Genomic DNA, 72,089 nt, shown 5'->3' with positions numbered 1-72,089 from the left:
GTTCTTCTTAGACGCCACAATGGTGCGTCACTAAAAGTTTGGTGACAGCCAAGCTTTCAACAGGAAGGGACCTTCCATATTACGTGGTCATAATTTTTTGGCAATGAAGCCGGCTGTGCGCGCTCATGCCCTTGCGGGGGCACCAATTACAGCTGCGTACTCGCACTCCTATTTTTTTTTTTTTTTTCGAAATGCCACAAAATGTTGTTTCGGAATATAGGCCAGCCTGCGCATCCCCAGTGGGCGGGTTGTAATCTCGATCGGGGTGCCCGCAATTTGACGCGGGCTTACTGCCACGGAGGCGCTGCGTAACCGAGGTCTCGATTGCACGTCACAAGATCCCCAGGTATGACATTCGGAGGTCTCGCACATAAACACCCAAATTTACATTTATTTTTTCCGGAAATGGTCGAGTATTCACACCTTCTTTCTACAGGCATGACACACATGTACTTGTACACTGGGAAACGCCAGGAACATAGTGCGACCGACGCGGTGGTCGTTTGACCGTGCATGCGTCTTCTGCTGTAGTATCCTGAATTGTGTACCTTTATGAAGCTGTACCGCAGACTACATGTTTGTTGTCAATGGCGAAATAGTCAGCAGAAATTATCCATGCCGCTATAAGTAAGCTCTAATGCACATTTGTTTGGTTTCCTAGCAGAACTAATATTTTCATGCGTGTTTCTCTAGATAGCTGGTCATCGCAAATTAGGTAGTGTCATGAACATAAGCAATCAGAACAGATCATTGTCCTGCGATTTAACGACCACGGCTTCCCGCAGTTCCACCGGCACCGGATGCCCGTCTATACATCCAGATGCGCACCGTCGCGTGAAAACTTGTGAAAGACAACTCCGAAGCTGGTCAACTGGTCGTTCGAGCAGGCAGCTATGCAACATTGTGAGCCTATGAATCTTTGGTCAGGCATCGCAGCTAGGCGTCGGAGGTGTGGCTTGCCTTTGTATCGTAAACAAAACATTGTTCTCATCCTGCAACAGAGGCGAGACAAAACAGACCGCTCCCAGCTCCGAGAAACATGCAGGGCAGCGTAAACTAGCGCATCCGTGTTACGGTGATCACGTGGACACCGTTAAGCCAACACCGAGAGGAGAAATTCTTGACGTCATCGTTCAATTTTGTCTTAAGAAGTAAAAACTAACAAAAATGTGGGAATGACGTAGACATCACTCAGACCTACAGGCTCAATGTTAGCTGATACGTCGCACGCTAGAGTGTGACTTGGCTCGTTTGAATGTTTGCTGGCCAAATTATTAAATATATAGACAGAAGTAAATCGTAATATTTGACATGTTGTCTTCCTACATCATACTGAAGAAGGCTGCATAGTTTTCTAAATATCAAACATGGACCGGCGTTGCCCTGTAAAGCGACATTGACAGGGCATTTATGCTCGCCAAGGTTTTTACTTGTACATGACACGTGAGAGCCCAACTACCCAAAATACAATTTGCAGCTCGTAATTCATTTTGTTTTTGCCCAAAAACCGCCGATCAAGAACAGGCCAGTTTGAGTCACGCTCACTCTTTTCTCTGTGGTCACGGGCCATTTTCTATGGTTTAGACACACCAATATAATCGAGGTCACGGGTCACCGAAAGTACACACTCAATATTAAAAATAGAAAAAATATGATACCCATATTTTGTGGCTCCTAAGAAACTGCAACTATGTTAACTGAAAAAAAAAAAAAATGTGCGCAGAGAACCGGACGCTCTGAGCATTTTCAACATGGCGTCGTATCGCGGGCTAGATGGCTGATCGAAGCGGACAAAGCGATGGTGGCGGACGACGGGCATGGGATCTCTACTCCAGAACTGTTGTTAACGGTACCGGCGAATCTGTCTAGCTTCAAAAGAGAAATGGTTCACCGATCAAAACAATTAGGATTCATTCCGTATGACACGCCCGACCACCAAACCGATTTGCACGAAAAGGACGCCGAGCCATCGTCCTTCTCGTGGCTGAAGACATTGCTCGTGTTATGAACACAAATTGGTGAGAGCTTAAAAAACGTGCAAGCATCAAGCTGGAAGTGCTTGATGTTTGCGCATTTTTGTCTGCTTCACACCAGAAAAACAAAAAACAAAAGAAAATGCAGTTATTAAAAATATATGTGACGCTGTAGCAAAATATTGATTGGGTGATCTTCCGACATATTAAATCGGCTGGCAAAAGGAGAAAAAAATTGAAGGGGTGTGAGTATTTTTAAAGGGGCACTGACAGGTCAAAGTCCTTTTGTTTTATTATCTGAAACGATGCAAAACAATGTATGGACATTACCCTCAAATTTCTAAGCTTGGGAACTCGGTATTTGTGAAGTAAAAAAAAAAAACAATTTCCAAAAGGCGAATTTGAAGTTACCACGCTATCTGCACCAGTGCAGTGACGTCAACAAATGAGTCGTCTAGCTCACACCAGCTCGGAGCACGGGGAGCGAAAGCTCGCGCTGCAGAACCCAAGGATTTTGGGTTCAATTCCCACCCCTGCTCGTTTCGATCTGGATGAGCATCGTACCGGCGTGCGGTCGTGTACAACTACTGCGTGTTGCATGTTAAGGACCCCAGGCTAGCGGTTGTACTGCACTGGCTAAATTTCTCATCTACAGCTGGGAGACTCGTCGCCCGTTGAGGCAGACAAAGTTCTAGGCTGTATGGACATACAAACAGCCCAATTTTGTTTTTGAGTCGTACTACAACTCGAGCTTCTCTCACGCCTCCGAACCGCCCCGACCGGAAGTGTCTCGCTCACCCATATCCTGCGATCAACTGCGCTTCTCCGTGCATGTTCACTTTTGAGTTTGAAGTTCCTTTTAGAACCCTTTCAGCGATCTCAAATTCTTTGAACCAGTGTGAGGTCGAAAAGAATGTACAGCGGACTTTTGCGAGCGACGTGAGAGGCCACGTCGGACCAGTTCTGCGTGAGAGGTTGTCCCGGTGGAGTCACAACTGAAACTAAGGTGCACAAACTCCAAACCCAGTTGTTTGGACCATTTTGACGATTCCTTTTTCAAAGTCTGAGAGGTCGTCGGGCACCAAAAAGAGAACATTGTCCGATTCCCCGATCATCCTCAGTGCTACATGTGCCGAGCACCGCCATGTTTTCCGAAGGAGGATAAAAAGTCAGGAGGCGACATCACTTCCGGACTCCGATTTTCAGTATTTCAAGAAGGGCTGTAGTGCGTATGAATGCCGTTATTAAATATTATAAAAATATTGCTTACGAAGCTTCTAAAAAAATGTCAGAAATAAAAAGGCGCGTGCACGCATGGGGTCATCTGTTTTTGCATTGCAGTATTTTATTGCGTGTTTATGACTACAGCTAGCATTGTTTTAGACAACAAAAAAAACGACCTTTGGGGTGTCAGTGCCCCTTTAAGGCTTAGAAGTTTGGTGCGGCATTATGACCAATACATGTTCAAGAGAAACTAGTATGTCGAATGTCTCGTGATTTATTTTTTCTGCCAATTTCATGCTCCAAACTTTCTTTTTAGACATCATTTATATTTAGCCTGGAGCACCTGCATAAACACAAAACCCCACTTTGCTTAAAGTACACAGAAGTGACTGCAGTTCATGCTTCCAGAGGATATTGAAACGGTCTGTGTAGCATCACAATGAAAACAACAGGCCACTGATGAGACAATGCAAGGAATCTGAGCAAGAGACCAAAGCAGGGACGGAACAATCGGAACAATAGCAACAGGAAAATCAAGAACATTCTTCCTATACAAACAAACCTGTCACATCATCATGTAGCTTTGACCACGAGCAGCTGCTTAAACACGTGGTACTCAATGGAAGCCAAAAGCTCAAACCATTGACTAAAGTTGCTCAATCTGTCCAGAGTACTGGATTTCATAGCATCTGCTAGAACTAAAGAATCAAGCCAATCCAGCTTCCTGGCTTTTGATGCCAGGAGGAAGCCTAAAAGATAAACAAACTGAATTTAAAGGGCTTAAAACAGATGGTGGGATCGTAGGTGATAGCCTGAAGAATGCCAGCCGATAGGTCAGTAAAGAATCAGCCTCGATCTGATCGAGGCTGATACTCCCCTCGCCATTCGAGATCGAATGCAGTACTGTGATGCAGTTCTAAATCGAAGCTTGGCTGTTTCAGTACAGTGGAAAGGTTTAGTGGCTCTAGCATCACTCACACCCCACAAAATGCATCCAGCACCACTTTCAACAGTCAACAAGTCAACAACGGCAGTTTAAAAACTGAACGGCTCAGTCACAACATGCACTTTTCCTCGGAGATACAATTAGTGAGCTTGGACCATGCAATTCTTGTAGGTCCCGATATTCCTCCAGCTGAGCTGTGCCGTCGTCGATCTTCGTCTGGGAAGAAAAATTTCACCATTGAACATGAGAAATTCAATTGTCTTCATTGTGATGGAATTACAACAAAGCAACGTATTGAACAAAAAAGCAGGATCTTCTTTTGCCAAAAACCTTGGCCCCCGTACCGCATCCAAATTATGTACAGGAGTGTAATTTCAAGTTGCTCGAAGGAACTGCGAAATTTTATTGTGAAAGATAAATAATGAAAAGACATAAGTCTGACGACCTTACCTCCTCCTAGAGAAGATATCCCAGGTGCAGCCCGTTGATAAAACTAAAGATATCTGAACAGTAAGAAGTGGTGCAGAAAAATGGCAGCAAGAAGCTACCAGACACCACAACAGAGGAGTAAGGCAATAGGTAGATGGGGTGGTTGGTACATTTCAAGAATACTAATGTAACAAAGAATATGGAGAGAAAAGGTGACAGATTTATCTCGTGTGTGTGCATACTTTGGCCCTTTAATATTGTACGGCAGTAGATTGCGGCTTTTATATTGTGGGATAAAACAAACAATAGGTGAGTACAGTCAAATCTCGATATAACGCATTTCATCACACTCGTGAAAATCGTTCGTTATTCTGAAATATTGTTATTGTGAAAAACTCGTAAATTGTAATTAAATCTGAGCAAAAATAACATACCTTTGCAATAGGAATATCAAAACGCTTGGTTTCATCGAAAAAAAAAATAATAGATAAAATGCTAGATCTGATTCAACATTACATATTTATTAAAAGAAAAGGTCCAGCACAAACGCTACAGGAAGAACGACCCGACGTTGATGGTGATGCTCGCACCGCTCACGCGATTGAACACAGCACACACAGCACAGTTAATGAAAAAATCCTCAATCTTCTTCTGGTTAGCGCAGCACAAACGCCGCAAGACAAGCGATTCAATGTCGTCCACCTTCCTGTGGACAGCCTCGGTCACATTGTCACACCTTCCAAGGAACATGTGCAACCTACTGATGCGGAACAGCCCGCCTGAAGGAGAGGAACGCAAAGTTAGGCGGTTCGGCCTAGTGCGCATTTGTTTCCCCGAGTCAATCTTTGATGATGATGATGGTTGGTACATGGTTGGGCATCTGGGGAGCCGGCAAGAGGCCAAAATGCGCGTGTTGCTGTAACTTCAAAGTATTTTTGGTAACCACAATTGCTTTCAAAGGTTTTTTTTTGTTGTTTTTTGTTTTGCTTTTATATACAAATTTGCAAAACTGAGGAGTTGTTTACATACAAGAGCATTTAAATTATGTGCGTTATCCTGAATTATTTTGTATTTTGAAATTCGTAGTACTGAAATATTTTTGCATTGAAACTAATAGACATTTGGAAAAGGATTTTTAAAATGTTTCTAAATTTAAAAAAGTTTTCTATAATGGCATTTGCAATAAAAAGATTTGACTGTATTTGGATGTTGGCTTGAAATTGTTGGGACAGAACAACAGCTCAGAGGATCTCTTGCAACCGAGTACGACCGAGAGAGACGAGACTTGTTAAAACCTCTTAAAATTTCTTAGGACGAGAGAACACACTGGCACGCTGGCGCCATCTATACGGTGACCCTGGAACTGCCTTTCACAAGAGCGAAGGTTTTACAGGATTTCCGAGGTCAAATGTGCGTAACACCTTTAGGAAAGGCTCGTTTATAACTTTGACAAAAGTTTTTCGAGCCAAGAAAGAAAGGATAATGCGCGAGAGAAATAGAAAATATGCCAGACTGCCAAGTTTACACCGCTACCCAATAGATGGCGCCAGCGTGTCCTCTCGTTGTAAGAGGTTTTAAGGAGCCCAGTTTTAAGAGGGAGCGCTCCTCCAAGCCCCATAGAGAATACACGCGATTTTCTGCCATTTTACGAAAATTCTCATTTAATAACCGTTACACCGATTTTTTCAAACTTTTTTGCTATAAAAAGATTGATTTTTCGTCCAACTATCCCACCGAGCATATTTTTCATAAAAAAATTTATTATATTTTATATTAAATCGTGAAATCGGTCGGAATTGGCTGTTTTGACATGTTTACGTTAGAACGCGTTTTTAAAAACCTGTGAATTTTTAACTACAAATGTGTCTGGTGGGATATCTGCGGAATTTAACACGGAATTCAATTATATTAAAATTATAGCTGTAAGTACATCCGTTCTTTAACTACATCGAAAAAACTCAACCAAGGTGTTGTGGCTTGTTTTCCTCGTTTGGACGGTCAAGACTAGTTCGACGAGCGCCGCGTGAGGGCGCCACCATTTCGCCACGCACGCTGCTCTGATTTTGTATTACTCCGCGCGCATGCGCTCTTCAGTAACGCGCTTGTGGTGGTCCAGAGACGGCAAGACCCGTCCAGACAGAGTGGTTTTGTTTCTCGGGGTGGGATGTCGGGCGGATAGCTGTGCGTGTTTTCATAACGAGAAAGGCCGTCCTCGCAGCTATGGGTCCAAAGAGGTATAAATATGGCAAGCGAAAGGTCTCGAAGTCGCAAATAGAGTTTGCACGTAAGCGACCCTCTGCTGAAACTACGGATGGTGAGGTTTCAGGTGAGGTTGAGTCATTGTGTCGTCGCGCTGCGAGAACGAATTGACTCGGGGTGTTGAAGATGCCGCTTGGGAAGCCATGCAACAGGCCGGAGTGGAAGAAGCGAGGCGCGCGAAGGAATCTGGCGAGATCGATGCCGAAGGCTATCCGCTTGTTACCGTCGTTGCAGACTGTGCGTGATCAAAGCGATCGTACAGGCACAAGAACGACGCTCCTTCTGGTACGGTAAGTACTACATTTCTTCCTCTAAAAGGGGCGCGAATTTTGATCGTAGATATAATATACATTTCTTTAGAGTGCGTTCGAAAGAAATCCGAAGCATGTTTTTCTCGCCACGAAAATACATTAGTCTCTGTCGCTAGGCTACATTTGGGCGGACTCTGAGCATTTGGCAATGCGTAGTTTATTTTTATGGTGAGATGACCGTGGTTAGAATCCCTCTCTGTTGTATGTGTATTTCTGTGAATGCAAGATTTGTTTCGGCAACTGGGGTGACGATTTCTCACGAAGCACTGGAAACAGGTATGCTTTTTGTGTGCCTGTTTTAGTGACCGCTGTTTTATGTACTATACATTCCGAATATACGCGGTGCCATGCAGTCAGTTCGCCAGACGACGTTTTAGACAGCTCGTTTCTTCGAAGCTGCACTTTTTCAAGGATAAATCGTTCCATCGGAAATAGCCGGCGTTCGTTTCATCGATACACCTTGTGACGTTTCGTCTAGTTTTTCTATTATGTGCGTGCTCGCGCTTGCGAACGTAATTGCGCGTCCGTGTCTGCTTGCGTGTGCGCCTGCATGAGCGAGGATGCTTATGTGCGTGCCCCCCGTGCACATGCGTGTTTTCATGTTTACGCGTGAGTATATATACCCGCGTATCTGTGTGCGTGTTATACGTGCATCTGCGTGCGTGTTTGCACGCGTGGGCGTTTGCCTGCTCATAAGTGCGCGTGCCTGTGCGAGTGCGCGCGTGCACGTGCGTGTGTAATTCGTGCGTACGTGTGCGCGGGTGTGCTTGTGCGTGTGTACGTGAATTTGCATCCGTGCCTGCGCGTGCATCCGCGTATCTGTGTTCGCGCATGCGTATGAGTGCCTAATTCGTGCGTGTTCGAGTGGGCGCATGCATACTTGGGCGTACGTGTGCCCAAGTACGCACGTTGTCGGACTTGCGGGAAAGGTTCGAGAAGCTCGAACCTGGTCGAACTGGAACGTCGGCTGGTTCGCGACACCTTTAGTACTCACGTTGCGGACGGTTGGTGATTGGCCGCTGATAACTTCACCGTAACTTTTTGCTTTATGTTTAGCGCCATTTTTTTATATTTCTATTCGTGCGATTGTAATATTTTGCGATTAAACTCTCTGTACCCTTTCCTTGTGACGTATGAAACGATCTCGAACGCCTCGAACAACAGCGACGCTTGCGTTCGTTCTCGGGGCTAGTAGGCAAGGAGGTTACAAGTATTTATATGACGTCAGACTGCCTTTTGATGCCGAGTCACAACACAGAAGTATGGCCACCGAAGGCAAAAGCAGTTATCCCATTGGCGAGTTTGCTTTGTCTTTCAATTTTCACAACTCTCCCGAATCAGTTCTGCTTTATCGTTTGGTGGTCATGTTTGTGGGCGATGACTCAGCACGTGACTCAGTCTAGTCACGTGACTCAGCACGTGACTAGACCCTATAACCGTTCATGGAGTTTTTCTCTGTTTTTATTTTTTAGATGGAACGATACTGCTGCAGTGTGGAACGAACTACACGAAAGTGCTCAACCTTCTACGAAGTCTTCCGAGGAGCAGAACGTGTGGGGATCAGGACTATTGGAAGATATGTTCTCAAGTCATGAAAAACTGCCCGGTCGCCAATCATTACAAATTGTCTATGAAATACTATAAGAAACAATCAGTGTCGTGAAAAATTGTATAAAAATACTTTGTTGTGCAGTGCTGGTGGCTAGTTGTAATGAAGTAACGAAGGTATATGCCGGTAGTTTGTCATATATGTATTCGATTATGTATTTATTTTTAAAGTACCTAATATACAGTGTTGTTTTTACTTAACTGGAACGTGTTTTTCTTTTAAAAGAGGGGGAGGCATTTACCTTAGTGCCGTATTCACTGTGCCTTTAGGGGGCTCGGCGAACACTACATGGGAGATCATTGTAGCGATAAGCTGGGTGGGTAAATAACTAAAATCTGCTAATCAAGTTTCCCACGAGCGGGTTTATAGCTCGTGTTGCAATTATATATTTAAAGTCATTAGACGGTAAATAAATTTGGACGTATTGCTAAAACCCAAAGGGATTTTAAGTATCTAGGTTTTCAGTTTTTTTATGGCCAAAACATAATTGGCTCGTTTGGCCACGGGAATCGCAGTACCGCTATTTCTGCATAGTTGAATAAAGCAATCACTCGCTAACACATCGTACAAAATAAATAGCGTGTTAATTGCAAACACAATGTTTATAGTGAGAAATAATATTCCGGAGCGCCTCTCGCGGCACAGATCATTTGATAGTGTTTTATCAATGCCATTTATGTAATACAGTATCGCGAGAAATATATTGTGTAATTAAAAAAATATTTATTATATATTGACAGTGCTACTGGCGAACTCTCCACGCCGGTCCACTTGTAAAGACGGATTTTGAAGTAATGTCTTGTGATTGTCTTTGTCGCCTCGTGTCCCATGTGTTTGTAGTTGACAAGTGTTTATTTGAATCCACGGTCAGTGCATTCAACCGTACGTTCAGTGCAGTTTCGCTTATTTTGCTCGAATTATTAAATTTGCATTTGTTTTAATTTTCTTCCCTTTAGTTGTGTCTGTGCGCCGCTGTTTTTACTCACATGAACACATATACAGGGTGATCCTCGAATCAGCCGGGACCCCTTCAACCGTCGCCGCGGACCACGGTTTGAGAACCGCTGAACTAAGATGTGCTGAATATCTCGAGTTAATTCCGTGATTCGTCATGTTGCAACTGCTGTTCTAGAGACAATTAATATGGGCGGCTTTATCTTGGTAGTGTACTTTGAAACGAGTTTAAATTTATCCTACTCGGAATTCGTTTTATCGTTTGGAAGAGCGAGGCTGATGGATTTTTACGACTCGTTAGAGCATGAATGAACTGGCTTAGAAATAACTACTGAACAGTGAGAGCGTCTCGTGAATTGGACTATTGGGGAGCAGATCGAAATATAGAACCGCTTTGTCTAGATTGTTTTGTCCACACAGTTGGGTGTTTATTTTGAGAGCATACACGTTGGTTATGCTCTGCAAGAGCCAGACGAAGATTAAACATTGCGACGGCGAGGACGCAAGCCCCGCGTCGCCGTACGTGACGACGGACGACGTTCTTTCCCACGAACAACGGCAGTGCATCTTCAAACCGAGAGTACTGCGCGTGGTTGCCCGACCAATCCTCGCTTCAAACAACGTGCCCATTCGCGGAGCGAGTTTCTTGGCCGTTGCACGCACCTTACGATGGACCGGAACTGGAGCTACAAGTCGTAGCAGCCAATCCAGCGCATATGAACGTGCCACGCGCCTCGTGCTTCGTTGTGTCTGTCCTAAAGCTGACGTGACGCTCACGCGGCATTGGATTGGCTCCGATAGCTCGTAGGGTCCTCTGCGGTCCATCGTAAGGAGAAACGGAACATACCACGAACCCGGGGAAAAGGAGGGTCGACGAAGAGAGGTAACGAAGGGGGAAATAAATAAAAACAAAAACACGCAGAGAAAGAATGAGAGAGAGAGAGAGAGTGAGGAGACCCGTCCGCGCGCGTGGAAGACCTGCAGTTGTCTGCGCCCGCGTTTACCCGGCAGGCTTTTGCGGGTTGATTTTGCATGGAGCAGGCGTTTTTTCTTTTTCTTTTTTGTCTCGCCACCGTTAATAGGGTGCCTTCGTACACATTCGCTTGTGCGAATGTGTACTATTGGCGTTATTTTGGAAGAGTTAAAATATCGAAGATAGCATTTTTTTTAATTGATTTGCAAAAGTATGCATATTTAGTAAAATGCCTCGATTTGAGCGTTTCTCGTCAACTTTTCCTGCTAATCAGGACGACAATATTTATAGCAAAATAGAGGACAACACGCTGGCAAAGTTTGAAAACGGGCTTGAATAAATGCGGACAAAAAAAAAAGTTAAAACTTTGGCAGTATTGCTTAATGTGCCGTCGTCTGTGCGATTTTTTTTTTTTTTTTTTATTTCAAAATAACGACGTCGATACGTAGTTATAAATAATTTGGGTCAACCATTCCGATACGGGCCAGCAGCCACAACACATTTTCGGGGAGAGCTGCCTGAAATGCCAATTTTGCTAAATCCACAGACAACGCTTCAGATTGAGCAGGTGTTTCTGACTTGTTTTCTTGAAGGTAACTTTGTTTTGTTTTTTCCTAAAACAAAGACCGGTTCCGTTTTTCTGGGCATTGAGGCAGCAAGATGCATTTTTCTGGTCAAAATTAAAAACTGTCACCGGACACGGTCGGCCGTTCTTATCTGAAGACAGAGACGTCCTAGAGAAAGCTGCTGCGGCATAACATAACAGAACTGCATGTATATTTGACGCACAAATATCAGTAAGCTAGGTGGCCTCTTTACGTTTTATTTATGTAGAATACGCTTGCAACATCACATTTTAATGCTTTCTTTTAGTGGGTAGAGGAAACTCGGACCCTTCACGTAACATATTTTTGTAGATTTACTTTTTCGAGTACAAAAGAGGGATTTTAGTAGTGGAGGAGAAGTAACCAAACTTAGGAACGACTATAGAGACACGACAAGAAATGTAGAAACGAAAACTGGTGGTCAGTCAAGTGCAAAACAAGCACCCAGGAGATTTTATTCACATTGCGTGGTCGCATTTTAATATTGCAATTATGAAATTCGTCTAAATTTGGAAAATAGACGCAAGTGGAAACGTTCTCAATTAAAAGAACGCATGTTGTTCCTTTCCTCACTCAGAATACTGTAGCGGGACTTCGCTCTTCCTCCACAACCCCAATACAGTGAAGACGATGACGAGTTAATGTTTCAAAGGCCTGCTCATAGAATGATAACATCATGTCCCTTGCAGTGCCGTATTCACTGTGACTTTAGGGGGCTCGGCGAACATTGCATGGGAGATCATTGTAGTGATAAGCTGGGTGGGTAAATAACTAAAATCTGCTAATCAAGTTTCCCACGAGCGGGTTTATGGCTGGTGTTGGAATTATATATTTAAAGTCATTAGAGGCTAAATAAATTTGGACGTATTGCTAAAACCCAAAGGGATTTTAGGTATCTAGGTTTTCAGTTTTCACATTGATTTGTTTTGGGTTATCTTGCGGAGCGGATCCAGCGGTATTTAAATGGACCAAACATAATTGGCTGGTTTGGCCACGGGAATCGCACTACCGCTATTTCTGCATATTGAATAAAGCAATCACTCGCTAACCCCCCGTACAAAATAAATAGCGTGTTAATTGCAAACACAATGTTTATATTGACAAAATATTTTAATCCGGAGCGCATGTCGCGGGAGAGATCATTTGGTAGTGTTTTATTATGGTCATTTATGTAATACAGTGTCGCGAGAAATATATTATGTAATTAAAAAATTATTATATATTGACAGTGCTACTGCCGAACTCTCCACGCCGGTCCGTTTGTAAAGACGGATTTTGAAGTAATGTCTTGTGATTGTCTTTGTCGCCTCGTGTCCAATGTGTTTGTAATTGACAAGTGTTTATTTGAATCTACGTTCAGTACATTCAACCTTACGTTCAGTACGGTCTCGCTTATTTTGCTCGAGTTATTAAATTTGTATTTGTTTTAATTTTTTTCCCTTTAGTTGTGTCTGTGCGCCGCTTTTTTTGAAGAGATATACAGGGTGATCCTCGAACCAGCTGGGACCCCTTCAAACGTCGCCGCGGACCACAGTTTGAGAACCGCTGGACTAAGATGTGCTAAATATCTTGAGTTAATTCCGTGATTCGTCATGTTGCAGCTGCTATTTTAGAGACAATTATTATGGGCGGCTTTATCTCGGCAGTGTGCTTTGAAACGAATTTCAATTTATCCTGCTCGGAATTTGTTTTATCGCTTGGAAGAGCAAGGCTGATGAATTTTTGCGACTCGTTATAGCATGAATGAACTGGCTTAGAAATAGTTACTGAACAGTGAGAGCGTCTCGTGAATTTGACTATTGGGGAGGGGATCGAAATATAGGGACCGCTTTGTCTAGATTGTTGTCCACACAGTTGGGTGTTTATTTCGAGAGCATACACATTGGTTACCTTGTACATAATTTACAAACGACCACCACTTTCGGCGGTGCGGTTCCTCGCGCGTTACCCTGACCATTGCTTTATTCGCACGAGGACTATAACACGAGTTCGTGCATCTCGCAGACTCTGAATCGTTCTTTTAGATTTCCTTTGAAAAATACACAAGCAGTTTACATTTGTCGTCCATACACGCGGACCGTGTGTGGACGTCAAATGTACCGGACGCTTTGCAGCAGATGTGCATGGGCGCGACCATAACTGACCTTCATTTTTGATTTCCTTTTATTCGGGTCGCTTCGCTTTACTACTGTGGTTACATGAGAAGCCAATGCTTTTCTAGACACCATGGTGTTCCTTTCACCGACGCAGGCTTTGTTTTCACTCATCATCGCTAGTTTTTGTGGCCCGGCCTCTTGGCAAGACACATGGTCAGTTATGGCGGCTCTAATTTACGCGTGAGCAAAGCGTCTATACGTCACCTCAAGTAGCCCTAGGTGTGCCAGCCACACAAGCCAGCGTGGAGCGGGCCTTCTGGGCGCTGACATATATTTTATCGTACCAGAGGTCTCGCATTTCACCGAGCACAGTTGATGACGTGCTGCTTCTGAGTTCATGCTCAGTGCCTTGATCATGATATCGTCCTCAACGCAATGAACATGATCTCAGAAGCAGTGTCGATTACGCGGATCCCTCCAGAGCTCTTGAATTATCTATTTTTGTGTAAAAGGAAATGTTAAATTCTTTTCCAATTTTTTTTTTTTTTTTTTTTTTTTGAACACAAATTGTTAGGCTTGCTTCAAACGGGGCAACTTTTCCAGCAATTTTGAGGTTGCTGGCGGGTTGTTCCCTAACTTTCCCTAGATCGACGCGAATTCTTGAGATCGGGTCCGGCTCGAACAAGCGAGCTACTCGGAGCAATTCGAAGACCGTTGAAGCGGCTGCAGCCAATCAGAGACGCGATATTTTCACGTGACACCCCTGTGGTGGTGATAATGACAGCTAAAGACTTAGTTCTGATTTGGAATAGATCGTTTTCGGAAATAAATAGTTTCAGAAAAATGAGTTAGTATTCTCAACGCCGTTCAAAGATATAAGAACGCGTTTGTAGCGCGTAGCTGGGCGTCTAAGTAGTGAAAAAAGAATCAAATTTAATCATGATGATGGCAAGTCGGAGCGATTCGGTTGCTGCGTGTGAACGCGGGCGGCCGGTGTTGCTGGTGTTGCGACGTCAAGTTGCTGGGTGAAATTGCTCCGTCTGAAGCGTGCCTTACGAGTTGTTACGGACCATTATTTGTTTCGTTCCGGAGCAGAAACGGAACTGAACTTATTTTGTATGGAACGCAAATGAAACCGGTACGAAAATACATTTTGTTCCAACACCCTGCTTTTACTTCATACGTTGTGTAAGTCATATTGTCAAAAGTCGTCTAAATCAATTTTACCACACCTTCCGAGCGAGCCCTGCGGCTTTGCGATAGTTATCGTACCAGCTCAAGGGCTCTGCATGGGCCAGACGAAGATTAAACATTGCGATGGCGAGAACGCCAGCCCCGCGTCGCCGTACACGACGACGGACGGCGTTCTTCCCCACGAACAACGGCGGTGCTTCTTCCAAGCGAGAGTACTACGCATAGTTGCAACTCGTCTAGCTTCAAACAGCGTGCCCGTTCGCGGAGCGCGTTTCTTGGCGGTTGCATGGTTGGACACGGAGCCCGTCTCAAGCTTATGATGGACCGCAACGGACGCTACAAGCCGCAGGAGCCAATCCAGCGCATATGAACGTATCGCGTGGCCACGCGCCTCGTGCTTCGCTGTGTCCGTCCTAAAGGTGACGTGACGCTCACGCGGCATCGGATTAGCTCTGATAGCTCGTAGGGTTCTCTGCGGTCCATCGTAAGGAGAAACGGAGCAGGAACCTGAGTCAAAGGAGGGACGAGGAAGAGAGGTAACGAAGGGAGAAATATATAAAAACAAACATCCAAGACAACACGCAGAGAAAGAAAAGAGGGAAAGTGAGGAACGTTTCTGCGCGCGCGCGTGGGGCCTGGGACGTGTCTGCGCCCGCGTTTACACTGTAGGGTTTTTGTGGTTTGATTTTGCGGGGAGCAGGCGTTTTTTTCTTTTTCTGACACCACTCCGCTTGTGCGAAGTGGCGACATCTCGGCGATTTCACTGCCCGACCATTTTGTGTTTTTGTTTGTTTGCATCTGTAAGACGAGCGCGCGAAGACTGCTGTGTTTCCAAACACGCTTGCTTTGCCCACACCGGGTGTGGGCACTGCGGAATCACAGCATCTCGTTTTTGCAGAGAAGAAGCCTCTGCATGTGCGCCGTGCTCAAGGCAGCGCCACCGCAGAGGGATGGCGAGCGAAGTCGAAGCTAGAAGCGCGAGCCCAACGCTCTGAGCGTTCCGGCTTCGCACGTGCGCTCGTGCGCTAAAGGCGCTGCTACAAGCACCCTGCTCGCGCTTGTAGCGTCAGCTTCGCTCGCACATAACGTGAAATGAACTAGCCTCTTGATACCATATTCCCTCCCGAAGTTGATTTATATACCGGGTGTTTTTCATTTTTTTTTTTTTTTAGTTGCACCAAACGTATTGCATGAAAAATAAAAAAGAATGGCATTAGGATGCTTTTAATTTTGCCTACAGCTTACCCGACTTGGGGGTCACTAAGCACAAGGTTGTTTCTGGAATTAGGTAGCTAATTAACAGAGATATTTAATTATCATTTTAATTAACACTCTAAGACTCGCAAACCATAAAGTAAACCGATTCAGAAGTCAAAGTGAGCTGGTGGATGTTCATCGTGATCGAAGGTAGTCTAATACCCGTGCCACACGGGCAACTCGAATGCCATTTACAACGAATCACATTTGAACGATGTGCCGATCAGCGCGCGACACCCCGGGCGTGGGGCGTTCCACGCGCGACAGGTCGCGAGCCGATTCGTCTGGCATTCGAGTTGTCCGTGTGGCACGGATATTAGTGTCTGCATGTGCGCATATAAAGGCGCATAAAGGCAGACGGTCCGTGCACATTTTTCTCTTCCTTCCGTTTTCTCTTTTTCTTTCTTTCATTACACTTTCAGGTTCTATGATAAAGACAATAAAATGTCTCTGTCAGTTACTTCAAAATATCTGTATTCCTTTGCACAGTCCTGCCTTTTGCTTGCGGATACTTTGAAAGTCTGACTGATTATCGAATTCCTGTTGCCCGCGAGGGTGACAAAAAAATATGTGCAGCGAAAGGTGTTCCTTTTGACGCTTACAAAAAAAAAAAAAAAAAAAAAAAAAAAAACACGGTTTGCAAAGTCTGTCCTAGGATCCCTGAAAAAGGTCAGGACCGCTCAAGATTTTACAACTGACAGCCGTCGAATTCGGAGTTGTTCGGATAAATCCGAATTCACGATAGTTTCATCGGCGAGTGTTTAGAGAGTTTATAGCATTTATCCGAAAATTAGAGTGCCTATCTGAACCTTGGTTAGGGTACACCACGTCCAATCACAGACCAGTTATACGCACGTGTGCATTAGCGTACTTTTCTTATACGCGCGTCGAAGTAATGTATTACGTGACTGGCTCCTGATTGAACCTGTGGGCCGTAGCGTCGGCTGACGGCCATCGCAGGACGAGGCGAAATCATAGTGATAAATTATTCTCGTTGATAAAACTGAAGGATATGAGTGAGATGGGTACTCTACTTTTTGCTTGGTCGATGGTTCAATGATTTTGCGTACATAGAGCTGACCATCATCTCATGATTCGTGTGGCACAAAAATCCCGGCTGGTGGATTGTGTTATGGAGTCGCCGACGCTAGCGAGCTCCAAAGTCCAAAGGGACCGAGAACAAGCTTTCGCGCGCGGAGCCCGAGATATAAACACCCGTTGGTCCGCTTCGCGCGTAACCTGAGCGCCCCGTACCAGAGGCGCCTTCCTTTTATTTCGTTTTATATTTAATAAACGAGACGTCAGTCTTCAGTCTGGCTCCGGCACGAAAGGTTGTCTGTGAGTGCACTTCGCCAAAGAACGCAAAACGAAACAGATTGCTGAAATCATCCTTTATCAACCCTCCTGAACCCACTGGGAACCCGCTTGCCAGTATTTGTTAGACCCACCGTGTCCGACCAAGTCCGATCAATTGCCTCGCGCTTCGACACCAAGGCGGTTTTCGTCTGCAGGTTCAAGGCGATCTGAACGGATTATTTTATCTATACTTTATATGGTATAGACATCAGCTATTTGCAGTGTTGTACAAGATACTCGACAAAAAGTATTTAATACAAGATACTAAGTACCCAAGTAACAAAGTATTTAGAGTAGTATTAAAGTTAATTTTGCGCCCAGCTATCTTGAGTTGAGTGCAAATACTTTGAAAAATAATTGAATTACTTTCGAAGATACCTGACAAGCGCGCGACGAGCTGAAGTTATAAGAACTAAATAAAAAAATGGGGCACCCTGATTATCTTAACTTAGCTGAAACGCATATCTTTTGATGATTTCCTAGAGTACACCTCATTTGTCTCCCTAGACACGTGCAGACACGTGCAAAGAAGAAAAACGAACATTTAGAGTTAGTACTTCGGGACAAACTTCTTCATAAGCCGGAAAGAAGTATTTGAGATACTGAGTAGAAGATACCAAGAAATGTAATTAAGAAAGAGTACTAATTACCGTCAATCAAATGTATGTTCAAGGTACCAAAATACCGACAAAATTATCTTAATTACAGTATTTTGAGTTGAGTATTTGAGATACGTGCGAGTCGTGCTATTTGCTTATTTCAGGCGAACCTCCCGCCGTCATATTGCTGGCGACACAGGAGAAAAGTGGTCACCCGCCCTCTTGTTCAAAATACCATAAAATAAGCAGTATAATTACGAAACATTTACAGATATCTTTATTGACACGCGCATATACATATATAGAAACTTAGTACACAACTGTTCAGGAAACGCACTTTTTTGTATTAACGTTACCGCCGTCGTTAGCTCGTCGACACTTTTCAATATCTTAAAAATAAAGGTAAAATAAACAGTGGGTTCAAAATGTATACCGCGGTAAAAAAAAAAAAAAAAAGTTCTCGTGCGTCTGTGTTTTCCCAAAGCAATTGGGCCAGTCCCTGTAAGCTACGGAGGATGCTCAGCGAATGACGAAGCCATTAATATGTTTAGACTGAAAAATACTTGAACAATACTTAAAAATAAAAAAGTCCACCTGCCAGCAGACTTCATTGGGGCCTGCATTTTTATATTAGGAAACTCCGGCAAACTCCTGTCGTGTGGCCTTTAGCCCCACAACTTTCGCAACTCTGAATCCGTGGGCGTCGAACAACGCAAGGCCGCTTCTTCACCCATGGCCCAAAAGCGACGCTCAGAGCGCCCACCAGAATACCAGCCAAGGTCGCTGTGCCGGGGCCACCCGATACGTGATAGTTGTCGGCCGCTAGCAGGCCTTTTTTCACCGTTTTCTCTCGGTCGAGGAATTTGTGCTGAAAACGAGCAGAGATTTAGAGGATGTTTTTGGACAAAAGCAGGCCTATTCCACTATAGTACCGCAAGATTGAACCGCTTATTATGATCATGGTTAATGCTGTTTCATTGGAGGGGCCATGCAACGATTTTGCTACTTTCACCGAATACTGTTCCGAATAAGTACTTGAGGTTCATTATCGGCGGACAGCGTGTGGCAACCCTCCACAGACCTTGCGTATTAGTGTTCGGTCGTGCCCTAATAAGTGATCGGTGGGCCATTGCCCGTGGGGTCCTGTGCGCCACGTAACCAAATTGCGAATAGCGCACCTATGGTGGTCACATGGTCACGTGACCTTGTTGCATAGGGTAACGTAATTACGCAACGACGATTAAACTTGTAGCTCATTGGCGTTGCGCATGAGTATGCTTGCGTGACACTTGTGTTAGTATAGTTGTACAAAGTGCCTGAAATTCGAACTCAAAATCGTTGCAACGCCCCTTTAAACCGCGAGGTAGCAAATTAGTCACGGTCTCCGGTTTTAGCGCACGTGCTCGCCTTTGTCCCTACAATAGGCGAAATAAAAGCCAGTAATTCATTGGGGGATAAGCGAGTTAGGAGAGGGCAGTGCAGCATGTACACGCTCATGGTAGCCAGCAGGTAGACCGGAATAACACTTTTGTTTGTTGTTAAAAACATTTTTAATAAGTCTAATAAAGGAAAAATAGAAAGGGAGAACGATGGGTGGCTGCCCCTATTCCGGGTCCAATTGAATTTCTATCGAGGTGCGCGCTGACCGAGACAGAGCGAAAGTTCTTGCGTTCATGGCTTTTATTTTCAGCACTCTAACAATAAGAATGTTGAAGACTCAAATAAGTCACTAAGATTATCAAAATGTTTTTCCTGCTTCTCCTGGCTCATGCAAATGTACTTTACCATTTGCGAAAATCAATGCCGTTATTCGCTAGAATGTAATGGGTCTAAAAAAGTAGGCGTAATTTCGTTAAACTGAACAAAATTACGCGTAAACTCCTCTCAATAGTGTTTACGTTTTCTTCTAATTAGCTGCTTAGAACATCTAACGACCTTGCCTTTACAAGAGACGAGCGATTTTATGAGAAAGGGCAACTCGGAAAGATACAAGCTTACGTCCACAGTCAAGGCGATCAAGTTCCGCTCCTTCGCGCGCTTTATTGCACGTGGCAGCGCCTTGTTGAAGAACCGCACTTCGGGGTCAACTGACTTCTTTCGGAGTTGTGGTATCAGCTTGTAGCAGAACACGAAGTCTGCCCTTTGCCTGAGCCATAGGAGCAATTCCTGAAAAGCAAAGTCCAGATGCTACCAGCGCTTTGCAAAAACGCGCACACTAATTGGATCATTGGAAAATTGTAATAGTATTTCTCGATAAAAAGGACACAAAAATATAAAATTTAGCCCAAATATGTAGATACGTCATGTTTTTCTTTCGGAACTATACCCATTTTCACCTCAAGAAAAAAAGCAAGTTTTGCGCAGTGATCATACGCGGCGCGAAGTAGTTCTTACGGAGTTCGGTTGTCGGAGGAAAAAGCGGTGCTTTTGGCGTTTAGAACGCGTACTTCTTGATGAGATAACATATATCTAATCTAAATTTAACCTATATATATTTTTATTATAAGCATGGAGGGGGCAATTAGTAGTGCTCTGCGAAGAGCCGGACTTTTTTTACTACGTAGAAAAGGTCTTTGAGGTGAAAACGGGTATAGTATAAAACTAAAATAAAAAGACCTCGAGATAGTTGCATGACTTTCGTTTTACTCAACGAACTCAACGGTTGATCGAACGTCGTTTTATCGAGGCTCATTTTAGCGAAAGGGGTACGGTTTATCGAAGCACGGTTTAGCGAAAATGGATACGTTTTATCGAGGCCTCCGTTCCAGAAATCCTGCTTGTAGGCGACGGCGAGCTAGGCTTCCAAACAGACCGCGCTTCGTGCGGTCACCCCTCGCTGTCGATCGGGAGCGTGGATCGCCAAGGGTTGGTTAGGGTTCGGCAAGCTACCGGCATAGCCATTTTCTCTAAACGGCGATCCGATTTACTGTTGTCGCCAAAACGGCGTTCGCTAAAACGAGCTTCGCTAAACCGCACTTCTCCGAAAATCAGCATATTTTTCTCCATAGTTTACAACCATTCTGGCATATACTTACCACGACTTCTTTCACCACTGCTGACCCCCTGTCGCCATTCTGCAGGTTGTTTCCTCCTATGTAGACTGCCGCAAAATCCAACTTTTTGAGAGGCAACCCGTCGATGTACTCTTTGAGAGCCTGAACCGTCGCTCCCGACAAGCCAAATGTGCACACGTGTATGCGTTCATCTAAAAACAAACGGTCGCGGCAAAGCCATTTTACTTGGCTGCTCCCGAAGATTGCGCCTTTCATCTTCGTCCGGACCTCAATGAAATGTTCTAAACCTCACTTCTCTGTATGCCAGGGTCGAACGCTAGAGCACGTCTTTTGAAAGCAATACACCACAAGTCTTTTTTACGGAACGTGCAGATGGTCTTCACCGGAAAAGAAAATTGTGGGGGAGCGGTTATTTGTACGTATTTTACTTGTTTTAATGTCTAGCATTCAACAATGCTGCGGAATGAACACCGTGAAGAAAACTAACACCAAACAAAAACTAACCCAAAACAAACAAAAGAGCCAAAACCCGTGCAAACTCCGCGCGAGGTCTTTCCTTCTGTTTTTACTTTGCGCACGCGACCCAACGCTGCCCGGTGCCGCCAGCTCCCTGCAGACGGACTTTGCGGGCACTGAAAGTGAAGGGAAACAAAAGGAGACAGACGCTCGCGTCTCCAACCGAGAAAAAGGAGGCAGGAGACTTTGAAGTTGAAGTTGAGCGCAGACGTCTCTGTCGAAGAGCGGGGGAGCGGGCCCCGGACGGACGAGTTCACGCGAAGTTGGAGGGGAGGAAGGCGAAAGCAAATTCGCGCAACCTGCCGATCGCGGCATTTGCACCCGCAAATGAATGGGCTTGCCAACTTACAGACTAGCAAGACTTCACACCCAGTGAACCGAGCAAGTTAACCAGTTGATAAAAAAAAGTGAAATATACAAAGTAAAATATTTTGCTCCGCGAAAGCGGTCGGTTTTGTACTAACAGCGACAAAGCGCATTTACTACGGCTGATCGAACGCCTTTATATCGAGGCTCATTTTAGCGAAAAGGGTACGGTTTATCGAAGCACGGTTTAGCGAGAGGTGTACGTTTTATCGAGGCCTCCGTTTGAGAACTGTTGTTTGTAGCGGCGGCAAGCTAGGCTTCCAATCAGACCGCGCTTGGCGCGCGCGCCCCTCACTGTCGCTGGGGGAAAATTTAATATAATCTCAAGCTTGAGCGTGCACTACCAATAGTTCACCGCCAAGGGTTCGGCAATCTAGGCTAATGAATCGGGGGGATATCGGAAACGGCTCGCCGGCTGCCACTATTTTCTCTAAACTGCGATTGGATGAACTGATATCGATAAAACGGCGTTCGCTAAAAGGAGCTCTTCTAAACCGCATGCCTCCGCGACAAAACGGTAATCCGCGGAGGTAAGAGCGACGTTGAAATGCGCACATCTCTGTCCATTTGGGCTGTTGGCGTTTCATGTCATTGCCAATGGGCGACGCAGCGCAGGTAATGCTAACTGCCCCGTGCCGCGCGCTTTTTTTTTTTTTTTTTTTTTTTCCGATTTTTTGAGGTGTGCGTGTGCTGCTTGTGTTGCTTGAAAAGTATGCCAATTATTGAGATTCTAAAAGCAAACGTCTCGCAAGATGAGGTAATCGGATAACACTGACATTATGTCAATGTGATAACCTTTATCTCCCTACGTTTACCCCCGAAATTCCCAAAACGTCCTAGTACTTACACAAGATAATGACTTCGGAAGGCATTTTAGGTATGCTTTGCAACTTTTCTTTTACTTTACGAGCCACCTTGCGGATGTTAGTTTGGAACAATACAGGGGCGTGAACTCCAAAACGCCAAGTGATCAAGCGACAAATGCCTAACGTATAAATGCCGAAAAAGATATAAAAGTATGTCGTGCTAAAAAAAAAAAAAAAAACTCGTTTGTTTAAAGGTAACTTAAATCGATACATGGGGATTTAATTACCCATGTGTAATTTGTTCGGGAAATTCATAATCTCGCGAAGAGAGTTTGTGCAATAAGAATTGTTTTTTTTTTTGTTTTTGTTTTTTTTATTTCCGCAGTTCAATATTGCAGCTTATCATCATGTATGTCAGCATAAATGACATTCACCAACCAAAACAAAATCACCCTTTATTCCAACACATTGCTACATGTTAAAAAAAAAAAATATATATATATATATATATATATATATATATATATATATATATATATATATATATTTAGATCTCGAAAACAATTATAGCAAACAACGAAGACATTTTTTATTTTATTTAATCTACGCGCTTCGATATGCTTTGCACAATGGGGAAGGGGCATATGCTAGAGGGTGTTCTCAGATAAGAACGGCCGACCATATCCGGTGACCATTTTTAATTTTGACTAGAAAAATGCATCTTGCTGTCTCAATGCCCAGGAAAACGGAACCGGTCGTTGTTTTGTTGGTTTCTTTTCTTTTTTTTTGTTTGTGTGTGTGTGTGTGGGGGGGGGGGGGGGGGCGGGAGAGGAGTTGCCTTCAAAAAAAAAGTCAGCAACACCTGCTCAATCTGAAGCGTTGTTTGCGGATTTCAAAACATTGGCATTTCAGGGAACTTTCCCCCAAAATGTGTTGTGGCTACTGGCCCACAAATATTTACCGACAAAGTAAGTATGAGAATGGTTGAGCCAAAATATTTATCACGAAGTGTCGACGTCGTTATTTTGAAATAAGAAATCGCACAGACGACTGCACATTGAGCCATTCTGCCTAATACCCGTGCCACACGGGCAACTTGAATGCCATTTACAACGAATGAGATTTGTGTGATCGGAGAATCAGCTCGCACTCTGTCGCGCGTGGAATGCGCCACGCCCGGAGTGTCGCCCGCTCATTGGCCGTTCGCTCAAATTTCATTCCTTGTAAATTCCTTGTGAAACTCATGCCCGTGTGGCACGGGTATGAGTTTCATCTTTTTTTCTCCGCATTTATTAAAGACAGGATTTTCAAACTTTATCAGCGTGTTGTCCTCTATTTGGCTAATCTTCGTGATAAATATTTTTGTCCTGGTTAGCTGCAAAAGTTCCCGAAAAACGCCCAAATAAAGGAATTTTCCTAAATGTGCATAATGTTGAAAATCAATTTAAAAAGAAAAGGCTATCTTCGATTTTTTTTAAACTCTTCCAAGTTAACGCCAATGATATGCACTAACAGGATGTGCAAAAACACGTTGCATTATTTGTGTGTCTTTGAAGTTACAAAGCAAGAAACTGACTAAATGGAGGCTACCGCGGTTGCCATGAATGAGGCCTGTGCATACGCCTAGTTGACAATTTCATTATTTTTACACAGCGTAAAACTGCTCCCGGGTGGTCAGATTGACAGCACAGAGGTGGAGGGTACTTTTGAAGTGATAATTCGTGATACGTATTTTTTAGGGGCGAACCTCCTTAGGGGCTAGCCATGTCCGTATGTCCGTCCGCCGTCGGGTGCACGTGCTCCTGCTCGTGAGCTCACGCGCTCACGAGCACGTGAGCACGTGCTCGTGTAGGGCAAAAAAAAAAACGCATCTCCACGTGGTGAATGATGTTGTTGGGGGCGAAGCTCTGGTGGTGGTTGTCTGCGTAGACCATAGAGATCGTACATACTAACTCTAGAGGAAAAGGTCCGCCCTTTTCCCATGCATTCTGGCTGCCGCAAGCGGCGGAGCATGCAGGCAGACCCTCGGGGTCCCACAAATTGTTACCAACTGCCTTCGATTTCGCGAATATAATTATATCATCAGAGCAGTGTCATGAACTTCAACAATCCACGAACTTACCGGTGGAAAGATATTCGCGTTCCTTTCGAAGCTTTCTTTTTGCATAGCGCGGAGATGTACGGCCTCGCATCAACGCTAAACTAAACCAGATAACCGTCCTCCCAGGCGGGGCGCGAGTGGGCGCGCCTCAGGAATACGAAACCAAGCAAACACAAGATTTCCGAGATTTCAACAGAAGGAAAGTTAATGCAGCGCAATGAGTATACTGCTTTTTATAAGCGTTAGAATAGCTCAGAATTTAGTTTACAACGTTAAATTATCACTGTTTATATTGCTGAGAGTTTTCAGTCTTCGCGATTACCACTGCGACTGCCGTCCTTTAGCTGGCAACATTAGTTTCTTTCTCTCATGTTCTGTCGCTCTCTTTCGCGATCTTTCACTCGGGACCCAGGATGTAGGCCCTTGATGTAGGCGCGCGGGATTTGCCACTCCTCCTCACCCACCTTTACCCCACCTGGCGTAGACAATGAGCCGCAGCATGCCGAGCCTTTCGTTCGTTTTCATCCATGTCAGAAAGAGAATGCGTGGTATCGAACGTGGTTATGTACGTATTTGAGCATTTGACCGCAGCGTGACATGGATGAAAACGAACGAAAGGCTGGGCATGCTGCGGCTCAGCGTCTACGCAGACAAGCACCACCAGATCTTCGCCTCAATCAACATCATTTACCACGTGGAGATGCGGTTGTTTTTGTCCTTATTATTATTACAAGAGTCACAAAAATGCGCAGAAGCTGGAGCAATCGCGAGACGCTAGCCTGTCGCACGCTTCGCAGTGCCCGTTTTCTACAGCGGGCGTGTAGCCTCTGTGCGCATGCCACGTAGGGGAAACGATCGGTGCGGCTCCGATGACAGGCGTTTGGGTAACACGATATAGGGCTCTAACACGATATTGAGGATAGGGCGCCGTACAACGGGGGCACCTTCGCGCGGCAATAGGGCCTCGTGGTGGGCCGCACACCGCACACCGTGAAGAGAATAAAAAGAAAAAGAAAAGAAAAGAAAGACTTTCGTTTGCTTTAGACTTTTTATGCTCCCTTTTCATCACATTTTTGTCTTAGACTCACTGTAGCCGCTTCGCACTAGACTGCCAGCAGGCCTGGGTGGAATCGTGCCTTTATTGTCCGAGTGGCTTGTTTGCAGACGCTATCGTTCTTGCTACCAGCAATTCGTGTCGCAGTGGGCTGATGCATGTATACACTGTCAGCAGTGCCAGAATTGAATTCCAGGCACGGGATGGAGGGAATCCCAGGCTGTGGTTTTCATTTCAACTGAACTCCTGAAAGTCAGCCCTTGCGAACCAATGCCACATTGGGTAATTTGGTGCTGAGGACGTCCTCCATATCTGACGCACATTTGATATCTGATGTAGCCGGCCCTCGAAGGTTGTAAACAGTTGCATCATGGTGCTTGACGAGGCCTCCAATCCCATCGCAGGCGTTCTTACCTCCCAGTAGCGGAAACTTGTTACTTGGCCGACAGGTACTCGGTCTTAGCGAGCTCATGAAGTTCGTACCTATTCTTGAAGTAGCTTGCTCCGCCGTCACTGACCTAGATAAAATGTGCGTAGAAAGGAGCAACGTCCTCAGCCACTCGTGAATTTTCCCAAGGCCGTAGCATGTGCGGGAGGAATCGTGGCTGGTATCATCACTGATCGGAGCGCAGCTACAAGCCCTTTTTTTGGTTGTCACTACGCATGACGTCGCTTGTGAATATATTCTCTAATAATATATGGCAACCGAAGAGTTTGTGCCCTCTAATGGTTTCGCCTCCCCTCTTTTTCCACCAATCAACGCACTCCTTCTTGTGACGTGATCCTCTGGGTGACTAATTAATCAAGAACGCGAAGGATGCAGCTAAACTGCCTAAAACGTGGACTGGAAGGAAAATACGACGTTTCGGGCGAACGTCCTTCAAGTGATAGTTACGAAACACGGTGAGGAACAAGGAAAGGGTTGTATACGTCACAAGAAAAGGGGGCTATGCTTCTTACTCACCGATTTTTTGTTTCTTACAAGAAGATGGGCGTCCACCCGAAACTTCGTGTATTCCTTCCCGTCCACGTCCTGTTTATTGTTGCACAATATATCTTTTGTGATTACGTGCCCAAGCTCATTGTTCTCGGCAGCCCCATTCTCTTACACGCTGAGATAAACATCTGCTATCGGAGCCACTTCGGTTGATTCCTTTGCTTGGCGTACACGCCGACTACTGGAAACGTACCCTGCGAAGCGTGCGACAGGCTAGCGTCTCTGGATTGCTCCGGGTCATGCTGATTTTTTTTTTAAATCTTGTACAAAGAAAACATGACTTGCTCAAAATTATCACTTAGAAACTATCGCCCACCCGAGCGCTGTCCATCTGACCACCCCGGAGCACTTTTACGGGCTGTAAAAATTATGAACTTGTCAACTACGGGTATGTATAATACACGCAAACAATGCAATGATATTTTTGCTCATCATGTTCATAGATATCATTGGCGTTAATTTGGAAGAGTTAAAAATATCTAAGATAGCAATTTTTTTTAAAATTGATTTGCAAAAGTATGCATATTTAGTAAAATACCTCCATTTAAAGGGGTGGTGCAACGATTTTCGGACTTCGGTCAAAGATTTCTGGAAGTTGCCCCCTGACACTTCTGAAGTAAAGAACAGAAAACCGATTTCGCCTGCGTGTCCTAGTTGTTGCGTAAAAAAAAGATAAAGATTGGCATTTCGGGCACCCCTCAACTCACTCCCAGCCTTCAGGGTCACACCTGGTCGCACTCCCAGTGACGTCATTCGGAGTGCCGTGTAGCTTCCCGTGTGCTATCTCGGAGGACTCTTCCCCTCCCTCTCTCTGCGTACATTAGCGGGCGCTATGCTGCAGCCTAGAGCCGAGCGAGGTCACGTAATCTTCCCGCCGTAGTTCCTTCGGCTGCCACTTGGGGCTGCAGGTGGGGGAAAAAGCTCGACTTTTGCTTTGCGGTTATGCAGCGGAATCGCGACATTTTCAATGAAGGAAGTGTTTTGTCTATCCTCCGGGACACGATAAACAACGTAAAAATGACGAGATGCAAATTCTTTTAATAATAAAATCGTTGCACCGCCCCTTTAAGCGTTTCTCGTAAACTTTTCTTGCTAATCAGGAAAACAATATTTATAGTCAGATAGAGGACAACACGCTAGCAAAGTTTGAAAATCCGGGCTTGAATAAATGCGGAGAAAAAAAAAAGTTAAAACTTAGGCAGTATGGCTCAATGTGCCGTCGTCTGTGCGATTTTCTATTTCAAAATAACGACGTCAATACGTCGTGATAAATAATTTAGGTCAACCATCCCCATAGGGGCCAGTAGCCACAGCACATTTTGGGGGAGAGCTGCCTGAAATGCCAATTTTGCGAAATCCACAAACAACGCTTCAGATTGAGCAGGTGTTTCTGACTTTTTTTCTTGAAGGCAAGTTTGCTTTTTCCTAAAACAAAGACCGGTTCCGTTTTTCGGGGCATTGAGGCAGCAAGATGCATTTTTCTGGTCAAAATTAAAAACTGTCACCGGACACGGTCGGCCGTTTTTATCTGAAGACGGAGTCGTCTTAGAGAAAACTGCCGCGGCATAACATAACACAACTGCGTGTATATTTGACAAACAAATATCAGTAAGCTAGGTGGCTTCTGTACGTTTTATTTATGTAGAATACGCATGCGCCATCACATTTTATTGCGTTCTTTTAGTGGGTAGAGGAAAATCGGACCCTTCACGTAACATATTTTAGTAGCTTTACTTTTTCGAGTACAAAAGAGGGATCTTAGTAGTCGAGGAGAAGTAATCAAACTTAGGAACGACTATAGAGACACGACAAGAAATGTAGAAACGAAAACTGGTGGTCAGTCAAGTGCAAAACAAGCACCCAGGAGACTTTATTCACATTGCGCGGTCGCATTTTAATATTGCAATTATGAAATTCATCTAAATTTGGAAAATAGACGCAAGTGGAAAACGTTCTCGATTGAAAGAACCCATGTTCTTCCTGTCCTTACTCAGAATACTGTAGCGGGACTTCGTCCTACCTCCAAAACACCAACACAGTGAAGACGATAACGAGTTGATGTTTGAAAGGCCTGTGCATAGAATGATAACATCATGTCCCTTGATTGCAGATTAGCGCAGTCTTCAGGCACGAAACCGCCCAAGTTGAAGCACTGGAGGCGGTCACAAACTGGAGTCGATAAGACTGTTTGCCGAGCCGACCAAGTCTTGCGCTAGAATGTATAAATAGCAGATTGGTTAAAAGCAGAGTCAATAATTATGTTCAATGCAGGACACCAAGTAACAGTTGCGAGCTTTCATGAAAATTTCAAACTAGCTAATGATAGCGACGTACTTCGTCCCTCGAACACATCCGAATCTGGAAGCAATCTGTTTACAATAGATGTTACACGTTTATTCAGTGTGTGGTTCGCACCAACCTGAAGTACACAAAGTGACTCTCAGTTGATCGTGGCAATCGCACGATTTTGATAAAGTGAAAATGTACATCACTTGCGACAGAAACCATAACTGAATGGAGACGTCATAAAAAAAAGTTCTTACCTCTTGATTTTGCTTCTCTTCGGGAAGGCTAGCCGACAGACATATCGCGACTGAAAAGTCTAGGCCTTCTCAACCAATAACGACCAAAACAAAGCGGTCGTGCGCGAACAGCCGTCACCGCCGGACGGACAACATATCGGCGTTCGGAGTTCTGCGAATCCTCCGGAGAAGTGAATCCCCGCGAACATTCACCGACCGCACTCCTCACCCCTCTAGCCCCTCAGGGCGACTGCCGACCGCGGCCCGCCCGCCGCCGCCGCCGTGAGCGACTCGGCACGAGCCTCACAAACCCGCCAATCCGCTGCGAGCATCGAATGCGACGTCATCACGTGTCGTTTACGTCACCCTACCGAAGGAGACGTGAAGCGCCGTCCGCGAATTTCTCGGGGCACGGAAGCACTGTGAAGGCTGTCACTAGCGGCGTTTTGGTTGCGTTTCGACTACACTGAAGGAAATGCAACTGTAACGAACCAAAATGTGGTTTACGTTCTTTCCCGAGGAGTTTTAAGGGACACGAGCTCTCATTTCGCTGCTAGACCCAGATACGTTACGCACTCATTCGCCTCGGAGGGAGAGCGCCTTTTCACGCCTTCGACGCGCGCGCGGGTCGATGGCACGGGTCAGTATATAACTGACCCGTGCCATACCAAGCACAGGAATAAGTACACTGATTGCGCAACCGCCGTCGTTTATGAAATACCAATGACGTGTGGTTTAAGCTATGTAGGGCAGACTGGAAGGTGTATTAATGATCGGGTCCGCGAGCACGCCGCTTCAACTAGAACTACACCGTCAGGGCATTTGGCTGTACATTGCAAAAGATGCACTTGCGACCCATCATGTGACAGCACTAAAATATTGGCGAGGTACAGAAACAAAGTGTCACGCGAGCTTCACGAGGCATTTGAGATTAGGAGAAGGGGTAAAAAATGCATTAGCGATACATCATTGGCTCTGTCTACGAATGAGTTTGAATATTTGAAACGTGGTCTGGGCGGAGACTAACGTGACGTGTGGTGTCTGATAGTGTGCTCCCATTGGTATATAAGTTTGTGTTTTTTCCTAATAAATTCAGTTGAGAGTGCGCCCTGTGTCGTTGTCAATCTACTCTTTGTCCGTGTTTTTTTGGCGCTTATTTTTCCCACGCTTTAATGCCGCCTCGGTTTCAGCGCCGTCTTGCGGAGCTCTGCAGAAGCTGCGCAGCACGCTCCTCTGCTGGGCAAACGAGCGTTTCGAAGGGCCGAAGAGCTTTGCGCACCAAGAGCAGCTTGATTGGCTCCATTGGATTTTAGCGTCGACCGCGATGGGACATAAAGTGAAACGGACTATTATCTTGCACTCGGCGATGACGCCAATAATTCCTCTTTTGTCAACAGCTCTGGTGCAGCGAGAAGCTGCGCCGTCATATGCAGCAACAGAGGAGGCTCCAGCTGTCCCTATGGTACTACCCTCTCAAGAAAAAAAGGGTGTATCGTTACACCCTTTGTGCCATATAATACACCCCAAACTTTCAATTCGACGTACAGCGCCCTACTGTCGAACAGACGGCCCCAAATTTTACGAGGGGCTTGATAGCCGTGTGGTACAACATTTTAAATAGCTGAAGTACGTATCAAAGACCACTTAAAGAAAACATAAAGGTTTTACAACAAAAGAAAAAAGAAACTATTTTATTTTTATTCAGTATTACGTACATTAGCCATTTGAATAAGTTGTATCACACGGCTATCAAGCCCCTCGTAAACTTTCGGACCGTCAGTTCGACTGTAGGGCGCTGTACTTCGAATTGAAGTTTTGGGGGTGCATTATATGAGACAAAGGGTGTAACGATACACCCTTTGGCATCCTTTTTTTCTTGAGAGTGTACATACTCTAGCCCACAGACTTCAGCAAACATCTGTCAACAAAACGCTTTGTGGTGATCCCTTCTGCTTTTCCCCTTGCTTTCAGTTTTAAGTTCGGTATTAAAGACTGCAGCATTTCTTTTGCCAGATCAATCGAAATTGCCAGACGAAATCGGGCGAATTGCTAATCAAGATAGGCGTATTCCAAAACTCGAAGGCCCTCATCGAGGCGTAATGTCATGTTATGCATTGTGGGAACCAGTGGGAAGGGAAATCCATGCGCGCTCCTGGCCCACAGGTTCCCTGGATGCAAACGCGCACGGTGACGGATTTATGGAAATAGACTGTTAGGGAAAATCAAATCAAAGTTGGGGGAAATCGAAAAAAACATCAAACTAAAACTGTCCCCGAATAAAAAGAAATAAAGAAAGTTTTGAGGGAAGAAATTTTTAATCAGAGCTGTCTCTTGCCCCCTCTGAACCGTCCGCGAACCTGCTCCATGTTCGGGTACCACTCACGTTTTGTACAAGTTACAAAAAAAATTACAAAAAAAACATTGTTTACAGGTACAGCGTTACTCGAAAAGGTAACCATTACTTCTTAGATAACTTAAAATGTAATTGAAACCGGCAGAAAAATCTTGTTTTCTGCCGGTTCAAAAACGGCTCTTTCGTACTGTTAATTATTGAATTAGAATCACCGAAATATGAACTACTTATCTTTCTAAATCCACCAATCTTGGTAAACCTTAATCCTGTCGGAGATTTGGTTTGAAAATTCCTTGGTAGAAAACTTGTACGAACAGAGGACATCATTAAAAGGGGACGGGGGAAAAACACAGTTACAACTACTTTTAGCACTTCGAAAAGTAATCGGGTTACTGTTACAATTGCATACTAATACATGTAACCAAATGATTACAAAATTACTCCAAATAGTAGTTGATTACACAAGATATTTGATTACTTGTAACGAGTGCCGTACAAGTCTGCGACGCACCTTATCTCGTTTCCTCTCTATAGACCTTTTCCACAGGGGCGCCGCCATCTTGAATTGTCGTCACTTCCAGTATGGGCGACGACAAAATAGTAAAACGTTTCAACCTGTAACCAGTAAAAAAATAGAGCGGAGCCAAAACGAGAACGTTTGACGGTTAGGCTTATATCCTAAATGTGTTCTATTGGCGTGGCGACGGCAAAGTAACGTTTTCGCCCATACTGGAAGTGACGACAATTCAAGATGGCGGCGCCCTTGTGGAAAAAGTCTATAGGCCCGCAGACTTAGACCATGCTTGAAGGGGAAAAAAGACGCCAGTAGAAAGGAGAGGAGAGAAGCTTCTTTGTACTAACTTGGGGGCGCAAGATAAGCCACAATGGGCATAATCATTGTAGCTTGTGCTTTTGAGACTCCCTCCCGCGTGGCTCCGGCCCAAAGTCTCAACCTGTGCCCCAGCAGGTCCGGTGCTAGGGTAACGCCGATAAGGTTTGACCAGAGGAAAATTGGCGACTCCCTCATTGGAGGGAAGAAACGGGGGTGATGTCTTTAGTTTTTACAGCGAAGCTGTTATGTGCTAGGATCTGGAAAAAGAAACGCGTCCATAGATGTTAACAAAGAACTCCCGGTTAAACGAAGCTTAATTCTTCGTTCACGGCAAGGTCGCGGCAAGTATAAATAAAAAGAGGGGGCAACCCCCGTGAGTCAGCCTTCCTTGCATTATTAGATAGTGAGGTCCTGATCAGGGTTGTAAAAGTTACTTAAAAAATGTACCTAAGATACAGTTACAGTTACTCATACGAAAATGTACCTAGGTGCGTATCTAGCTACTCGCTTAAAAATGTACCTAGGTACAGGTACAGTTACTTCAAAGGTACTTTTTATTTTCACGTCAAGTATTTTTCTCAAATTTGTCCCATTATTATTGGAATTAAGTCCTTTGTATACTGGGATGTACACAAAAACAAGTTTGATAAACGTGCTTTATTGGTGTCAATAGGAGAAATAGGGCAAAACGCTCTCACCAGAGCATTCGAAGACTTTGTCTTTTTCACTTGAGTGCTCGATTTGACCTCAGAATCAGGACTTCTTCGAAATGTTCATCCGACATCTTCGGTCGCAGATTGGTAGCAATTCTTTCTTCTATGCTAAAAACGCGCTCCGTAGTCGCACTGCTTCGAAGCCCTGTGTTGAATTATAAGAACACGCTTTCCAGCAGCGGCATGTGCTTGAAACAGTCCAGACTTCTTGTCGGAGCAAGTTTGGTGTACTGTACAGTCGGCGAGAAACAGCTACCGGAGGAGCCTCCAAATCGGTAGAAGTTGGCAAGTGGCAGAACAGAAGTTGGCAAATGGCAGAACAGAGGGGCCCGGGGAGCCAATAAGGTCACTAGAGCGAGGCACGTGACGGCGCTGCTCAGATGTCCACATCGGAGTTGAGTCCTCACGTGCCTTACTCTCACGCTCCAATGGGCTCACCGAGGACACAGCTTCCACTGTTTACGACGTCCCGCTCAAAACTCGCTGGTTGACGTGGCTTGCCCTTCAGCGCCAGCACTGGCATCGAAGCCATCGGTGGGCCCCGAAGACGCCGGCCGCATGGAGAAACGAAGAATCGAGTGCACACGCACCTAACCTTCGCAACGCAACGACGCGCGAAAGTCTTCAACCTTTCACGTTTTTTCTTTCGTTTTTAGGAAGAAAGAAAATATTGTAACGCGAGCGCGTTTAGGAGCTCGTGTCACAGAAAATCCGTCAGATGTCGGTGGCGTCGGTGGCGTGACGGGAAATTCCTGAATGGTCGATAGGGTCGTGACGTCACAGCCACATGACTTCGCGCGGGAATTTCAAACAACCCACAACGCTCATGTGAAATGTGACGTCACGCGTGGAATGAAGGTGGTTAAAGACATACGAATTAATGGTCGCCGCATGTTTCAAATGATCCCACTTAATAAACGAATTCATTTGCCTTAAAGAAAAATTTGAAGAACTTACGCAGGATCGCACCCACGACCCTTCGGTTGCGAGCCAGACATGATACCGACTAAGCAAGGGAGGGCTTGGGAATGGCACTGCGATCCTGCCGTCATTAGAGTGCCTCGATGTCTGTCTGTGTCAGGGAAAAGACATTATCGCATTGAGTGTTGTTAGCGCGTGCCGAGCAAACATTTAAATTAACCTTGCAGGGTAAAATGGCATCAAAGCACTGGCAAAAGCTCCTCGATCGCGCCAGGAGTGTTGTATCATAAGAACTAGGTCGTTGTGTGACTCAAGAGCATGAGAAACGATTGAGAAGGCCATGCGAACGGGGCCCGATAACCCTATCGCGTTAAACTCTTAAAGGCGAAGGTTACTTGTACCTAGGTACTTTACAACCCTGGTCCTGATCCCTTGTTATCATCTACGGTCACCGACTTTTGTGAGCTAAGAGTGCGCTGTGACGAGCCTGAGGGCAGAATGCTTCGATCTAACTTTCTTTCGCTTCCGCAATGCTAATAGACTTGGGCTCTTTGTCAGCATCGGTGATAAAGAGCCCAAGCCGTTGTAAAACCTAAAATAGTCGTATACCAACACGTATACGTATACCAACGACAGAACATGTATCAACCTCAGGTTTAGCATGAACACATCCGAAGTCAAAATACAACCAATGGCGGTTTATCATACTACCATAAGGCAATGATCACTTTAGTCCCTAAGAATTAAATAAAGACAATGAAACAACGAAATCGTGTACGTGTCTTCATTGCAATCATATGTCAATCGTATAGATGTCGCATAGTTGTGGTAAAAATAACAGCTTCGCTGGTCCTCTATCTTCACTTGAAGTGAAGGGCTCAACAATTTTTTTGCCGGATTCTCCAAAGGTCATCTTGGTGATATCCTACACTGCCTGGTGATAGTTAGGGGGAGAAAATTGACTTAAAAGAGCGGGAGGAATCATGTTCGTCTTTATAGACTTACAAAATCCCGTAGGAACGGCCACACAAAATGTAGATAAATGGTGAAAAACATGGGGTGGGCTATCTTTGGGGATGCCGCAGCAAATCTTTATCAAAAATTAATGATAACCACCGGGCACCCGGTACAAGCCACGTGACGCGGGAACAGATACCGCAGATCGCGGACACGGCAAATTCGCGTTTCACGATGCCATAAACACGCTGGAATTAGCTACGAACTCCTGTGTCACGGGAAAGGATACCGCAAGTGGCCGACGCAGCAGATTCGTATTTCACGTTGCGAAGGACTCGCGGAAACCCGCCGAGAACTCGCATCTAACGGGAACGGATACCGCATATCGCGGACGCAGCAGGTTCAAGTTTCATGGTGCAATACAGACGCGGGAACCCGCTACAATCTTGCCTATCACGGAAACCCATATCGCGTGGGCAGATCGCGGACAAAAACGCGGGAATACGCTACAAACTCCTGTGTCACGGGAAAGGATACCGCAAGTGGCCGACGCAGCAGATTCGCATTTCACTTTGCGAAGGACTTGCGGAAACCCGCCGAGAACTCGCATCTAACGGGAACGGATACCGCATATCGCGGACGCAGCAGGTTCAAGTTTCATGGTGCAATACAGACGCGGGAACCCGCTACAATCTTGCCTATCACGGAAACCCATATCGCGTGGGCAGATCGCGGACAAAAACGCGGGAATACGCTACAAACTCCTGTGTCACGGGAAAGGATACCGCAAGTGGCCGACGCAGCAGATTCGCATTTCACTTTGCGAAGGACTTGCGGAAACCCGCCGAGAACTCGCATCTAACGGGAACGGATACCGCATATCGCGGACGCAGCAGGTTCAAGTTTCATGGTGCAATACAGACGCGGGAACCCGCTACAATCTTGCCTATCACGGAAACCCATATCGCGTGGGCAGATCGCGGACAAAAACGCGGGAATACGCTACAAACTCCTGTGTCACGGGAAAGGATACCGCAAGTGGCCGACGCAGCAGATTCGCATTTCACTTTGCGAAGGACTTGCGGAAACCCGCCGAGAACTCGCATCTAACGGGAACGGATACCGCATATCGCGGACGCAGCAGGTTCAAGTTTCATGGTGCAATACAGACGCGGGAACCCGCTACAATCTTGCCTATCACGGAAACCCATATCGCGTGGGCAGATCGCGGACAAAAACGCGGGAATACGCTACAAACTCCTGTGTCACGGGAAAGGATACCGCAAGTGGCCGACGCAGCAGATTCGCATTTCACTTTGCGAAGGACTCGCGGAAACCCGCCGAGAACTCGCATCTTACGGGAATGGATACCGCATACCGCGGACGCAGCAGGTTCAAGTTTCATGGTGCAATACAGACGCGGGAACCCGCTACAATCTTGCCTATCACGGAAACCCATATCGCGTGGGCAGATCGCGGACAAAAACGCGGGAATACGCTACAAACTCCTGTGACACGGGAAAGGATACCGCAAGTGGCCGACGCAGCAGATTCGCATTTCACTTTGCGAAGGACTCGCGGAAACCCACCGAGAACTCGCATCTTACGGGAATGGATACCGCATATCGCGGACGCAGCAGGTTCAAGTTTCATGGTGCAATACAGACGCGGGAACCCGCTACAATCTTGCCTATCACGGAAACCCATATCGCGTGGGCAGATCGCGGACAAAAACGCGGGAATACGCTACAAACTCCTGTGTCACGGGAAAGGATACCGCAAGTGGCCGACGCAGCAGATTCGCATTTCACTTTGCGAAGGACTCGCGGAAACCCGCCGAGAACTCGCATCTTACGGGAATGGATACCGCATATCGCGGACGCAGCAGGTTCAAGTTTCATGGTGCAATACAGACGCGGGAACCCGCTACAATCTTGCCTATCACGGAAACCCATATCGCGTGGGCAGATCGCGGACAAAAACGCGGGAATACGCTACAAACTCCTGTGTCACGGGAAAGGATACCGCAAGTGGCCGACGCAGCAGATTCGCATTTCACTTTGCGAAGGACTCGCGGAAACCCGCCGAGAACTCGCATCTTACGGGAATGGATACCGCATATCGCGGACGCAGCAGGTTCAAGTTTCATGGTGCAATACAGACGCGGGAACCCGCTACAATCTTGCCTATCACGGAAACCCATATCGCGTGGGCAGATCGCGGACAAAAACGCGGGAATACGCTACAAACTCCTGTGACACGGGAAAGGATACCGCAAGTGGCCGACGCAGCAGATTCGCATTTCACTTTGCGAAGGACTCGCGGAAACCCACCGAGAACTCGCATCTTACGGGAATGGATACCGCATATCGCGGACGCAGCAGGTTCAAGTTTCATGGTGCAATACAGACGCGGGAACCCGCTACAATCTTGCCTATCACGGAAACCCATATCGCGTGGGCAGATCGCGGACAAAAACGCGGGAATACGCTACAAACTCCTGTGTCACGGGAAAGGATACCGCAAGTGGCCGACGCAGCAGATTCCCATTTCACTTTGCGAAGGACTCGCGGAAACCCGCCGAGAACTCGCATCTTACGGGAATGGATACCGCATATCGCGGACGCAGCAGGTTCAAGTTTCATGGTGCAATACAGACGCGGGAACCCGCTACAATCTTGCCTATCACGGAAACCCATATCGCGTGGGCAGATCGCGGACAAAAACGCGGGAATACGCTACAAACTCCTGTGTCACGGGAAAGGATACCGCAAGTGGCCGACGCAGCAGATTCGCATTTCACTTTGCGAAGGACTCGCGGAAACCCGCCGAGAACTCGCATCTTACGGGAATGGATACCGCATATCGCGGACGCAGCAGGTTCAAGTTTCATGGTGCAATACAGACGCGGGAACCCGCTACAATCTTGCCTATCACGGAAACCCATATCGCGTGGGCAGATCGCGGACAAAAACGCGGGAATACGCTACAAACTCCTGTGTCACGGGAAAGGATACCGCAAGTGGCCGACGCAGCAGATTCGCATTTCACTTTGCGAAGGACTCGCGGAAACCCGCCGAGAACTCGCATCTTACGGGAATGGATACCGCATACCGCGGACGCAGCAGGTTCAAGTTTCATGGTGCAATACAGACGCGGGAACCCGCTACAATCTTGCCTATCACGGAAACCCATATCGCGTGGGCAGATCGCGGACAAAAACGCGGGAATACGCTACAAACTCCTGTGTCACGGGAAAGGATACCGCAAGTGGCCGACGCAGCAGATTCGCATTTCACTTTGCGAAGGACTCGCGGAAACCCGCCGAGAACTCGCATCTTACGGGAACGGATACCGCATATCGCGGACGCAGCAGGTTCAAGTTTCATGGTGCAATACAGACGCGGGAACCCGCTACAATCTTGCCTATCACGGAAACCCATATCGCGTGGGCAGATCGCGGACAAAAACGCGGGAATACGCTACAAACTCCTGTGTCACGGGAAAGGATACCGCAAGTGGCCGACGCAGCAGATTCGCATTTCACTTTGCGAAGGACTCGCGGAAACCCGCCGAGAACTCGCATCTTACGGGAATGGATACCGCATACCGCGGACGCAGCAGGTTCAAGTTTCATGGTGCAATACAGACGCGGGAACCCGCTACAATCTTGCCTATCACGGAAACCCATATCGCGTGGGCAGATCGCGGACAAAAACGCGGGAATACGCTACAAACTCCTGTGACACGGGAAAGGATACCGCAAGTGGCCGACGCAGCAGATTCGCATTTCACTTTGCGAAGGACTCGCGGAAACCCACCGAGAACTCGCATCTTACGGGAATGGATACCGCATATCGCGGACGCAGCAGGTTCAAGTTTCATGGTGCAATACAGACGCGGGAACCCGCTACAATCTTGCCTATCACGGAAACCCATATCGCGTGGGCAGATCGCGGACAAAAACGCGGGAATACGCTACAAACTCCTGTGTCACGGGAAAGGATACCGCAAGTGGCCGACGCAGCAGATTCGCATTTCACTTTGCGAAGGACTCGCGGAAACCCGCCGAGAACTCGCATCTTACGGGAATGGATACCGCATATCGCGGACGCAGCAGGTTCAAGTTTCATGGTGCAATACAGACGCGGGAACCCGCTACAATCTTGCCTATCACGGAAACCCATATCGCATGGGCAGATCGCGGACAAAAACGCGGGAATACGCTACAAACTCCTGTGTCACGGGAAAGGATACCGCAAGTGGCCGACGCAGCAGATTCGCATTTCACTTTGCGAAGGACTCGCGGAAACCCGCCGAGAACTCGCATCTTACGGGAATGGATACCGCATACCGCGGACGCAGCAGGTTCAAGTTTCATGGTGCAATACAGACGCGGGAACCCGCTACAATCTTGCCTATCACGGAAACCCATATCGCGTGGGCAGATCGCGGACAAAAACGCGGGAATACGCTACAAACTCCTGTGTCACGGGAAAGGATACCGCAAGTGGCCGACGCAGCAGATTCGCATTTCACGTTGCGAAGGACTCGCGGAAACCCGCCGAGAACTCGCATCTTACGGGAATGGATACCGCATATCGCGGACGCAGCAGGTTCAAGTTTCATGGTGCAATACAGACGCGGGAACCCGCTACAATCTTGCCTATCACGGAAACCCATATCGCGTGGGCAGATCGCGGACAAAAACGCGGGAATACGCTACAAACTCCTGTGTCACGGGAAAGGATACCGCAAGTGGCCGACGCAGCAGATTCGCATTTCACTTTGCGAAGGACTCGCGGAAACCCGCCGAGAACTCGCATCTTACGGGAATGGATACCGCATATCGCGGACGCAGCAGGTTCAAGTTTCATGGTGCAATACAGACGCGGGAACCCGCTACAATCTTGCCTATCACGGAAACCCATATCGCGTGGGCAGATCGCGGACAAAAACGCTGGAATACGCTACAAACTCCTGTGACACGGGAAAGGATACCGCAAGTGGCCGACGCAGCAGATTCGCATTTCACTTTGCGAAGGACTCGCGGAAACCCGCCGAGAACTCGCATCTTACGGGAATGGATACCGCATATCGCGGACGCAGCAGGTTCAAATTTCATGGTGCAATACAGACGCGGGAACCCGCTACAATCTTGCCTATCACGGAAACCCATATCGCGTGGGCAGATCGCGGACAAAAACGCTGGAATACGCTACAAACTCCTGTGTCACGGGAAAGGATACCGCAAGTGGCCGACGCAGCAGATTCGCATTTCACTTTGCGAAGGACTTGCGGAAACCCGCCGAGAACTCGCATCTAACGGGAATGGATACCGCATATCGCGGACGCAGCAGGTTCAAATTTCATGGTGCAATACAGACGCGGGAACCCGCTACAATCTTGCCTATCACGGAAACCCATATCGCGTGGGCAGATCGCGGACAAAAACGCTGGAATACGCTACAAACTCCTGTGACACGGGAAAGGATACCGCAAGTGGCCGACGCAGCAGATTCGCATTTCACGTTGCGAAGGACTCGCGGAAACCCGCCGAGAACTCGCATCTTACGGGAATGGATACCGCATATCGCGGACGCAGCAGGTTCAAGTTTCATGGTGCAATACAGACGCGGGAACCCGCTACAATCTTGCCTATCACGGAAACCCATATCGCGTGGGCAGATCGCGGACAAAAACGCTGGAATACGCTACAAACTCCTGTGTCACGGGAAAGGACACCGCAAGTGGCCGACGCAGCAGATTCGCATTTCACGTTGCGAAGGACTCGCGGAAACCCGCCGAGAACTCGCATCTTACGGGAATGGATACCGCATATCGCGGACGCAGCAGGTTCAAGTTTCATGGTGCAATACAGACGCGGGAACCCGCTACAATCTTGCCTATCACGGAAACCCATATCGCGTGGGCAGATCGCGGACAAAAACGCTGGAATACGCTACAAACTCCTGTGTCACGGGAAAGGACACCGCAAGTGGCCGACGCAGCAGATTCGCATTTCACTTTGCGAAGGACTCGCGGAAACCCGCCGAGAACTCGCATCTTACGGGAATGGATACCGCATATCGCGGACGCAGCAGGTTCAAGTTTCATGGTGCAATACAGACGCGGGAACCCGCTACAATCTTGCCTATCACGGAAACCCATATCGCGTGGGCAGATCGCGGACAAAAACGCTGGAATACGCTACAAACTCCTGTGTCACGGGAAAGGACACCGCAAGTGGCCGACGCAGCAGATTCGCATTTCACTTTGCGAAGGACTCGCGGAAACCCGCCGAGAACTCGCATCTTACGGGAATGGATACCGCATATCGCGGACGCAGCAGGTTCAAGTTTCATGGTGCAATACAGACGCGGGAACCCGCTACAATCTTGCCTATCACGGAAACCCATATCGCGTGGGCAGATCGCGGACAAAAACGCTGGAATACGCTACAAACTCCTGTGTCACGGGAAAGGACACCGCAAGTGGCCGACGCAGCAGATTCGCATTTCACTTTGCGAAGGACTCGCGGAAACCCGCCGAGAACTCGCATCTTACGGGAATGGATACCGCATATCGCGGACGCAGCAGGTTCAAGTTTCATGGTGCAATATAGACGCGGGAACCCGCTACAATCTTGCCTATCACGGAAACCCATATCGCGTGGGCAGATCGCGGACAAAGACGCGGGAATACGCTACAAACTCCTGTGACACGGGAAAGGATACCGCAAGTGGCCGACGCAGCAGATTCGCATTTCACTTTGCGAAGGACTCGCGGAAACCCGCCGAGAACTCGCATCTTACGGGAATGGATACCGCATATCGCGGACGCAGCAGGTTCAAGTTTCATGGTGCAATACGGACGCGGGAACCCGCTACAATCTTGCCTATCACGGAAACCCATATCGCGTGGGCAGATCGCGGACAAAAACGCTGGAATACGCTACAAACTCGCATGTCACGGAAACAAATACCGCAAATCGCGGACGGAACAGAATATTCGCATTTCACGGTGCAATATTGCCGCGCGCGCTGGCCAAGTAGGCAGCGCGCGCGTGGCCTAATGGTTATCGCGCCTGGCTCCCACGCGAAAAGCTAGGGTTCGAATCCTGGGAGCGACGTGTCTTTTGTTTATTCCTGTAACTTCGTGTTCTGGAGAATTCGAGAATCATGTTGCTCGTTCCAGGCCCGAATGTTCTACGCGTCGAAGTTTCTACGCCGATTATTCCCGAAGATCACGCATGTACATAAGGGGCTCCGCGTGGCGAGCCGCAGTCAGTTTTCGCACCAGCGTTCGACTCTGTTGCTACGCCGACTTCGACGCCCACGACGCTCTGTTATTATCTTTTGTACTCGTTTATTTTTTTGGCACAAGTTCGCCACATTAAACGTTTATTTCTTTCTGTTTATTTCCTGTTTTTTGTTTGGTCACCACCCGTGACATTTGGTGGAGGTGCGGGGTACCGCATGCCCCTGCCGCGTACCCCTCCGAGGGCCCACAGTGCAAGTCCGACGCCTAGCCCACGAAGAACCGACGAAAGCACTTCCGAGATCCGGTTCAGTCGTCGCACCCAAGGTCTACACCCGGAATTCGGACCTCTACCGCCCAAGACTAAGCAGCCAACGAGGCCAACGATGGACAGCCAGTCGTCCCAGAACCCGTCCACCGCCAGCGTCGTATACCTGCCCGTCGCACCCAAAACTCCGACGCCTTTCCACGGAGACACCCACGAGGACATCGAGGACTGGCTGCAACATTATGAACGTGTGGCCCGACATAACGGGTGGTCAGCTGAGCACTGCTTGCAGAACCTTTACTTCTCGCTGGAAGGTACTGCAAGGTACTGGCTGGAGAACCACGAGGCTTCTTTAACCTCCTGGGAGGTGTGCAAGCAAGAGCTAGTGAAGACGTTTACCAGCCAACACCGACGCGAGAGGGCCGAAGACATCCTTCGAACAAGGACCCAAGGTCCGAATGAAAGCATCACCAGCTTCATTGAGGATGTTCTTCGCCTGAGCGCCCGCGCCGATCCTCAGGCTACAGAGGAGAAGAAGCTGCGACACCTGATGAGGGGTGTCAAAAGCGAGATATTCGGAGGTCTCATTCGCAATCCTCCGACAACTGTCGACGGGTTCGTCACGGAGGCGACGAATATGGAGCGTGCGCTACTAGCACGCGCCAGACACTACGAGCGGCACCCTGGCGTGACTACTCTGGCGACATCCGGATACGACCTTGGTACCGACCTCCCAGGCATCCGTGACATCATCCGTGAAGTCGTCCGGGAAGAAATCCGCAGAATGCTCCCCGCTACGGATCGCTCGTCCTCCCTGTCGCTCGCCGAGGTCGTCCGAGAGGAAGTCCACCGAGCCTTCCAACCTGAGATTCCGATCAAAACGACGACGCAAGAGGAGCCTACTTTGAGCTACGCCGCCATGGCCCGAAGATCGCCGCAAGCTAACCGCCAGACCACGGCGCCACCCCGACGAGACCCCCCGATGCCACAGTATCCTCGACGCCAGGAAGGACAAGTCCACGACGTTCGCCCGGAGCAACCCTCGTCGAGGAAGACCGACGTGTAGCGAACGGCCGACCGACGCCCGCTCTGCTACCACTGCGGGGAAGCCGACCATGTGTACCGCCGATGCCCATACCGACGACTCGGGCTGCGCGGATTCCACCCAAACGACCCGCGCCCCCGGTGTGGTGAACGCCCTCGGGAGATCGACGAGTACCTGCGACGACCCCAGTCCCCCGAGCCTGCGTCCCGCCGAGAGTTCCGGTCGCCATCGCCACGACGTCCAGCTTCGCCGATGCACCGACCCCGACGTGAAAGCCTGTCGCCCCTCGCTCCTCGCCGGGGAAACTAGGCGCGGCAACCCCTGGAGGTGGAGTTGCCGAAGACGACCGACGTAAAGAGCCTCCAAGAACGCCGAAGCGCTCCCACTCTCCCGACGCCACGCATCGCTACGACGCCCCTGCAACGGTGTCCAACAACCTAAACGTCGTCATCGACGGTCACGACGCATCGGCACTCGTGGACACCGGAGCAGACTACTCAGTCTTGAGTGGGAGGCTCTCCCGCCGCCTTCGAAAAGTCATGACGCCGTGGGAAGGACCCCAAATACGAACCGCCGGAGGACATCTCATCACACCAGTCGGGAGATGCACTGCTCGCGTCGAGATCCACGGTGAAACGTGCCCTGTCAAGTTCGTCGTTCTGCAAGACTGTTCGAGGGACGTTATCCTCGGAATGGACTTTCTCTGCGAGCATGGCGCCGTCATCGACCTCGGAACAAACCGGCTGACGCTACGAAAACCTGCTCCACCAGCGGAGGAACCCGAAGCGACGTCACCCACGGTCCGAGTCCTCGCAAACCACGTAAACCTACCACCGCGGTCGAGTGTTTTCGTACTTGTCGGGACCGATGAAGCTTCCTGTGGCGAAGTTCTTCTCGAGGGAAGCCTCCAATTGCTCCTGGGAAGAGGCATAGGCGTCGCAAGGGGAGTAGCTGAACTTCAGGATGGGCGGACTGTGGCCCTCGTGACGAACTTCCGAAACGAAACGCAACACCTCACGAAAGGTGCAGCCGTGGGCCACGTCGAGAAACTCCGAAACCCCGCCGAAATCACTGCGATCACTGACGAATCCTCGCCGCCCCAGCAAGACAGTACGTCGCCAGCGCAGCTCGACATTGACCCTAAGCTTCCGGACCCTAAACGGCGTCAGCTGGTTAACCTCCTCGCCGAATACCGCGACTGCTTTGCGACGTCGTCGAAGGTGCGCCAGACCGCGGTTGCCAAGCACCGCATCGTTACTGAGGACGACGCGCGCCCTGTGCATCGATCGCCGTACAGAGTCTCCGCTAAGGAAAGGGAGGTGATCCATCAGCAAGTTCAAGAGATGCTGAATGACGACATAATCCAACCTTCAAGCAGTCCATGGGCCTCTCCAGTCGTGCTGGTTAAGAAGAAGGACGGAACTCTTCGGTTCTGCGTGGATTACCGGCAGCTCAACACGGTTACGAAGAAAGACGTCTACCCACTCCCCCGCATCGACGACACTCTAGACCGGCTGCGCCACTCTCGATACTTTTCATCGATGGACCTGAAGAGCGGCTACTGGCAAATCGAGGTCGACGAACGGGACCGAGAGAAGACAGCCTTCGTCACGCCGGATGGACTGTACGAGTTCAAGGTGATGCCCTTCGGACTATGCACGGCGCCAGCAACTTTCCAGCGTGTCATGGACACCGTACTGGCAGGGCTGAAGTGGCAGAGTTGTCTCGTCTACCTTGACGACGTCGTAGTATTTTCAGCTGATTTCGACGAGCACTTGAGACGACTCCGGGCTGTTCTTCAAGCCATTCAGACCGCCGGACTCACACTCAAGCCGTCAAAGTGCCGGTTCGCCTATGACGAACTGAAGTTCCTTGGCCACGTGGTTAGTAACGAAGGCGTCCGCCCAGACCCCGAGAAGACTCGCGCTGTCGCGGCATTTCCAGCGCCGACAGATAAGAAGGCCGTGCGAAGATTCCTTGGACTTTGTGCCTATTATCGACGCTTCGTTCGGGATTTCGCAAGGATTTCCGCACCACTTACGAATCTCACGAAGGACGCCAAGAAGTTCGAATGGGCCGAGGAGCAACAGCAGGCATTCGACGAACTGAAACGACGACTCCAGACTCCTCCTGTGCTTGGACATTTCGACCAGGATGCGGAAACAGAAATTCACACGGACGCAAGTAACGCGGGACTGGGCGCAGTACTAGTCCAAGTGCAAGAAGGCATCGAGCGAGTCATCGCCTACGCAAGTCGGACATTGTCCAAGGCGGAGAAAAATTACTCCACAACTGAGAAAGAATGCCTTGCGGTCGTCTGGGCAATAACGAAGTTTCGTCCGTACTTGTACGGCAGCCCGTTCCGTGTAGTCACGGACCACCACTCGCTCTGCTGGCTTGCGAAGCTGAAGGACCCGTCAGGACGCCTCGCTCGATGGAGTCTTCGACTACAAGAGTTCAACATGACAGTGGTCTATAAGTCAGGCCGCAAGCACAGCGACGCCGACTGCCTGTCCAGAGCCCCCGTCGAAACCCCTTCCGGCTGCAGCGACGACAATGACGACGAGTGCTTTCTAGGAGCAGTGAACACCGACGATATGGCACGACGTCAACGGGACGATCCTGAGCTGCGCGCATTAATCGAGCACCTGGAAGGGGGCAGGAGTACCGTGCCACGTGTTTTCTCACGAGTACTGCCGACCTTCGCCATCCGACAAGGTGTACTCTACAAAGAGAACTTCGGCAACAACAACACACCTTGGTTGCTGGTAATTCCGAGTGACCTTCGAGAGGAGATCTTCCAAGCCTGCCACGACGACCCGACATCCGGACACCTTGGTTACAGCCGGACACTGGCCCGTATTCGTGAAAAGTATTACTGGCCGAAGCTCCCCAAGACCGTCCACCTATACACACGATCATGCCACGAGTGCCAGCGACGCAAGAAACCGCCGACGAGGCCGGCCGGACTTCTGCAGCCCATTTCTCCTCCAACTACACCCTTCCAGCAGATCGGAATGGATCTACTTGGTCCTTTTCCGCCTTCGACGTCGGGGAACCGCTGGATCATCGTCGCCACAGATTATCTCACGCGGTACGCCGAAATGAAAGCTCTTCCTTCAGGGACTGCTGTGGAAGTCGCCAAGTTTTTCATCGAGTCCATCGTCTTCCGGCACGGCGCTCCCGAAGTTCTGATTACAGATCGCGGATCTTCGTTCATGGCCCAGCTGACGCAAGAGATCCTTCGTCTCAGTGGCACCGGCCATCGTCGAACCACTGCATACCACCCGCAGACCAACGGACTGACCGAGCGACTCAACAAGACAATCGCCGATATGATCTCTATGTACGTCGACGTAGAGCACAAGACGTGGGACGAGGTGTTGCCCTACGTCACGTTCGCCTACAATACGGCGGTTCAGGAGACCACTGGATTCACCCCTTTCCAGCTGGTACATGGTCGGAAGGTAACGACCATGCTGGACGCAATGCTGCCCCATGAGCCATCTGACAATGAGAGCGACGACGCCCAGGCGGTTGCTCAACGCGCCGAAGAAGTCCGCCAGCTCGCCCGACTCATGATTCAAGACCAGCAACGCGTCGACGCGGGCCGCTACAACCTTCGTCGCAGGGACGTTCACTTTTAGCCCGGAGACAAGGTGTGGGTGTGGACGCCCATCCGTCGCCGCGGCCTCAGTGAGAAACTGCTGAAACGGTACTTTGGACCATACAAGGTACTTCGTCGCCTCGGCGAGCTGAACTACGAGGTGATGCCCGATGGAACACGGACTTCATCACGTCGCCCTCCACGACCAGAAGTCGTCCACGTCGTGCGCATGAAGCCGTACTACGCTCGATAGGACAGTGGACCTTACGTATTCCAAATGACTCTTTAGTCTATCGGTCTTTTTTGTTTGCTTTGTTTTGTGCTGCATCGGGGCGATGCACTTTTTAAAGGGGGGAGTAATGCCGCGCGCGCTGGCCAAGTAGGCAGCGCGCTCGTGGCCTAATGGTTATCGCGCCTGGCTCCCACGCAAAAAGCTAGGGTTCGAATCCTGGGAGCGACGTGTCTTTTGTTTATTCCTGTAACTTCGTGTTCTGGAGAATTCGAGAATCATGTTGCTCGTTCCAGGCCCGAATGTTCTACGCGTCGAAGTTTCTACGCCGATTATTCCCGAAGATCACGCATGTACATAAGGGGCTCCGCGTGGCGAGCCGCAGTCAGTTTTCGCACCAGCGTTCGACTCTGTTGCTACGCCGACTTCGACGCCCGCGACGCTCTGTTATTATCTTTTGTACTCGTTTATTTTTTTGGCACAAGTTCGCCACATTAAACGTTTATTTCTTTCTGTTTATTTCCTGTTTTTGTTTGGTCACCACCCGTGACAATATACAGGGTGTCACAAAACAAAAATATCTTTTACAGGGCTCTTTTTCCCGCAAAAATAAACTAGGCATCGCTGAACGCTCACTCTCCGCCCAAAGGTAGCGCTATAGAGGTCACAGCCAGATGCTAGGAGTGGGCGCAACTCAAAACGTGGAGAGCGTTTGCAATTTAATGGCGGCGCCTGAGGGAGAGGATTCCGGAAAGGATATGCGCCAATGTTGCTTGCACGAGAGCAGACGCCCGCTCTGTTCCAACTCTGTTGCTCCATGCGCCTTCCCTCCTCTCGCCTCCCATTGCAAGCAACGAACACCTCGACGCAGCCTCTTTCGCTTCCCTCTCTAAGCAGGGTTGGCAGACAAGCAGCAACGTCCAAGATGGCGGAATTTACCATTTCTCGCGTTAAAAAATACTTAACCTATCGCAGCACAACTGGTGGCTTTGGAAAAGTAATCGTTTATACCTTGTGTAAATTATTCAAGCACCTTAATGGGCTCTTATGACCTGAGTTAGGAAATAAAACGACCCTTTGCCCCAAAGACTCCCAGCAAAATTTAGCAATTAAATGGCGTCCATGTTTCATGATCCCCGATCTAGCAGTTGCACCAACGTTGAGTTGCACCCACAATCACTTGAGCCTCCCTACCAGATGCCAAAGTTTCAGCCCGATCTAATACCTTACTCAAAAGTTCAAAAGTGATTTTCTGAAAATTTCAATGGGAAAATGGAGCCAATTTTTGGCCGTTTTCGGTCTCTGGTGCGCCCCTAGCGGACGCCCCCGGCGCCGCGTATGCGTCGTATGCGCGATGGAGTGTGGGCAAGAATCTCGCCGTCGCCCATAAGCAAACCATTGAAATGCGATGTTGTCGGCGTCGGTGTGAGTCCCCTTGCCCTTTTTCGCGTTCGAATTGTTGAGTTTACGTCTTGCTGAACAATGTCTGACTACTTGAGCGGCCTCAGCGAAATTACTGAGGCTCGTTACACCGCAACACTTCGAGTCATTGGGACATGCGGCGATTCATTCCGCGAGGTCGCCGCAGAATGTGCGCTAAAGCCTGATTCGCATGATGATATTTCACTCGCAATTTTCAGCCGCAACGTTACTCGGGTTGCAAAAGCGTGAACCGTAGCTGTGATGGTCGACGTCGATACTGAAAATCGCAAGCAGAATCGGACCAAGTGAATTGGGCATAACAAGTCGGCGATGGCCACTGGTAACAGTGACCAACACCTCCTTGTATAACTGTTTACATCGAGCCTGCTTACCAACCTTCAAACTTAAAGTCTTTTGAGGCGTGCACTTCTTATCGCAAGTACCGGGCCAATATTTGGTCTACAGGCCGGTGTCGTCTAAAAGAGCAGACGACAAGCAGAAATGTTCAAAAGAGCAGACGACAGTTCGAACTATCAGGCGGCCGTTCGAACTTGAAGACGCACTGGACGTAGTCCGTAGGTGGTCCGCACAACTAGACGGTTTTCCGGCGTTTATGCTGGAACAAAACAAATCTAATGACCACAAGTATCTGTGAATTCAACCCAAAATGCTTCCCGCCCAAGTAATCGTGGTGCAGCGGCGTCTGGTTTTCCCCTTTTCACGGAACATATACGCGTGCTCGGACGAGCCGAACACATAAAAACTGACCTTGAAACCTTTCTCGACTCTTTTGGTACTGCCCCAGTCGCGGCGTTTTGACGACAAGGCAGGTTTTTGTGAGGTTCCTTTCAAAACAAGGCAGGAATACACGTTCACGTCTGCGGCCCACAGCCGCAGACCGGAAGTGCGCTCGACGCGCCACCACCAAGCCGTGAGGTAACAGAGTCGAGTTTGTGTATTTTTTTCCACTGAACTTTTCAGAAAATCACATAACTTTTTTATCAAGTTATCGGATCGGGCTGAAACTTTGGCATCTGGTTGTGACCTCTAGTGCTACCTTTGGGCGGGGAATGAGCGTTCAGCGATACCTAGTTTATTTCTGCGGTAAAAAAACTGTTTTTCTTTTTTTTTTTAACACCCTGTACACGCGGGAACAACTCACGTGTTACGGGTGCCGATGTCATGCGCGCTGATCGCAGACGAAAACGCGGGAACCCGCTATGAACTCGCTTCTCGGATGCACCGGTACCGCAGATCGCGCCGTTGATGCGCGATTCCCGTCGGACATGGCTTGACGTCCAACGGAAATGGGGGGTGGGCGATGTTTCAGAATTTTTATGTTACAGATATTTAGCCAGAAAAACGGGATGGGCGATCTCTCGGGGGAGGGCGCCCTTACGGGATTTTACGGTAGGCTAGGTGGCGCAAGCTACCGCCCGTTACAAATCGGATAGTTATTAACATTTATCCAGAGCTGTATACACGGCTCTGCATTTATCAACCTATATCCATCCAAGCAGCTCCCACCTCTTTCACTTTTTAACCTAGAAATGTTCGCACTCACTCGTGCAACGCCCACGCGGCTTCCTACCGAAAACCCCTCATATTGGGAATCCGGAGAAGGGTGGATTTCGGACTTCTAGCTTGACAAAGATCAACGTCATGGGTGCTCTTTGCCCATCTCGCCCCGTAGCGCCCAGTTGGTAATTAAACGTACAGTTTAATTACGAAATTTCTATTGCTGTAACCGCCGTCATACTAGAACAAAAACAGCTTAAATTGTTGAGTTAGTTTAAAACATTTTCATTATTTCCTAGTTCTGACTTGATTGCAATACCAAGCTCAAATTTCAGATTTTACCAGAAGAGCACTTCGTTTTTCTCTTGTACGGCCTTATTAAGAACGATTTCAACTCAAATCGTGCAAGAAAAGACGATGGGTCCTCAGAAAATTCTTAAAAATTATGTGTGTTGGCGGAAAATGTTTGACTAGAACAAACCTGCAAATTAAAACTACAGAATGTTTTTTCTTGAGTTTTGAATGAGTAACACATTTTTGAGTCTCGCAATGTTTAGATTCTTGTTCTTTTTTTTTCACAATCATAATTTTTTTATTGTTTTAAAGCTTTGTCTAGAAGAGTTAAAATTTTCTAGAAGTGTTTTTTTATGAAATAAAAATGCTTGAATTTTGCACCTTTGACAATTATGGGCCAAGTTTGCATCAAACAAGTTTTCAATGTACAATTACTAAAAGCATAAGAAACACATCAAATGAAAGCTGGTATCTAAACCAGCTTTCATTGTAGAGTTTATATACAAGAAACAGCACTGTAAACTTGAGAAGAAAAGCTACAAGTCCAAAATTCAATGTCTATTTAAAATGTTTTATATGTAAAGCTTTCTGTGTGCTCTTAAATATGCAATACATTTTTTTACATATATGGTTTTGTTATATTAGGCAGTGCATTTGGAAAGCAGACATATTTGTTCTTCCATTTTAGGATGAAAAGATATGGGCTGTTGCTACTTTTACGTAATTATTATATATATGCTTGAAACGTCATTGATAGCTCGAGGTCTAGTAGGTCACTGCGAGCTCAACGGAGCCAGAAGAATCTACCTTCCTTGGTCGAGGGAGTGCCTGCACTCGCTTCAGCACATGCTCACGCATTTTCACGCCAGAAAAATGGTCCATTGGACAAAGTGCAATTGCTTACTGCGAGAGATGTTGAATTTTCCTTTCGCGTTTTCAGGTTTCTCTGGAACCATGCAGTGCATGGCACTAGGTAAAATGTAGTGTGCAAGCTCGTACTCAAAGTAAAAAATATGCTCTACCGTAGAGTGCATAGACACAAACAAAATGACAGTGTCAGCATATGATGCACGCCAAGGACGTCAGGTTAGAAATCACACTGCGCTCACAAAGTTGCTCATCTACAGCACGAACCAGTGTCGTCATGCTTCAAAGACAGACCAACCTATCCGCTATCCAAACATTCAAAGTCTAATTTCCTATGTTTTGATCACCTTTATGGTGTTTTTGTTTTTTTTGTTTTTTTCTCTCTTTCTTTTCACCACATTTACCGTAAAATTCTGTGGAAGCAACCACTTCGTTCAAGCGCCCATTATTAACGTGCTCCAAAGTTGGGAATTCTCCAAATTAAACGTTGAGCACCCAATTTGACCAGACAAGCGCTCATGTCTAGATAGACACAGTTTTCAGTGAAGCTGCAGTGGGTGCTCCCCCGGTATTCTACGGTACATAGATGTGCTCATATATATACACTTTTTATGCAACATATTATTTTTCGTTTTTACGTTCCAATATACTGGAACTGTCAAAAAATTGGAAAATTTATACTTTCTAAACTTGTTCATCTCTCTTGCCTCAAGCACAACGCTAGAAACTTGATCTCGTAATTAAGTGGTTCTAAATTTTTCGGTTCTGGGGACCACTGATCTGCTTTGAATGACTACCGAGAAGCCCCGTCAATATCAGGATTGCGAAAAGAGGCAATACAGAGGTCTACAAACTTTAAACAGTAACAAATATGTACTGGTACTACAAGGTTCCAATCAGAGGCCTGCATTGAAGCGTGCCTCAGACAATCTAAAATAGAAATTAGGCAGGGAAATCACTTTATTTGGGGAGACGATTAAAAACATTTGTGCTCAACTGGCTGTCACATGCAATGGTTCTAGGTCCCACCAGCTGCCACGCATAGAACGACAAGGAACATAACACAGACGGTCTGACAGACATTCACATATTTGGGGACTTCATGATAGGCTGCGAACGCCCACAGGACTAAGCGTGCTGTTAGGGCTGGTTCACACACAACTGCTTATGACCGTGTCTTAAAACCTCTTTAGCAGTGGAACAATTTAAGTTTCCGTATATTTTCTTTTTGTTTTTACATCTTTCTTACTCTTTTAGTTTGAAAAACTTTTGACTATGCTAGAAGTCACCATTTCTCATTTGATCTCGCAAATGTCACCAAACTTTGCTCTAGTCAAACGCAGTTCCAGGACCACGTCACAGATAGTGCCAGTCTGTTCTCTAGTAGTAAGGGGTCACGAGAACTCGACCCTAAGAGAACACAAGCGCGTGATTGTGCCTTCAGAGAACCGTGCTGAACCAGGTGGACCCGCATCTAACTCATTCCCGCACTACCGGCAGGCGGGGAGACCGCCCCCCAGGTGCGTCCTCCTGTGCCTCGTCAGGTGAGTCGAGGTCCGGAACCCTTTCCCGCAGACATCGCACTCGTAGGGCCTCTCATCCGTGTGAATCCTCTCGTGGGCCGTCAGGTCGCTGCTTTGCGCAAACGCCTTCCCGCAGAACCGGCAGGGGTATGGCTTCTCACCCGTGTGCGTCCTTTCGTGAACAATAATGCTCGCCGAGTAGTCGGTGGTGTAGGGGCAGAAGCGACACCGGCGCTTGCCCTCTTTCGCCTGGGCAGTCGCCGTCCTGCAGAACTCGCCAGTGGGGTTCCAGGTGAGGAAAGGACTGCTTGGGTCGTGCCGGTTGACGATATCGCCTGCTGGATGACTGGACGTCCCTGCTGGTTCTGTTGTCGGCAAAAGCATGCAAATGTCACGCATTAGAACTGCTCTTTTTGCTACTGCTGCTGTTAGAAAATGCTGCCTGAAATGCATCTTTGTCTGGTGCGTTAAGTGTCCTATACAACCCGTGCATCAAAAGTGGTCCCGAAGAGGCAACAATAATGTCACGCGAGCCGGTCTGTCATGCTGTCCGATGTCACGATCCAGGTCCTCGGTCAAATAGGTTCCAATAAAAGGTACAGGCAAATGCAAGCATTTACGTCGTCGCAGCGTTCCAACTCATGACTTCTGAAGCTCCCATGAACTAACTGTCTGGCTGCAGAACAGGCTGCAGTAAAACAAGCCATTTACCACGTACACCTCCACTGCCAGGATAACGGCACGCAACAGCATGACAGGAGCACATCATCCAGTAAAAATCGAGAGACCACAAGTGAAACGAACTAAACAGACCAGTCCGAGATGCATCTTAGACAGCATCCGTCAGTTGGCGCAGTGTCTTTGTGCTCATTTACTTGGAACCCTATAGTCGGTTACAAGTCAAGAAGGTAGGAGAAGCTCCATCCACAAGCGTGATGCGCCTGTTTCAAATCTCTCCGCAGTCGAAAGAAGAGTTCACTGGAAACACTCCTTGTTCCGCTTCAATGGATTCCAACTTGTCGCCGATCCCACTTTTTAAGAAAGCGACCTTTGCATTTATCAGAGAGGGAACCGAGCCCCTGAAAGCAGCCTTTGTATCCATCGGGGGGAAGCTAATCCCCGAAAGTCTATTTGTTTCCGTCGGTGGGGGAGAACTCTAATCTCCCTCTCGTGCCTTCCACAATGCTAAGTCAAAGTCGAAAGATAAAGCAAATATGTACAGAAAGGCAAGCCCTTCCTCGCGCGTTCGCCGCGACGTCACGGAAACGGTGGGACGCTATTGGATGTGGAGGCGGAGGGATATCTTATTCCCTTTGAGGGGCATTTGCCGCTACCTTCTTAACCTGTAACTGACTATAGTTATACAGAGGCAAGATATGTACTACGGGGAGCAACCATGACTAACCGTTTTGTGTTTTTGTTCAATTAAATTTTTGTTTCAGGATTGCTCATTCTCATACTTGTCTAGCCTGAAGTAAATATCTAACTCAGCCCACCTGTTTTACTTTATACATTAGTTTTACTACATATAAAGCAAATCTGTAAACAATATTAAATAGAGAAAGATTTACCAATTTGCATTATGTATCAAACTTGTGTAATGTAACCCCATACAGAAATTTAATTAAAATTTTTATCCAGCTCGGACCACCTTTTTTCTTCTTCTTTACCCTGCCACACAAGGATTGTTAAAAAGATGCTGAACCAAAACTTGGAGCTCACAAAACAAGGCTGGAGTGATAACGCAGGATGCTCCAAAACCCAAAAACATCACTCATACGGCGATATCTCTAATGGTGGGCCGTATGTTGGGAAAAGAAGCATGCGAACGAACACGGCCGACGAGACATGTCACGTCATGAATCCCATTCCCTCTCTTTTCTTTTTGCTTCATCCCTTCAAGCAGGTGAACCGAAGCGAGGAGGAGAAAAGTAAGGCCTCTTTCCCTGATTCTCAACTGTTCCAGGAGGATTCTGACATCATCCTCGCTTGATTGCACCCTCCTTTTCCAAAAAATACGGTCATCATTTGAGATATTGATGTAAGAGTGATGTCGTAGAGTTCGTAGCATCCCATTCAATGCTTCTGCGGCCTTATTTTGCGAAATTTTAATATCGGTTCAGCATCCTTTTAAGAAACACTGCCCCCCACCAAAAAAAAATATTTTATTTGCCAGATGATTTATTATGGTGTCAGAAGACAGCCCTATCAATATTTTGTTGCAGTGCCACATATATTTTCAATAAAGCCAAAAAAAACTCAACTGCCTGAAACTGAAACAAGAGCACGAAAACTCATGATCGGAAATCAGAAGGCTGCACTCGACCACAATTTGTTTATGCGCATCTTCAGCGTGTGAAGCAGACAATGATGACGATGAATGTGTGCGCTGTTTGCCGTGCAACTGTTTTGCACATATATCTCTTCCACTCGATGTTCTGCGCTTGAAGGTCGATAAGCCGGTACCACGAACGACAGTTTTGAAGCAGCGGCCCCACATCCGTCACAACATTGATCTGCCGTGCACCGCCATCGTGTCGTCCATCCCGCAGTGCGTCGCCATTTTGAGAATGACGTGTACCTGTACTTACTGCGTTAACTTCCTGTGATCTCTGCAACATTTCTTGTTTTTTTTTTATAATCAACGTATTTGCAGTTTTTTGGAGGCCACAAAAATGAGGTTCGTAATATTTTCTATCCCTAATATTGAATTTGTGCCTCAGATGACCCACGACTTTAAACAGATTGGTACACATAGTTTGAACGCCAGTGACCAAGTAAAAAAAGATTGAGTGCGACTGGAACCGGCCAATTCTCGACCGGCCGTTTTCGGACGGAACGAAAACTACTTTTGAGCCGCAAATTATGTTCTGCGTAGTTGGACTCTTATACATGCCTTGCACTGATGTCACATTATCCCATTCGCAAGACCAGGGAAGAGAGTGAAAATCTGCTTTTGCACGAATTTTGAGAGACAGGTTAATTTTCTAGACGGAGAGCAGCGACGTCTGGGCAAGTCGGGGACACACAAGAGTCCCAGTGAGAAGCGAGTTCCTCCTTCCCCTCTTCTCTGGTCGTGGCTGGAGAGCCGATGGGATGACGTCAGGTGCAAGGCACGTATAAGTTGTGTTAAAATAAAAACCTGGCTAGCATAAATATCCTGTCATTGTCCCTAAACGGTAACTCCGCTCCATTCCAAAAATTTTGAGCTTACATGTGATTCCGTTTTCCAAAGCACTACCAAAAAGCCCTACGTCCTTAGATTTGCGAAATGTGGAATATGTCAACTCTTAGTTTAAACATCAGCAGATACCGAAACCAAAACCTTGGTTGTGACAAACAACATTGGTCTTGTGCCGTTAGCTACATCCACGTCACGAAGAACCACGTGGTCCAAAAGGTCACGTGATCCTCTACACAACGGCAGGCGAACGTTGAGAAAATAGCAAGTGTCGTCTGCTCCGCACTTTTTGCCAGTGTAGTGCGCTACAACCATTAATGTAGGAAGCTTCTGGAGGCAGCATGATGCCACCTGAAGCAAAGTCGGGGGAGGCTACCGGCTTGAAGGGACACGCCTTCAACGATGACCAAAGCCCCTTGCCAAAACCAAAAGACACTACTGGACAGGACGGAGAGCCGATTTGGTGCCAACAGCTCTTTTGGGTATTCTTGGGGGCATTTCTCTACTTTTGACTTAACTTGGGATTGTCTCGTACTGCTGGCCTGCACGACGTCTGCACCACTGCAACCCCAGCTTGCGCTTCTTTTCCAAAAAAAAAAGTACATTTGCTCAAAAGCCTATTTCGTAGGCTTTGTAGAAGCTAAGGTATAATAAACAACACATGTACGAGCGTGCCACGGCCCCAATTTCCACTGAAACAAACGAACTGTAACAGAGTCGACCGCGCAGTGCTCGTCCTCACGATTACGTTGACGCAGTAGAGCTTAGTAACGACCACCGCAAAGCTTACGAAGCTCTGCTGTGCGAGGTGCCAAATTATTGTTCTTCTTAGACGCCACAATGGTGCGTCACTAAAAGTTTGGTGACAGCCAAGCTTTCAACAGGAAGGGACCTTCCATATTACGTGGTCATAATTTTTTGGCAATGAAGCCGGCTGTGCGCGCTCATGCCCTTGCGGGGGCACCAATTACAGCTGCGTACTCGCACTCCTATTTTTTTTTCTTTTTCGAAATGCCACAAAATGTTGTTTCGGAATATACACCAACTGATGTTTACAAACAAACCGGAGCGCCCCTAGCGGACGTCACCGGCGCCGCGCATGCGCAGTGGATGGTGGGCAAGAAGCCCGCCGTCGCCCATAAACAAACCATTGAATTGCGTTGTTGTCGGCGTCGGTGGGAGTCCCCGTGCTCTTTTTCGCGTTGGAATTGTTGATTCTACGTCCTCCTAGCAATGTCTGACTACTTGAGCGGCTTCAGCAAAACTATCGAGGCAAAACTTTGCGTGAATAATGTGACTTGCGGCGATTCATTTTACGTGGACGCCGCAGAATGGGCGCTAAAGCCCGACTCCCACGTCGAGATTCTGCTCGCTATTTTCAGTCGGGACGTCGCTCGGACTGCAAAAGCGTGGACCGTAGCTGAGATGGGGGACATCGATACTGAAAACCTCAAGTAGAATCGGGCATTACAAGTCGGTGATGGCCACTGGTAACAATGATCAACAACTTCTTGTATCTGTTTACACTTAGCCGACTTACCCCAACCAACCTTCAAAAGTGTTTTGAGGCCTGCACTTAGTTATTATCGCAATTACCGGGTCAATGTTTGGTTAACGAGCCGCTGTCGTTTGAACGAACTGACGACAAAAAGCAGCCAAGTTTGAAAGAGCAGACGACAGTTGGAACGCACGCGCAATAGAGTACGGGCAAGAAGCAACGCGTCCCGCGTCAACAAACCATTCGAATGTCACGTTGTCGGCGTCTGTGTGAGTCTGCATACTCTTTTTCGCGTTGGAGTTGTCGATTCTACGTCCTCATCGCAATGTCTTATCACTTTAATCGCCTGAGCGAAATCATCAAGGCTCGTTACACCGCTAAACTTTGCGTAAATAATTTGACGTGCGGCGATTCATTCGCGTGAACGGCGCATAATAGACGCCAAAACCATGATGAGACTCTTCTAGCTATTTTCGGTCGCGACGACCCTCGTGCTGCAAAAGTGTAGAAGGTAGCGGCGATGTTCGACGTCGATACTGAAAATCGGAAGCGGGAACAGACAAAGCGTAACAAGTAGGTGATGGCCACCGGTACCAATGATCAACATCTTGTATCTACTGCTTACACCGAGCCTACTCAAGTCTTTTGAGGCCTGCAATTACTTCTTATAGCGATCACCGGGTCAAAGTTTGGTCTACGGGCCGCTTTTGTTTGAACGAGCAGAAGACAAAAAGCAGACAACTTTGAAAGAGCAGACGAAAGTTTGAACGATCAGGCGGCCGTGTGAATTTGAAGACGCACTGAATCCGTGGGTGGTCCGGACAACTTGGGGGTTTTCTCTCGGTCATGTTGGAACAAAGCAAATACATCTGGCGACTACAAGTTGTGGCCCGCACACGCAATCGTACTTCGACAGCGTCAGGTTTGCCCTTTTCACGGCTGCTATCGACGTTCTCGGACGAACGGAGGGTGCAAAAACACATGAAAACTGATCTTCAAACCTTCCCAGACTCTCTTTGTAAAGCCCCCATCGCAGCATTTTGACGAGAAGGCAGGTTTTTTGTCTTGTTTCTTCCAAAGGAACACAGGAATGCATGTCTGGCACGGCGACTTCTGCCCACCGCCCCAGACCGGAAGTGCGTCCGGCGCGCCACCACCGCGGCGTGACGTAGGAGAGTTGAGTTGGTGTATAGGCCAGCCTGCGCATCCCCAGTGGGCGGGTTGTAATCTCGATCGGGGTGCCCGCAATTTGACGCGGGCTTACTGCCACGGAGGCGCTGCGTAACCGAGGTCTCGATTGCACGTCACAAGATCCCCAGGTATGACATTCGGAGGTCTCGCACATAAACACCCAAATTTACATTTATTTTTTCCGGAAATGGTCGAGTATTCACACCTTCTTTCTACAGGCATGACACACATGTACTTGTACACTGGGAAACGCCAGGAACATAGTGCGACCGACGCGGTGGTCGTTTGACCGTGCATGCGTCTTCTGCTGTAGTATCCTGAATTGTGTACCTTTATGAAGCTGTACCGCAGACTACATGTTTGTTGTCAATGGCGAAATAGTCAGCAGAAATTATCCATGCCGCTATAAGTAAGCTCTAATGCACATTTGTTTGGTTTCCTAGCAGAACTAATATTTTCATGCGTGTTTCTCTAGATAGCTGGTCATCGCAAATTAGGTAGTGTCATGAACATAAGCAATCAGAACAGATCATTGTCCTGCGATTTAACGACCACGGCTTCCCGCAGTTCCACCGGCACCGGATGCCCGTCTATACATCCAGATGCGCACCGTCGCGTGAAAACTTGTGAAAGACAACTCCGAAGCTGGTCAACTGGTCGTTCGAGCAGGCAGCTATGCAACATTGTGAGCCTATGAATCTTTGGTCAGGCATCGCAGCTAGGCGTCGGAGGTGTGGCTTGCCTTTGTATCGTAAACAAAACATTGTTCTCATCCTGCAACAGAGGCGAGACAAAACAGACCGCTCCCAGCTCCGAGAAACATGCAGGGCAGCGTAAACTAGCGCATCCGTGTTACGGTGATCACGTGGACACCGTTAAGCCAACACCGAGAGGAGAAATTCTTGACGTCATCGTTCAATTTTTTCTTAAGAAGTAAAAACTAACAAAAATGTGGGAATGACGTAGACATCACTCAGACCTACAGGCTCAATGTTAGCTGATACGTCGCACGCTAGAGTGTGACTTGGCTCGTTTGAATGTTTGCTGGCCAAATTATTAAATATATAGACAGAAGTAAATCGTAATATTTGACATGTTGTCTTCCTACATCATACTGAAGAAGGCTGCATAGTTTTCTAAATATCAAACATGGACCGGCGTTGCCCTGTAAAGCGACATTGACAGGGCATTTATGCTCGCCAAGGTTTTTACTTGTACATGACACGTGAGAGCCCAACTACCCAAAATACAATTTGCAGCTCGTAATTCATTTTGTTTTTGCCCAAAAACCGCCGATCAAGAACAGGCCAGTTTGAGTCACGCTCACTCTTTTCTCTGTGGTCACGGGCCATTTTCTATGGTTTAGACACACCAATATAATCGAGGTCACGGGTCACCGAAAGTACACACTCAATATTAAAAATAGAAAAAATATGATACCCATATTTTGTGGCTCCTAAGAAACTGCAACTATGTTAACTGAAAAAAAAAAAAAAAATGTGCGCAGAGAACCGGACGCTCTGAGCATTTTCAACATGGCGTCGTATCGCGGGCTAGATGGCTGATCGAAGCGGACAAAGCGATGGTGGCGGACGACGGGCATGGGATCTCTACTCCAGAACTGTTGTTAACGGTACCGGCGAATCTGTCTAGCTTCAAAAGAGAAATGGTTCACCGATCAAAACAATTAGGATTCATTCCGTATGACACGCCCGACCACCAAACCGATTTGCACGAAAAGGACGCCGAGCCATCGTCCTTCTCGTGGCTGAAGACATTGCTCGTGTTATGAACACAAATTGGTGAGAGCTTAAAAAACGTGCAAGCATCAAGCTGGAAGTGCTTGATGTTTGCGCATTTTCGTCTGCTTCACACCAGAAAAACAAAAAACAAAAGAAAATGCAGTTATTAAAAATATATGTGACGCTGTAGCAAAATATTGATTGGGTGATCTTCCGACATATTAAATCGGCTGGCAAAAGGAGAAAAAAATTGAAGGGGTGTGAGTATTTTTAAAGGGGCACTGACAGGTCAAAGTCCTTTTGTTTTATTATCTGAAACGATGCAAAACAATGTATGGACATTACCCTCAAATTTCTAAGCTTGGGAACTCGGTATTTGTGAAGTAAAAAAAAAAAACAATTTCCAAAAGGCGAATTTGAAGTTACCACGCTATCTGCGCCAGTGCAGTGACGTCAACAAATGAGTCGTCTAGCTCACACCAGCTCGGAGCACGGGGAGCGAAAGCTCGCGCTGCAGAACCCAAGGATTTTGGGTTCAATTCCCACCCCTGCTCGTTTCGATCTGGATGAGCATCGTACCGGCGTGCGGTCGTGTACAACTACTGCGTGTTGCATGTTAAAGACCCCAGGCTAGCGGTTGTACTGCACTGGCTAAATTTCTCATCTACAGCTGGGAGACTCGTCGCCCGTTGAGGCAGACAAAGTTCTAGGCTGTATGGACATACAAACAGCCCAATTTTGTTTTTGAGTCGTACTACAACTCGAGCTTCTCTCACGCCTCCGAACCGCCCCGACCGGAAGTGTCTCGCTCACCCATATCCTGCGATCAACTGCGCTTCTCCGTGCATGTTCACTTTTGAGTTTGAAGTTCCTTTTAGAACCCTTTCAGCGATCTCAAATTCTTTGAACCAGTGTGAGGTCGAAAAGAATGTACAGCGGACTTTTGCGAGCGACGTGAGAGGCCACGTCGGACCAGTTCTGCGTGAAAGGTTGTCCCGGTGGAGTCACAACTGAAACTAAGGTGCACAAACTCCAAACCCAGTTGTTTGGACCATTTTGACGATTCCTTTTTCAAAGTCTGAGAGGTCGTCGGGCACCAAAAAGAGAACATTGTCCGATTCCCCGATCATCCTCAGTGCTACATGTGCCGAGCACCGCCATGTTTTCCGAAGGAGGATAAAAAGTCAGGAGGCGACATCACTTCCGGACTCCGATTTTCAGTATTTCAAGAAGGGCTGTAGTGCGTATGAATGCCGTTATTAAATATTATAAAAATATTGCTTACGAAGCTTCTAAAAAAATGTCAGAAATAAAAAGGCGCGTGCACGCATGGGGTCATCTGTTTTTGCATTGCAGTATTTTATTGCGTGTTTATGACTACAGCTAGCATTGTTTTAGACAACAAAAAAAAACGACCTTTGGGGTGTCAGTGCCCCTTTAAGGCTTAGAAGTTTGGTGCGGCATTATGACCAATACATGTTCAAGAGAAACTAGTATGTCGAATGTCTCGTGATTTATTTTTTCTGCCAATTTCCTGCTCCAAACTTTCTTTTTAGACATCATTTATATTTAGCCTGGAGCACCTGCATAAACACAAAACCCCACTTTGCTTAAAGTACACAGAAGTGACTGCAGTTCATGCTTCCAGAGGATATTGAAACGGTCTGTGTAGCATCACAATGAAAACAACAGGCCACTGATGAGACAATGCAAGGAATCTGAGCAAGAGACCAAAGCAGGGACGGAACAATTGGAACAATAGCAACAGGAAAATCAAGAACATTCTTCCTATACAAACAAACCTGTCACATCATCATGTAGCTTTGACCACGAGCAGCTGCTTAAACACGTGGTACTCAATGGAAGCCAAAAGCTCAAACCATTGACTAAAGTTGCTCAATCTGTCCAGAGTACTGGATTTCATAGCATCTGCTAGAACTAAAGAATCAAGCCAATCCAGCTTCCTGGCTTTTGATGCCAGGAGGAAGCCTAAAAGATAAACAAACTGAATTTAAAGGGCTTAAAACAGATGGTGGGATCGTAGGTGATAGCCTGAAGAATGCCAGCCGATAGGTCAGTAAAGAATCAGCCTCGATCTGATCGAGGCTGATACTCCCCTCGCCATTCGAGGTCGAAAGCAGTACTGTGATGCAGTTCTAAATCGAAGCTTGGCTGTTTCAGTACAGTGGAAAGGTTGAGTGGCTCTAGCATCACTCACACCCCACAAAATGCATCCAGCACCACTTTCAACAGTCAACAAGTCAACAACGGCAGTTTAAAAACTGAACGGCTCAGTCACAACATGCACTTTTCCTCGGAGATGCAATTAGTGAGCTTGGACCATGCAATTCTTGTAGGTCCCGATATTCCTCCAGCTGAGCTGTGCCGTCGTCGATCTTCGTCTGGGAAGAAAAATTTCACCATTGAACATGAGAAATTCAATTGTCTTCATTGTGATGGAATTACAACAAAGCAACGTATTGAACAAAAAAGCAGGATCTTCTTTTGCCAAAAACCTTGGCCCCCGTACCGCATCCAAATTATGTACAGGAGTGTAATTTCAAGTTGCTCGAAGGAACTGCGAAATTTTATTGTGAAAGATAAATAATGAAAAGACATAAGTCTGACGACCTTACCTCCTCCTAGAGAAGATATCCCAGGTGCAGCCCGTTGATAAAACTAAAGATATCTGAACAGTAAGAAGAGGTGCAGAAAAATGGCAGCAAGAAGCTACCAGACACCACAACAGAGGAGTAAGGCAATAGGTAGATGGGGTGGTTGGTACATTTCAAGAATACTAATGTAACAAAGAATATGGAGAGAAAAGGTGACAGATTTATCTCGTGTGTGTGCATACTTTGGCCCTTTAATATTGTACGGCAGTAGATTGCGGCTTTTATATTGTGGGATAAAACAAACAATAGGTGAGTACAGTCAAATCTCGATATAACGCATTTCATCACACTCGTGAAAATCGTTCGTTATTCTGAAATATTGTTATTGTGAAAAACTCGTAAATTGTAATTAAATCTGAGCAAAAATAACATACCTTTGCAATAGGAATATCAAAACGCTTGGTTTCATCGAAAAAAAAAATAATAGATAAAATGCTAGATCTGATTCAACATTACATATTTATTAAAAGAAAAGGTCCAGCACAAACGCTACAGGAAGAACGACCCGACGTTGATGGTGATGCTCGCACCGCTCACGCGATTGAACACAGCACACACAGCACAGTTAATGAAAAAATCCTCAATCTTCTTCTGGTTAGCGCAGCACAAACGCCGCAAGACAAGCGATTCAATGTCGTCCACCTTCCTGTGGACAGCCTCGGTCACATTGTCACACCTTCCAAGGAACATGTGCAACCTACTGATGCGGAACAGCCCGCCTGAAGGAGAGGAACGCAAAGTTAGGCGGTTCGGCCTAGTGCGCATTTGTTTCCCCGAGTCAATCTTTGATGATGATGATGGTTGGTACATGGTTGGGCATCTGGGGAGCCGGCAAGAGGCCAAAATGCGCGTGTTGCTGTAACTTCAAAGTATTTTTGGTAACCACAATCGCTTTCAAAGGTTTTTTTTTGTTGTTTTTTGTTTTGCTTTTATATACAAATTTGCAAAACTGAGGAGTTGTTTACATACAAGAGCATTTAAATTATGTGCGTTATCCTGAATTATTTTGTATTTTGAAATTCGTAGTACTGAAATATTTTTGCATTGAAACTAATAGACATTTGGAAAAGGATTTTTAAAATGTTTCTAAATTTAAAAAAGTTTTCTATAATGGCATTTGCAATAAAAAGATTTGACTGTATTTGGATGTTGGCTTGAAATTGTTGGGACAGAACAACAGCTCAGAGGATCTCTTGCAACCGAGTACGACCGAGAGAGACGAGACTTGTTAAAACCTCTTAAAATTTCTTAGGACGAGAGAACACACTGGCACGCTGGCGCCATCTATACGGTGACCCTGGAACTGCCTTTCACAAGAGCGAAGGTTTTACAGGATTTCCGAGGTCAAATGTGCGTAACACCTTTAGGAAAGGCTCGTTTATAACTTTGACAAAAGTTTTTCGAGCCAAGAAAGAAAGGATAATGCGCGAGAGAAATAGAAAATATGCCAGACTGCCAAGTTTACACCGCTACCCAATAGATGGCGCCAGCGTGTCCTCTCGTTGTAAGAGGTTTTAAGGAGCCCAGTTTTAAGAGCTTGCAAGAGTATGAACATGCTTTTTGAAGAGCAACATTTTAAGAACACTATGAAACCAAGGCATCAACTTGAACCAGATGAACAATGAAGAAATGTGATCTTGCTCGATTAACATGCTTAGAAAGAGCTGCACCCGTTTTCACCTCAAGAACCGTAGCAAAAAGTCCAGCTCCTCGTGAGCATTACTAATTTCCTCGTTTATGTGTACAATTCAGATATATTTAGGTGCATTTTAGATTAGATATATGTTATCTTATCAAGACCTACACATACCAAAAGCCTTGCTGCTTCTTTTTTTCAACAACCAAATCTTGTAAAAACTTGTTGGCGCGGCGTATGAACAACGCGCAAAACTTTTTTTTTTCTTAAGGTGAAAACGAGTACAGGCAGAATTTTGCGTCATGCTCTAACATTTTCTTGCACGCAGCCTTTTCTATAGACCGACACGCTGCTTACAAACAAGCCCACATTTTTCCACACAAGCTGTGGGCACTGCGCATACACAGAAACCGAACTCGAGTGAAGTAAAGCGTTTGCACGTACGCAGTGCCGTCGACAGCGCCACCGCAGCTGCGTGACGTCAGTGCTGCCTGTTGGTCTATACTTACGACCTCTTGACCAGGATGCTCCCAGCAAGTGCCTTTGAGAAAAGGCAGCCATAAGGCAGTGCAGAAACTCTACCCTTTCTTCATGTAGTGCGGGCAGCATATCGCGCAACACTGTCTACGCTGGTAGCCCCAGTGTTGGCTGCATATATGCAAGCAAATTTGGCAACAACATGCGAGTTTGACTTGACACGAGTTATCTGCACGGTTTTCTGTGCTGAGCCTAACAATTGCAACATAGGAATTTGGACAATAATGTTAAAATTATGTATTCCTCTGCAAATTGCACGAGGGAATGTTGTTAGAGGTTGCATCTTACTGGTTTCCAGCAGTTATTCATACGCTTTCACTACGAACGACTGAGTTGAGTTTGATACCACCAGAACTTCCAGGCAAGAGAAAAATGTCCTTCCCAGTAGATTGTAGTTCAGTGATTTTTAATTATATTTGGAGAAAGCTGTTTGTCACTCAAACAGCAAAAGTAGTTACTTTACTGATCTCAGTAGGAAAGTGAAGATAACCTCTTTTTTCTCGTTGTCACTTTAAGTTATATTTTTAAAGCTTAGCAATGAAAATATCCAACTCCAATCAGTCGACAGCCGACGCCAGTGTACCTTTTTTTGTTTTCTTGTCATTCCTTGAGGCTTAATTGCTCTCTTTATTAGTAAAAAAAACTAACAAGAAATAAAAAATGAAAGAAAACGCTAGGGTGTCGACGATCATTTTCCTAAAAAGAATTAGCTGGAATAAACGTACACGCACAACCCTTGGCACTCCCCTCCTCTTCCTCCTCCTCCCCCCTCCCCCTTTCCTCTCTCTCTTGGCTCCTCCCACCTCCGATCACCGGCAGACCAGCGACATCAATAACGCACTTTCGAGAAACCACATAAAATGCGGCACCCGGAAAAAGCGTCGATCCCCACTCCTGCCCGTTTTCGACCAGGATGAGCATCGTGTCGGCGTGCGGTCGTGTATCACTACTGCATGGCGCACGACAACAGGCTAGTGGTTGTACTTCAGTGGCTATCATCTAGAGCTAAGAGACTAACTTCCGGCTATCTAAACATAGAACACAATGATTATTATATGACTAACAAAGCGGCAAAACCCGCTTGAAAAGGCGGTCGTGTTCTAAAGATGTGTAATTAGTAACTTTAATTTATATTGCCTTTAAGTGAGAGCACTGGAATAACACTTCGCCACCAGAGCAAGCAGAAACCCACACCAGTGATGAGCAAACCTGCTTGGTTCGCCAGGTTACGTCAAGATCATGCGTTCGAGACTAATCCAGGATCCTACTCACGTACTCACGATCGCTGAGATGCCAATCATTTCCTTTCTTAAGCTCAAGAAATTCCCAGAACTTGATCAACAGGCAGGAACGAAGGCATTTTGGATGATAACCGTAATCGTTTAAACCGCCATTACTGGATTGGATGGTTTCTTGACGCGGGCAAAGTCGATTGTAATCCAGCTCAAGACAGCTTGAATGAATTTCGGTTTTGTTTGTAACGACTAATGTGCAGTTTGTATGATAATTATTTAAAATGCTGGTTATTTAAAAAAAAAATTAATTTAAAAAAGTCCAAGCGTCATAACAATTTTAACTTTGAAGGTTTTTTTCTTTTTTTTTTTTTTTCTTATGATCCAAGAGAGACATTTGAGGAGAGAGTTCGTGCATGGTTCTTTTGCTAGAGCACTATATCACTATATCTCTCGTGCTCTAGTTCTTGCATGGTTCGTGCTCAAACTATACTCCGCGACAACTTTTCTTGGCAATGCAGTGGAAGGTACGTCCCGCGTCCCCTCTCCCATTTTGAGTGTGCGCGGGCTCTCCTCCTCTCCCCGGAAATGGATCCGAGGAGGAGAGCCTGCGTACACTCGAAATGGGAGAGGGAACGCGGGCCTGTACCTTCCACTGCATTGCCAAGAAAAGCTGTCGCTTTAAAGTATAGAGCTTAAACCTCAAAGCTTTTTATCTTTATGACAGTAGTCTTTGCTAGAAGTGTCGCGAACCGGCCGAGGTTCGAGTTCGACCAGGTTCGACTTTTTCGAACTTTTAGTTTAAAATCGACGAACCTTGTATTGAGGTTCAACTCGTGTGCGCATGCACGACAGGCTGGCCAGTTGGCTTCGGGTTGAATGGTGATGGCTAAGGGATGAATCAAAGGCAGCGCGGATTTGTTATTTCAGTTAATACAGTACAAAAAATTAAGTTATTAACTTCTTCAGTGATTATAAATTAGTTTCTTTTAATCACAACTGTTTATAAAATAAAATAACCCTTTTCATAAAAAAAAAATTCTCCAAACTTAGACATGCTTGTATCAAGGTCTGTCCACATTGTCCACAAAGTCAAATAGGTTGAATTTGGTGAAAAGTGGGGGTGTCGCAAACTTTTGTCGAACCAGATTTTTTGGTCAAACTTTCAAGGTTCGACTGGGTCGAACCAGTTCAACGAACCTTCGAACCTTTCACCAGATTCGACCGGTTCGACTTTGTGAACAGTGTGGCCAGATCTTGATACAAGCATGTCTAGGTTTGGAAATTTTTTTTTTTTTATGCAAAGGGTTATTTTATATTGTGAAAAGCTGCAATTAAAAGAAACTAATTCTAATCAATGAAGAAGTTAATAACTTAATTTTTAGTACTGTATTAACTGAAATAGCCAATCAGCGCTGCACCTAATTGATTTCTTAGCCATTATCATCCAATCCGAAGCCAACTGGCCAGCCTGTCGCGCATGCGCACACGAGTCGAACCTCAATAGAAGGTTCGTCAAACTTTCCACTAAAAGTTCGAAAAAGTCGAACCTGGTCGAACTCGAACCGCGGCCGGTTCGCGACACCCCTATTGAAAAGTTTGAAGGTTCGTCGAACCGGTTCGACCCAGTCGAACCCCGAAAGTTCGACCTAAAATTCTGGTTCGACAAAAGTTCGCGACACCCCTGGTCTCCGCCCCAAAAAGGCATTTTCAGTCCCATCAAAAAATCAGTCAGTCTCATCGAAGAAACGCTGCATCGAAAAATATTCTCGCTGCCAAGAGAAACTGAAATCTTGGGGTGCATTCAAAGTTCAAACCGGGTTTGATAAGGAGGTTAGAAGTACCCTTCTATCCTTCTTGGGGTTTGAGAATACGTGGTAGCGCTGATGGCGTTGATGCGTACAGTGGTGTCCAGTTCTTATTTTGTCCTTGTCTTGAGCTCTTTTTTCTACCATACATTCTCAAATTCAGCACCAACTCGCCCCACCATTAGCATTGTTAAAATCGGGAGGCACTCACTTGATCGAATGACGTTTTAGCGAACGCCCACGTTTTACCGAATGACACTTTAGCGAATAGTCGGACACCGCGAAGCGGCGTTTTCGGGTGGGCCAAATGAGTTCACATTTTTGTAGAGATGCCGCGAACTTTTTTTGAATCGAAGTTTCAATGATCGAATCAAGCGGTTCGAAAGGTTCGAAAGATTTCGATTTGTCTATATCGTAAAATTCGACAGAAGTCGAATTTTCGAACTTGTTAAGCTAAGAAGTTCGACGCTTTTCGAACCGTCGAACTTATTACGCTAAAAAATTCTATCTTTTTCGAACTTTCGAACTTATTGCGCTGCAAAGTTCGATGCTTGTCGAACTTCCGAACTTGAGTGACCAAAAAATTCGATGAATTTCTAACTTTCGAACTGATTTATCAAGAGAATTCGAAAAGTTTCGAACTTTCGAATCCTGAAAAGTCAGAAGTTCGACGAACTTCGAACGTTTAGGGTAAAAGTTCGACGTTCGTCGAACTTCGAAAGACCGGCGGACGGCTTCATTTGGATTCAAGTAGTGAGGTACATTCGTAATTTTTTTTTCCGAACTTTTACACGCGGTGCTGCGTTCCTTACGAAAGACAATGTCGTTTGTTTCAATGTTCCGGCATGCTTAGTTTTAAAGAAATAAATTCCCGAAGGGGCGAGGAAGGACTACGGGTTTTTGACGATTATCGTTTGTGCCAGATTTGAAGCGCGCTGTAGCCGAAGCTATTTATGGTAGAGATGTTATATTTTTTAAGAATGATCTATGTATAGCCTAGGTAAGTGCCGTCTTAAGATGTGATTATTGTTATTCAACGTGAGTTTTAAACATGTATCTACATGCAATTATGCCCTAAACTTGATATTTATTTTCATCTAAGTAGTTTGAGGTGTCGCATTAAAATTAACACCACAGACAGTACATATCATTGCCATCTGCAGAATACAAAATAATGTGTTTATTGTTTTTTCACGTTAAGGAATAAATTAACTCATGGGAGAAGATTTCTGATAGTGTTCAAGTTCAGCACGTCATTAAAAGAAAACTTTTTTTTTTTTTCGCTTCACGTTCCTGGGACGTGTTTCTTTTAGCCTGTACACATTTTGGTAAAAAAACTTGTTTCGAAGTTCTGAACCTTTGAATATGCAAGAATACTACACTTCCAACGAATTCTTGATAGTTTTTTTTTTTCCTCCAGCTTTCTATCCCCACATTTATTTATTTTTATTTTTATTTTTTATTTTTTTTACTATTGGCACATGTATTTAGGTCGAAAAGACATAGCCTTGAACTTCCGAACCACCCATCTACGCAATCTTTTATGCAGTGAAGAGTGACAGTAGCTATACATATGCTTAAATAATTTCAGATTAAAATAAGCTCGATCACGCCCTCTTTCCCGTATTGTTTTCTCTAACAGTCCGAAATATCTGGAAGAGGGAGAAGGAAGCTGAAGCCCCCCCCCCCTCCCCTTCCCACTACCCTCTTTCCCCCCGTTTTTCCTCTTCCGACGTTACTGGTATGGTAGAACGCTCCTCGACCTCGAGTTGTGTCAGCTTTTTGCGAGTCGATTCCTCCGTCTCAGAAAATAAACCTCCAGGACAATTACAAACTTAACTTACTATATGCCAGTGTCACTCGGGCGGCGTTCGATCGGATTACTACCAGCGTGCAAGGGGTGGCGAGGTAGTTTGCCAGTTCGCTTCAAGGTTTTTCTGAGCCTCAACCTCCTGCCCGCCCCTGGCCATTTCGAACTGGATGAGTCTCGTAAAACAGTGTGTTCGTGTGATCACTACTGCGTGATGCAGGTTAAAGATCCCCCCCCCCGGGCTGGCGGTCACAATTACTGATCTATGGTCACACGTCACTGTGCACTGGCAAATATTCCAGCACATCCGCGACACTCGTCATCTCATTTAATTGCCTGACCAACTTCGCAGAATTTAGTTATCACACCGTAACTTTTCTAAACTTGATTTTGTGAAAACCAGTGAGTCGTGAAAACATTATTTGAAACTGAAACTGTGGAGGAACTTGAAAACCGGACTTCGAACTTTGAAAACTTAAACTAGAAAGGAATTCAAATCTTCGAAGTTTCATTTTTTTGGGGGGGGGGGGGGGGGGGGGGGAATTTAGCGTTGAAAGAGAATCGAAACATTCAAACTTTTCGAACTTTATGCGGAAAGAAGTTCGAAATCTTCGAATTGTTCGAACTTCATGTCTATAAAAATTCGAAGCGTTCAAAGTTTTCGAATTTTATTTCCAAAAAATTTCGAAATCTTCGACTTTATCGAACCTGATCGAAGTAAAAAAATATTTGAAATATTCGAATCCGAAATTTTAGAAACCGTGAAAGCTTCGAACTTTTCGAATTCGAAACTCCACTGTGATCGAAAGTCGCTAATTTTTCGAATTCGAACCTCGGTTGGTACGAAAATATTGAAATCGAACCTCAGCTCGCTTCGCAGATATCGAAACCTTTCGAAATCAAACTTAGGGTGGTTCGCGACATCCCTACATTTTTGTAATGAGCCGCCGCATACTGTCGCCGCCAAACGGCGTAAAGCGCAGCGTGGCGGATTAGGGAGGCTCTAGTGAGGGTGGGCGCAACTCAAAACCTGGAAAGCGTTTGCAATTTAATGGCAGCGCCTGAGAGAGAGGATTCCGGAAAGGATATGCGCCAATGTTGCCCGCACAAGAGCAGACGCCCGCTCTGTTCCAACCCTGCTGCTCCATGCACCTTTCCTCTTCTCGCCTCCCATTGCAAGCAACGAACGCCTTGGCACAGCCTCTCTCGCTCCGAGAATTGCAAACGTTGAAAGGAGAAAGCAGGGTTGCCAGGCAAGCAGCAGCGTCCAAGATGGCGCAATTTACTATTTTCGCGTTAACAAAATACTTAACCTATTGCAACAAAACTGATGGCTATGGGAAAATAATCATTTATACCTCGTGTAAATTATTCAAGCACCTTAATGGGCTCTTATGAGCCGAGTTAAAAAATAAAAGGACCCTTTGCCCCATAGACTCCCAGCAAAATTTAGCAATTAAATGGCGTCCATGTCCCGTGATCCCCGATCTAGCTGCTGTTGCACCCACCCTCACTTGAGCCTCCCTACGGCGGATGGGTTAACGTGCACCCCCGTTATTCGCCAAAATGTCGATTTGCTAAAATGTCGCTGTTCGCTAAAATGTCATTCGCTCATGTGATATAGACCCGTTAACCGACGTTTTTCGAAGTCCTAAAATTTACTGAATTTTTGTTTTGTTTTCAATGATGCTTAGCAAGTTTTAGCTGAAATTATACTTTTATTTTTACCAATTGAAAACTTTATGATCCAAATTTTAATATCCCAAACAATGACTAATATGGCATCAATTTTTTTTTTTCTTTTTTGTA

At 46.7% G+C, this 72,089-nt stretch overlaps 1 protein-coding gene and 1 long non-coding RNA gene across 3 annotated transcripts in view; both read right to left on the bottom strand.

The window, feature by feature from the left end:
• Window positions 1-5,882, bottom strand: part of LOC121837894 — a 10,470-nt gene extending 4,588 nt beyond the window's left edge. Inside the window, exon 1 of the long non-coding RNA XR_006078330.1 lies at window positions 4,299-5,882. This is a non-coding gene — a long non-coding RNA (uncharacterized LOC121837894). The remainder of the gene's footprint in view (window positions 1-4,298) is intronic.
• A 46,715-nt stretch (window positions 5,883-52,597) lies between these two features.
• On the bottom strand, window positions 52,598-66,816 carry LOC8039681 (zinc finger protein 90-like). 2 transcript variants are annotated; one of them, XM_042293767.1, is made up of 4 exons: window positions 66,703-66,816; window positions 65,338-65,434; window positions 62,891-62,984; window positions 52,598-53,335 (listed from the first exon to the last, which is right to left on the bottom strand). In XM_042293767.1, the coding sequence occupies exons 1-4, from the start codon at window positions 66,729-66,731 to the stop codon at window positions 52,938-52,940; spliced, it is 618 nt and encodes a 205-aa protein (XP_042149701.1). In that variant the 5' UTR covers window positions 66,732-66,816; the 3' UTR covers window positions 52,598-52,937. The 2 variants fall into 2 exon arrangements, with proteins under 2 accessions (XP_042149701.1, XP_029850838.1); XM_029994978.4 differs by having other exon boundaries at window positions 62,924-62,984.
• Window positions 66,817-72,089: the final 5,273 nt, after the last annotated feature.

Source organism: Ixodes scapularis, unplaced genomic scaffold (genome assembly GCF_016920785.2).
Source record: "Ixodes scapularis isolate PalLabHiFi unplaced genomic scaffold, ASM1692078v2 PGA_scaffold4__175_contigs__length_147842914, whole genome shotgun sequence".
Classification (NCBI taxonomy): Eukaryota; Metazoa; Arthropoda; class Arachnida; order Ixodida; family Ixodidae; genus Ixodes; species Ixodes scapularis.
The sequence above is the reverse complement of the archived record's forward strand: the minus strand, read 5'-3'. Positions and strand labels throughout refer to the sequence as shown.

Coding starts and splice junctions, on each gene's coding strand:
- LOC8039681 (XM_042293767.1), bottom strand. CDS start 66,731: ATGATTGGCATCTCAGCGATCGTGAGTAC. Junction 65,435..66,702: donor ATCTCAGCGATCGTGAGTAC/GTGAGTAGGATC, acceptor CTTTTCTCAAAG/GCACTTGCTGGGAGCATCCT. Junction 62,985..65,337: donor GGCGCTGTCGACGGCACTGC/GTACGTGCAAAC, acceptor TTTTCTTCCCAG/ACGAAGATCGACGACGGCAC.